This window comes from Haliotis asinina, chromosome 7, assembly GCF_037392515.1.
Source record: "Haliotis asinina isolate JCU_RB_2024 chromosome 7, JCU_Hal_asi_v2, whole genome shotgun sequence".
NCBI lineage: Eukaryota > Metazoa > Mollusca > Gastropoda > Lepetellida > Haliotidae > Haliotis > Haliotis asinina.
The window spans coordinates 41,171,865-41,243,953 of NC_090286.1; the positions used below are offsets into that span (position 1 = coordinate 41,171,865).

General features: G+C 40.0%; 4 protein-coding genes across 4 annotated transcripts; 1 reads left to right on the forward strand and 3 right to left on the reverse strand.

The window, feature by feature from the left end:
• Window positions 1-4,366: 4,366 nt before the first annotated feature.
• On the reverse strand, window positions 4,367-14,795 carry LOC137291642 (glyoxalase domain-containing protein 5-like). Its single transcript, XM_067823053.1, has 4 exons — window positions 13,252-14,795; window positions 6,848-6,994; window positions 6,463-6,615; window positions 4,367-5,830 (listed from the first exon to the last, which is right to left on the reverse strand). Exons 1-4 carry the CDS (start codon window positions 13,294-13,296, stop codon window positions 5,696-5,698), a joined length of 480 nt encoding a protein of 159 aa, XP_067679154.1. The 5' UTR covers window positions 13,297-14,795; the 3' UTR covers window positions 4,367-5,695.
• Window positions 14,796-16,603: 1,808 nt separating this feature from the next.
• LOC137291644 (elongin-C) lies at window positions 16,604-25,993 on the forward strand. The gene is made up of 4 exons (XM_067823055.1): window positions 16,604-16,743; window positions 19,682-19,898; window positions 22,606-22,654; window positions 24,848-25,993. Exons 2-4 carry the CDS (start codon window positions 19,730-19,732, stop codon window positions 24,987-24,989), a joined length of 360 nt encoding a protein of 119 aa, XP_067679156.1. The 5' UTR covers window positions 16,604-16,743; window positions 19,682-19,729; the 3' UTR covers window positions 24,990-25,993.
• LOC137291643 (ethylmalonyl-CoA decarboxylase-like) lies at window positions 25,729-33,841 on the reverse strand. Its single transcript, XM_067823054.1, has 4 exons — window positions 33,698-33,841; window positions 30,976-31,047; window positions 30,417-30,587; window positions 25,729-27,402 (listed from the first exon to the last, which is right to left on the reverse strand). Exons 2-4 carry the CDS (start codon window positions 31,013-31,015, stop codon window positions 26,723-26,725), a joined length of 891 nt encoding a protein of 296 aa, XP_067679155.1. The 5' UTR covers window positions 31,016-31,047; window positions 33,698-33,841; the 3' UTR covers window positions 25,729-26,722.
• Window positions 33,842-34,328: 487 nt separating this feature from the next.
• On the reverse strand, window positions 34,329-36,825 carry LOC137291998 (uncharacterized). Its single transcript, XM_067823552.1, has 5 exons — window positions 36,820-36,825; window positions 36,595-36,679; window positions 35,705-35,860; window positions 35,489-35,585; window positions 34,329-34,908 (listed from the first exon to the last, which is right to left on the reverse strand). The coding sequence occupies exons 1-5, from the start codon at window positions 36,823-36,825 to the stop codon at window positions 34,329-34,331; spliced, it is 924 nt and encodes a 307-aa protein (XP_067679653.1).
• Between the last annotated feature and the right edge of the window lie 35,264 nt (window positions 36,826-72,089).

The following is a 72,089-nucleotide window of genomic DNA, read 5'->3' on the forward strand; positions in this document are numbered from 1 at the left end:
TTACTATGAGAATCATAGTCTTGGTATCGGTATCACAGTCTTGATTCGGGTATCAGAGTTTTACTATGAGTATCGTAGTCTTGATATCGGTATCAAAGTCTTGATTCGGGTATCAGAGTTTTACTATGGGTATCGTAGTCTTGATATCGGTATCAAAGTTTTGATTCGGGTATCAGAGTTTTACTATGAGTATCATAGTGTTGATATCGGTATGACAGTCTTGGTTCGGGTATCAGAGTTGTACTATGGGTTTCATAGTGTTGGTATCGGTATGACAGTCTTGATTCGGGTATCACAGTTGTACTATGGGTATCATAGTGTTGATTCGCGTATCGGAGTTGTATTATGGGTACCATAGTCTTGATTGGGGTATCGGAGTTTTACTATGAGAATCATAGTCTTGATATCGGTATCACAGTCTTGATTCGGGTATCAGAGTTTTACTATGAGTATCATAGTCTTGATATCGGTATCAAAGTCTTGATTCGGGTATCAGAGTTGTACTATGAGAATCATAGTCTTGATATCGGTATCACAGTCTTGATTCGGGTATCAGAGTTTTACTATGAGTATCGTAGTCTTGATATCGGTATCAAAGTCTTGATTCGGGTATCAGAGTTTTACTATGAGAATCATTGTCTTGATATCGGTATCACAGTCTTGATTCGGGTATCAGAGTTTTACTATGAGTATCGTAGTCTTGATATCGGTATCAAAGTCTTGATTCGGGTATCAGAGTTTTACTATGGGTATCGTAGTCTTGATATCGGTATCAAAGTCTTGATTCGGGTATCAGAGTTTTACTATGAGAATCATAGTCTTGATATCGGTATCACAGTCTTGATTCGGGTATCAGAATTTTACTATGAGAATCATAGTCTTGGTATCGGTATCACAGTCTTGATTCGGGTATCAGAGTTTTACTATGAGTATCGTAGTCTTGATATCGGTATCAAAGTCTTGATTCGGGTATCAGAGTTTTACTATGAGAATCATAGTCTTGATATCGGTATCACAGTCTTGATTCGGGTATCAGAATTTTACTATGAGTATCATAGTCTTGATATCGGTATCAAAGTCTTGATTCGGGTATCAGAGTTTTACTATGGGTATCGTAGTCTTGATATCGGTATCAAAGTTTTGATTCGGGTATCAGAGTTTTACTATGAGTATCATAGTCTTGATATCGGTATGACAGTCTTGGTTCGGGTATCAGAGTTGTACTATGGGTTTCATAGTGTTGGTATCGGTATGACAGTCTTGATTCGGGTATCACAGTTGTACTATGGGTATCATAGTGTTGATTCGCGTATCGGAGTTGTATTATGGGTACCATAGTCTTGATTGGGGTATCGGAGTTGTACTATGAGTATCATAGTCTTGATTCGGGTATCAGGCTTGTACTATGAGTATCATAGTGTTGATATCGGTATCACAGTCTTGATTCGGGTATTAGAGTTGTACTATCGGTATCATAGTGTTGATATCGGTATGACAGTCTTGATTCAGGCATCACAGTTGCACTATGGGTATCATAGTGTTGATTCGCGTATCGGAGTAGTACTATGGGTACCATAGTCTTGATTGGGGTATCGGAGTTGTACTATGGGTACTATAGTCTTGATTCGCGTATCGGAGTTGTACTATAGGTATCATAGTCTTGATTGGGGTATCGGAGTTGTACAATGGGTATCATAGTCTTGATATCGGCATCATAGTCTTGATTTGGGTATCACAGTTGCACTGTGGGTATGATAGTGTTGATGTCGGTATCACAGTCTTGATATCGGTATCGTAGTTGTGATAAGGGTATCATAGTTGTGATATGGGTATCGTAGTTGTGATGTGTATATCACAGTCTTGATTCGGGTAGAGTCGAACCCCGTTTACTGGGACCCCGCATATCCGGAAACCCCGCCTTCCGGACTATTTTCACGTGAAACGAAACTTACGTACAGTAATTGTAATTCCCATAAAATTCCATGAAAAATGGTCCTGTTGTCAGGACGAGAAGATCTGTGCACACTCTTTATCAGAGTTGAGATGTAGGTATCAAAGTCGTGACATGGGTATAGTATGCCGAACGAACCCCCCAAAAAGAAATAGAGTGACAAAAAAGATAGAGTGAAAAGAAAAATAGAAGGACAAACAGATAGGGTGTCAAAACGACTGAGTGATAAGCGGATGTTGGTTTGGCCGCGTTCAGGTGTTATTACCTGGACGAAGTCTCGCCAGTCTCGCCATGTGTTGTGTGTTATGACGTCAAGTAGTGAGTGAGATTGAGGTGCTGTGAACCAACGTTGTGGTCGGAGCATGTCACGTAAACTACACCATCCTTTGTGTGCATGTCTTTTTAATTCTGTGCTTATTGCATACTTCCCTTTCTGTATATCACTTTCACAGCAAATTTATGGCGATACTTGGTGGGTGGGTGGTTGAGTAAGTGAGTGAGTGAGTGAGTGAGTGAGCGAGTTGGGTTTAACGACGTTTTGAACAGTATTAAATTTATCAGGTTGTGAAAACAGTACCCCAAACTCTGTAATACCAATAGTTTAGAGCAATTTGTTTACGTTGTGATGATGCATCTGTTTTAACATATGGACCGTACATGTGGACAGACGAAGCAAGACAACTTACGGCATGTCAATCCATTCAGTAAACAATGTATCGTCACGCAAAGAAGCAATATACTCAAATTGTTGTACAAGGCTGTGTGATGGGGTCTATATTATACGAAAACCCAATGATGAGGATGAGATAAGTCAAAATACTAATCGTATCTGAAACTGTTATCGGACGTTGTCCTAGCACATGAATGTTCAGGAAACGTTTGCTGGAAAGGCGTCTAGCTGTGATGGGGCGTGAAATCGAAAGTGTATTCGATATTTCATATCGTATATAATTATGAAATGGCGTTTGCTTCTTGCACTTGTAAAAGTAATTCCGTAATCATCAATTCACATTCATTATATAAGGTGGCGGTGAGTAGCCAAGTGGATACATCGTAGGCCCGTCACACCGGAGGCCTGGGTTCGATTCCCCACATGGGCGCAATGTGTTTAGTCCATTTGTGGCGTCTCCGTTCTCACTCACATAATAACCTGGCCCCGACAATCGAGACTGTAAGGGCATTCAATATTTCGATCAGGAATGAATGGGTGAGTAGGATTTTACGCCGTTTTTAGATGAACTAAAAACAAATATCACGCCAGAAATGGGCTATGCACATTATACTCGTGCGGGTTTCGAACCTGATCACAAATAAATGATCATATACATGTAGTCCCTATTTTATTGTACTAAAAACCTCGAATCTGAAATTAAATGTCATTTCACAGTTCTGTGGGGTTGGTTGGGGCACTATTGCCACTTCATTACAGTGACTGGTCGACATTAATGCCTTAACCTGACCAGGCATAAGGCTGTTGTAATTACTACTACCTCCCTGATTACAGGCTCTAGTGACAACCCATGCTGCTGCGGTCGGAGAGATATTCATGAATATTTAACCACACCGAGTATTCACAAGCTTTTAAAAAAATAAGATATTTTCTATTGCGTGCTCTCTTGATCGAGAAGAACAGCTTTTCTCAACTACCATAGGCCTCGTCAACTCTAAATCTGGACACATAGTCATAATGAACAGACCTACCCTGCCTTTAGAGGTTATTAAGGATTCATGCCGCTTTCAGCAATCATCCAATCACGGTTGGGGTTCTGTACTCTCGTTGGGTCTCGAACCCGGGTCTTCGGCGTGAAGAGCAAACGCTTTAACCAGTTGACTAAGCCCACCTTCAATTTAACTCATATGTAGATCAAGGAGGAGGGGTTTCAGTCGAATATGTCCATGTGGGCACCGCAGGATAATGTACTCCTCCGGGTCAGAATAGACTCCCGGTATCCATCACTTGTCGTAAAACCTGGTTACCGTAGATAGGGCGTTTACAATGGTAACCTGGCTGATTGCGTGATATCGTGTCACGATGGTAGGTTGTTCTTGTCGTCAGTCACTGGTTTACGGCACACTCTATCAACGGTAGAGCATATAATGCGGTACAAGGTGCTCGGTTCGGTCTGTTTCGATTCGGTATATGAGATATGATCATAATGCAGAAAATTTACAACATGAATCAAACCTTAAATTGTTGAATAATATGGAAAACATAACCGGTATACCGTTTCACCCTTAACAGGTGGAATGTATAGAATGATGGACTCATACTAGTCATAGACAAACAAAATGACACGTAGGGTCATTTCAGTATCCGCTGCTCATCCCATGATCTCTTTCTTGAAACTGGCCGAGATACAATTACTAAACTATGTAACTTAGAACTGATTGAGGAAGAATACCACTTTTCACTTATTTGTCCATCATATTTATCGCTTTAAGAAAATTATATCCCAGCATATTGTCATAATTCTCCAAACACCACAAATGTTTCACTAATGTTAACAAACCCAAATATAAAAATACGTAATGATTTATCAATGTTTATATATTGTGCCTTTTCCTGCAGGAATAATTGGATAAATGAGAAACACGTTACATAACTACACAGGGTAGGATTTAATTTAAGTATGTATATGTTCCATGAAGTTTTATATTGTATTAATAGTGGACTGTACTATAGGCAAGCGGCCTTGGAAGTACTGAAATAAAGAAATATGATTCTTATAATAGGCCTACCTAGTTCATCCTTAAGGATGTTTCTCAGACTGAAAAAAGAGGAGTCCAAAAATCACTTTTGAAATGGAGATACTTTTATTCTCTTTGTGTACTCTCCTCTCTCCAGAAATGGTATCTACATCCACCAGAGAGTCTTTAAGTTGGCCCCTTGGTACCTGGTTGAATGTACGTTAAACCTCTGCATACATGGTATAAACAATGAAAACCGACAAGCGTACACAATGACAAACACAGTATTGATAAACAATATCCTACCAATCAAAAGCTTTGCGTAGACAGTGCAAATGCTACCGTTATAAGGCAAGAGGTAGCGCAGTCAGTAGCGCGTTAAGATGAAATCATTTAAGTGCAAACTGTGAAACTTGGCAGCGTGATAGCATCCCAAAGTAAGGAGTGGATTGGTGCAGGCTAAAGAATAGACTCTTCCATGCATCTCACTTCACAACCATGACACAGAAACTAAGTTTTCTTTACAGTGTTAACTAACAAGTTCTCCCGACGTGCCTGTACAACGACATACTGCCATTCCACACAAGGACTAAAGGTAAATATGTACCTTCTATGTTAAATTGTTGCATATCATATATCGATGCTTACACTTAACACAACAGTATACTAATAATATAGACGTTTCAGTGAAGTCAATACATATCAACTGTATACTGTTAGCATTGACCATGCTCTAAATGGCCGCTTTGGGATTTGACTAATAACACTAAATGCAAGAAAACATTTAAATAATTACATTCAGAGATAACAATTCTTTTGTGATGTTGAAAAACATATACCTACGCAGTCATTTTGCTAAGAACACGTTCACAGTCAAATTACAAACATTGGTACTCATTTAAAACACATAACAAATGAAGATTTGTTTCATTCAATACTTCATATTTCTTTGGTTCTGTGCGATTAAAATCCATCAGAAAGGCACTTTGTATATATAGCTGAAGCACATCACCGTGGTAACAGCACTAACAGCATCACATGTTATTGACACCTGCTCTATGACTTGATGTTGTCGGGATAGTTGGACACCTCGATCAGGTTGTCATCCGGGTCTCGGAAGTAGACAGATGTGATTGGTCCAATAGCGCCAGTCCTCTCTACCGGCCCTTCCATGATAGTGACGTTGCAGTTCTAAAATGCAAGTGACTGGGTGAGGTGCCATGTAAGATTGCTAATAGCATCTTCTTGTGAAATCAGTGGGACAAAAGCCACGGTCTGGACTTGGGAAACCAATGATCCTATTCGGACGGCTTGGGGCATTAGAAGCCAAGGGAAGCAACTTTAAACAGACACCTGAAGCACTAAATCTTGAAACGTTAAATGCCTAATATACCAAAGATTGAAGTTCGCAGTGTCTTGGAATGATTCCTATTCGAAGTCAAGTGGAAATTCTAGCACTGAGGTCTTAATACTTAAAATCATCACTCTGGCTTCATGTACATCAGTAGTATAAACATGTATATATTGTTTTAGCTAACTTTTAGTTAGCATCCACCTGACGAAGGAGCAAGGAATAGCCCAGAAACGTTGTGTAAACAATAAAGAAGAAGTTGACAGCCATAACATTTTGTCGCATGTTAGAATACCGACTTCTAAATGCCTCTCAAGAACCTCCTTTCATCTACATGTAGTGGTTTATTGTCATAACCAGTGTCCAAGTCCTTCCGAATACTGTTTTAATGTCATAATCGTTGGAAAACAATTTTGCGCACTGTTGTATTGTCATGGTCGATGACTGGGGTGTATGAAAGCTGATACAGTACCTTCAGATGCTCCATGACCTGGTTCAGCTTGGTGTTGGTGATGAAACAAACATCAGCCGATCCCGGAGTCGGGGAGCTGGCCTTAGGCTCAAACTCCTTACCACGCTCGTGGAGATTTATCTTGGAAAGACCGAAATTGAGCGCTTTGCGACCCTGAAACAAAACAAGCATTTATCTAACAGTATAATTTCCATTATAGATCTTACGTGTACTTATTCCGGCATTCTGTTTTCACGTTTAGCCTTAAGTTATGTTCTTTGATCTAAGAGAAAAACACAATTATCTTGATAAGTACGTTCAATCTTAAACACTATCCAACAAATGATTCAACCTTAAATGCGTTAATACCACAGGACACATGTTGTCCAATGTATGGTGTTCTTACTTTGAATGTAGCTACTTCCATGCCTAGTACACGAGTGTAGAAGTCCACGGACTTGTTAATGTCAGCGACGGTGATGACGAAGTGGTCAAGACGTTCAATCTTGAAACCGCTGACTGACCGTCGGCCAAATGTCGCAACTGACCCATCCTGCAAGATTAACGTATTGGCTAGTTATACGTCCTGATCAAAACTTTGCAGTGTCTGCCTATGTATTCGTCGAATACGCATAAGGGAGGGGCGAATAGGGCTGAAAGGTGGGTCAGAGGGAATCCGTTTTCCATGAAGCGGTGAGGTAGCCTGGTGTAGGCGGTTGCTCGTCATGCCGAAGACAACTGGCAATTATGAAGCACAGTGCGTCACAACGAATTTAGGTAAGATACGTGCAGTGCCAGACGGTTACTTTCACATAGCATGCGTTCATTGGTAGTATTACAGATTACAATTAACAATAGAAAACAACCACAAAAATCAACAACCCGAAATAATGTTTCCTGGGTATTTCACAATGTTTTGACCTCCAACAGTTTGATAGACCTGAACGGACTACACATACCTGAACGTTTGCTGTCATCATAACGCCTAGATCTTTGTACTTCCACCTGCACTATTCACTTCCACCCGGGCGACTTCGAGCGACCTGACCTAGATCAAATCGGTATTTTGATTCGTTCTACAGTACCGGGCAGAAACAGGCTATCCCTGAATACTGACTGTTTGGTCATGAGTTACGTGTCCAGGTGGAGAGGTCACAGGTCACACTACACAGTTCTAGTCGCAACTTTCGAACGTAATGAAAATATCGACAATATCAACCATAACTAAAATTACATGAAATTACATCCAAATATGTATGCACAATGGCATCCAGTTGCTGCACTATGATTTGTACACGAATTGCGGTTGTAAAGCTGATGGCACGGTCGTGAACATTTTACGGTAATATTAACGCAAACGGTAGACCACATTACGCCATGTGATCCAACTTTGTTATGGTAAGGGTTTTGATTACTAGTATATTGACGGTTCATTCTCATTATGTCGCTACGTTTTCAAGTTTAGTCTTCAGGGTCATAATAGGAAAGGAAACTTTCCTTTGCATGGTACTGTAATGGCACATCGGAAGTCTAAAGTGTGCAAAAAGCTTTATCTCCTTCTCTCGTTGTTTGTCTTCAAACAGAGATGGCTTTGAAAGAGAATTTGAACAGGATGAAAAACGAAATTTCTGATGGGGACTGAAACGTATGCAGGTAACCTACTAGAGCAATGCACCTGGTATTAAAGCTCTGTAAACACAAACACAACGTCAGGCAAAGTCTCGATGCTTTTGTCCAGGACCCGACTAAACTCAAGAAGCTGCGTGAAAATCCCAACATTTATTGATTACCAAAACTTGTCGAAAATGAAGAGACATTCTCCGGGCATGTAGGGTTTTACTGACGTGGGGACAGACACGCGGTGGTTGGAACGCTAACAAACAAATAAACAAACAAAGGGCATCAAGGTATATATTGTCAGTGACAGGGTCTTTGCCGGATCTAAAGCCATTTTCAGTGACAGTGTGATACTAGATAAAAGGAAAGTATAAAAAGGATTGCCTGCGTACTGTTACCTAATATAAGATAGGTAAGATTTTAATTAAGTGTCACGTGATATACATAATCTAAAAATATCAAACAGAAGAAATATTTCAAAAGAATATCAACCGGCCATATGGCCTCTGAGACACTACCACGCACAATGTGTATCACAGATAAAAAACAAAAAGATCGGTAAAACATATGTATGCCTCACTGAAGTACTGTTATTATTTATGCGGGATTAAGTATGACCCTGCCCGCATCCCCATAGGCTATGGGTTACTTATAACGGTTTGCTGACACTGCTACTGTGTCGTGCCCTCGTCTCCATAGTGGTCAGAGATGCCCAGTGGGCACTGTTTACCGCCACGCCTAAGTGGCGATAACGGAAATGGACAAAGGCCAAAGTACTCATGTCACAGGTGTGTATCACTAATGCGAGCCCAGCATGGCTGCTGAAGGTAGAAATATGAAGTCAAAACCAATCCATACCATAAGTGTGTCTAATAAGAATATATGTGAGTAAATGGGTATTATTTTACGCCGCATTTAGCAATATTTCAGCAATATGTTGGCGGGGGTCACCAGATAAATTATGGTTTCACACCAAGTTATGCCTACGTGGGGAATCAAACCCGGGTCTTCAGTGTGACGAGCGAACACTTTAATCATCAGACAAACCCACACAAATATATCTGAAGCTAAAACATAGAAACAGCATTTATTATGAGTACGAATAACGTATCCTTCTATGACCTATTTCGAATTACACGAACAACTAATATGCAGTCTGAGTAAACTTAGTCTCAGAACTATTCGTCACATTCCACAACTGAGTCTTAACAAAATGGAGTGTGACGAAAAGTAATGAGACTACGTTTACTTAGACTGAACAAATATACAGGCTACACGTGAAAGTAACGATTGAGACATCGGCTTGTTTAACTGCAGTGCAGTAAATAACTACCATATTCAACGCAAGGTGCAGTGATACATGTAAAATAGTGTCGGGGACAAACGGAAGACTACCTTGATTAAAACATGCAAAGGCACGATCACAACCCCGATGCTGTCCATCTGATCCACTTCGTCTTGTAGTATATACCAATCGCAATAAATCAGATCACACCAAAGCACCAGATATGTTTTATTACAAGAATCGTTGACAGGTATCAGTCCCCACAGTAATAGTCAGGGTGAAATATGTGTCAATAAATATTGGTTGCTTTATCGTAGCCTCGTGGTTAAAGCGTTTGGACTCCACGCCGATGGACCAGGTTCGATTCCCCATATAGATACAATGTGTGAAGCCCATTTCGGGTGTCCCCCGCAGTGATATTGTTGGGAAAAGAGCGGGGTAAAACACGACTTATTCCTTATTTTAAAATACGATACTGATGGCCAAAATGGATGAAGCGTCGTAAAATCAAATATTGTTTCAGGTTGTTGACCTTGCATATTTCATTATTTGTGCAACAAAAGTGAACTAAATCACGTTCTGTTTACATACTCTCAGTCATATGTATTCTTGGTCAGACACTATTGGCCGATGTTATGAAAATTCACTTCACAAAGTAACTTGAACTCCTCATTTGAACATTGTGCGGATTTGCGTCCCTTAGGAAAAAAACGCCTCACCGCGGCTCAAATTTTCGAAGCTCTCTTAGAGCTAATTTAAGATAGTCAAAATGCCATACACTGACATTGACATTAACACTGGTCTCTAAAAAAGCCAAATAGAAACCATGTTTGTTTGTTTGGGCTTTTTGTTTTTTTGTGGTTTTTTTTTTTTGTTTGTTTCGAAAAAAGAATCGTTGGCAATAGTTCTTACTAGGGACGTAAATGCGTCAGAAGTAATGAGATAGAAGAGAGTCATCATTACTTATGACAGAATAAGAAAACATTATACATTCGCCGAATAACAGGGAAGCCTTACCTTTTCGTGCACACTTATTACAACGAAAAGGTCTTATCACACGGCCCTTGACACATACTTTCCTGGAAAGTCAAATGGACTCGATGGAAATCGAAACTAGAATCCAACAACTAAAACTAAAACTAGAGTACTTCCTTCTTTTGAAGCAAATGTATAATTCATGTCATATTTGTCCGTTCGTTATTACATTTCTGGAGGTAATGTTAGTCACCTCACATATTTATATATACTGGACAAAAAGAGTTGGGGATATATGTAAATTTAGAAAACTTGTGATATATTTAAGATATCAATCATAAAAAATACCAAAATTCGTCACTTACTTTGTAGAGTATATGTTTACATCCTGAATTGCGTGACATTTGTTAGGTTTACTACAATAATGAGATAGATTCTAGGAGCGGGTTTATCACGAGAGGAACGGGGTTTGACCTAGTTTAGGAAGAAATAGGTCGCCGTGCCACCGTTGAAAAGCATTGTTTATCAAATCCAGTTGGCAGTGGTGTTAACCGCATCGTAATAAGAAATTCAGAATAACATTAAAAATTCAAATGAATTAAAACCAGACTTTGCTGATTAAACATGTTGAGAGACTGCTGATCGTATTCTTTTTAAATTTGACAAAGATTTGGTCAAAGTGTCGATGATTCTCTTCAAAGTTTTCTTGTCATAACAGGGTCCATGCATTATGAGTGACTGGGTTTGGTATTTAAGATATGTCACGGCGTTTACGTGGAGGAAAGACCAATGTGATGCTGGTTTAAGACATATGCCTAGTTGGGGAAATCCAGGAACACTAATGGGTGTTGTAAAATCTTGAAATATAATGCGGCCGAACCTGGGATTTGGACCAACGATCGGTCGTTCCTGGAGCGGCAAAAACGAAAACAAAACAAAACAAAACCCCAACGAACTCCAGCTTACACTTGTTTATTGCTAAAAAGGTTATCTTAATATTAAGCTTTGCAACCTTTCGGGCTAACACGATAAACTGACTTGCTACGCGCCTGAAAAGTAAATGTAAGTGACTTTAAGAGTTTCTATGTCAGAACAGTCGTCTACAGATTGGTCGACGTTACTTATTCTGAGACCGCAGTATCTATTGAGCATTTTGAATCTAAATCGTTTGCGCTGTCAATTCTGGAGAGACATCAGAGTCTACCACAGTAGTAGATGGTAGTAGATATACACAGTCTACTACACTCTGTCTAGTAGTAGATATACAGAGTTTTCTGTTTAGATAAGTAACCACACATATGTTGTGAAATGAAATTTGAACTATTAGCGATTTGATGTTGATTTTTAGGGATGTGAAATCCTGGAAATGTGGCCTAGCTGACATGAAAACAGGTCAAGGCAACATGTGACAGGTGCATGGCAAACCATGTCACGTCCCAATGTTTGAATAGTTGAAGGTGTCCGCTCTGTCACACCGCCGGCTTTAACGCCGCAGTAGAGTTGCGCTTACTATTTTACGTATTCAGTATAGCACCAAGTCCATTCGGTCGCCGACTGCATGTGTATACTACCAGAGATACAGGTATTTTCTGGCCCCGCATACATCAAACATACGATGAAATCCAAATGACAGCGATTCAAGTCAGCATTTCCAGTCCTCGGTTGAATTTAATGGTCTAGCAAGTACCTGTTATTGATCCGCTGATTTGTGGTTTTAAAGGTATCTATATGCCCCCAATGTCGGCGTGTTCATTACAGTTAACATATAAATACATCAATTGCTGAGATTAAATGGTCACCCTATTTGGTTTCTTAGACCATGGACAATTTAGAATTAACAGAATAACATGAGATCTCACGTAAACATGCAACCCAAGTATAACCTGTCTTTTTTTTATACATCCACATACGGTGGTCCAGATACTCTACATTACATATGTATATTGTTGTAATTAAAAACGACGATGAAAAGATAGTTTGACCATTTAAACAATAAATCACAATATTCATACTGTACGCAAAAAATAGCTAAAGTTTTAATGCAGGAAGCCGGGATGTGGAATGTCAAGGTTTATTATTACCGCTTTTAATTACGCTAAACTGCAAAAGCGCACAAGTCATGTATGTAAACCTTGATCAACCCGTACACATCATATGCGGTCATAGTGTGCTTGCATTCTCTTCCAACAGAGGTTACTCCTGTCATATCTTCCCACGTAGGAAGATATGACAGGAGTAAAATCTGTGGGAAGAGAATGGGTGTGCTTGATGTGTACAGACAACTGGTGACGATATGTTGTAAAATCATTTGGGCGAGTAAATATTCACCATCTAATAATCCTTTGTCTGAACTGTTCAGGTAAATTAGCTGTAAATAAATAAACAAGATCTAAATAAGAAACCGGAGACAAAACACCGGCATACAGACAATGAAGAAACACAAAATATGGTCATTCGATCGTTAGTAGTAGACTGCATGATAGGGATACAATCACAGGAACGCGATATCGCACTGTAGGTCAAACATGGACCATAGATGCACATGCACGTCATATATATTAACAGAGTAATAACTAATATATATGACGTGCGTGTAGATCTATGGTCTATGTTTAACTTCCAGTGCGATATCGTGTTCCTGTGGATACAATGAGCAGAAATATATTTTCATGCACAAAAGAGGGCGTTTAACCTTTTCTAAGTCAAACGCCCAACTTCAAAGATATGTCCACCTTTATCGACGCATAAAACGCCATACCCAGTAGTACATCGACATACGTCACACAGCATTCAACGCGTAACCCGGAAGTGTTAGCGCGTATAGTCTACAGATGAGATTCGCTCTGATTTACTACCATACAAAGCAAATGTGATAGTGGACCCATCGTTGGTGTATTTATACATCAGAAGCCTACTAAAATGCACCGATTTACCTGTAACAGTTTCCTAAACTGCTGGCCGACTAGTCTCTGCCACATGGTTTGGGAGGATCGAGATGCCTGTTTGCCGACTGGGGAACTCACGCTGTCGCTGTTAGCTCCCTATCAATGGCGCAGTGTGAGCTCGGCGGTGGAATTCCTTGTTCTATATTTAGAACGAGTGCCAGCCAAGGGGAACCCCCTTCTGAGCAGAACTGATCGCATGAGGACTTACTTTGACTGCATTAGACTGAAAAAAAAATTTAATTGATCACGAGAACACAAAATTCCGTTTTTTGTCTCCTTTATCAACATTACCATTAATATGTAAGTGTTGTGTGTATTCAAAGTATTATTAACTAAATCGTTGATACTGATATTCTGACACACCTGCGCATACATGCAAGCGCAGTTTCAATTCAGTTTCGATGCACTTGCTGACAATACAACGCTCAACGCTACGCTACGTGCAGAGGAAGACATCTACACGTTTCTCAGCTGACCTGAACGCGTATATTAACTCACTGACCCACAGGGGTCAATACACCCATTCAGTGTGTATACCTTTACGTATATAAACTCAACAATGTCGATATGCTTGTTATTGAGCTGGAGGTCATACACAGTGTACTGATATAGACCCAGTTTATATTCTTCCCAGTAATAGTTAACTCTACCAACGTAGAGCGGGCACAGACACGTATGTGACTGTGTCTGTATAAGCACTGTGTTTACCTTTCTCCGCTATCTATACTACTCAAAACAGGCTAAGAACGTGGTTCTTACATTACAGCAGGATACATTGCCAGGGAGGAAAAAAGGTATATTTCACATTTAAAGCGCCATCGCAGTCATCTCAGTTTTTGTTATGTACAGAAGTGTTGTCGAGTGTTTACATAAAAAAAACAGAAACAAATAGATAAATTATTTTATTTCTATTTTACGAAAACAGGTTCTAAACATACTCTTATTCCGACGTTCAAGACATCGAACAATTGTATGCTAAACTGTATTTGTTAATAGCTGTGTTTATTTTTGGTTGGTTGGTTATTAGCTGGTTGACATACAAAATACTCAAACGTATATGAGTTGTTTTTCTCTCAAAAAATTGAATTGTAGTAAATACTTATGTTACAAAAGTGGTCAGTAATAGGCGTAAACTGACATAATTATACACTGAAACATTCGCTAATTCAAAGACGCTGTTGAAATTACGTCGAACACATCCTCCGTGTGTGAAATAGGGCTGTACGGTAGCCCAGCTGGTATAGGGGCCGCTCGTTACGCCGAAAACCCGGGTTTGATTCCCCACATGGTTTCATTATGTGAAGCCCATGCATTTCTGGAGTCACCCGCCATGATAATGCTGGAATATTGCTAAAAGAGAGGTAAAACAACAACAACTCACTTACTCACTCTGTTAAAATAAACATTGTCGGTTACGGCTGTATTCAGAGAAACCCACATACGTACAGTTTGTGGAGACCCAGCCCTACATTTTGGTGATGTAACAAAATATATATAACACGCTGTCTGCAGATACATCCATATAGTGCCGCCTGCAACACAGAAAGTAACGAAATTTCACGTTATTGACTTCAGGGTGATATACATATCGGTATTATTTAACCGGTACTCTCCACATACTGCTGGGTGGGTCAACAGCGTGAAGTCTGAAATGATATACAGTCGAGCCCCGTTTATCCGGATGTTTGGTTTCACTCGAAAATCGCACGGATAGCGACACGTCCGGTTAACTGGATCAAACAAGCAAACATTTGTACTACAAATGTGTTTAGTTGTTCATCATATGGTGTTCGTAAGGTTTAGGGCTCGAATTTGAGATTACGTTATCACAGACCTCACGCAAACGTTATCACAGACCTCACGCAAACAACAAGACAAAAAGCAACTACATCAAACGCAACAAAATAAGTTAAAGATCAAACAAGAACACCCACAATTGGAAGGATATGTGTTGCCATAACAACGAACAATGTCCATAGTCCAACTAAACGAATCAGATGTTTTTTACTTGTTTTGTTAAAGAAAAGCTGCGTCACTTCTTTCTAATTAACCATTAGGTAGATTACCATGCATGCAATTGAGTGTATGGAGTTTAATTATTGTCTCAATCGTGGGAGTTATTGTCTCAATTGTAATAGCTGAGTGCGTTATATAATTATACGTGACAATTTTTTTGTATTAGTATACATAACTGACTTTATACCTCTGAAATAACGTTGCTGTAGACATAATTATATTCCATTGTCGTGCACACGACTCAGAACGAGATTCTGCAAACTACAATACAATACAAGTACAATACACGACCATTAAGGAGATAATTACGTGTAGGGGCGATAGTTATACAGCCGTAACAAAACACTGAGTGCACAGCGCCAGGACTTTGGAAATTTCTGAAAAAACTAGTGATGCGTAACGATGCGTGAACTGCTGCACTGACTACAATCATCAACATATTCATATTGTCTCTATATCTTATATCTTTTAACAGTAGTTTATCTTGCTTTTTATATGTTCAGTACGGTACGTTTTTTACTATAGTAAAACATATTGCAATATTTATAGGCTTCCTTGTAGTACCATTAATACAGATTTGCACAGACAACATCACACCGTCATGCAAGATATAATGAGATGATTCCCTTGTATCCAGTTCGCCCTGCGTTTGTTTAATGAATGAATGAATGAATGAATGAATGAATGAATGAATGAATGAATATTTGATTTTGTCAAATGTTTGATTTCACGCTGGCCTGAACAGTGTGGTCAGATTTTAGTTCAGCCATGGCTATCCTTCACACAACACTTTCAAGAGTGTGTCACACATGTCACAGCTTGTATGTTTTGACCATGGTAACGGGATTTGTTAACCTATGTAATACAGTAGGGCTTTGTTGGTTAATTTTGGAGATTGCGTAACGTACTTTATTTGGAAAACAAGATCTATAAATGAAAAATATTATTAATATTAATTTGTATTCAAGTAAAATACCTTTGCCTTGTTGCTGTCTTCGTTATGATCTATATTGCCTGAAATAAAAAACGTTAATTTAAGTATGTATTGTATTTTCGAGGGTCAGCATAAAACTATGCGAGTTGTAGACTTCTTACATAACAGGAACATGCATGATCAGTAATTTTTGCCCAAGTTTGAACTGAGCTATTTGTGTTATTGTTCAAAACATTTAACTCTGTTGCATTGTGTATAATGAAAAGCTGGAACATGTGGAATTTAAGTTATAAATTGTTTTTATTTTTAATATGAAATCTCATTTGAATCCAATGACTTCACAAAATCCAGTTTCTATGAAAACAATCCTCGCCTATTCGCGCGCCTATCGAAAACGGATGTGACGTAGTGACCCGTTGGTCATGTGATCTACATCCGGGTCACTTGTTGGTAAGGACAGTCGAGTTGTGAATACTTGTTTTGCTTTGTCAATATCAGGGGTTAACCCTGAGACTTTTACCTTTATTTCGGTGAGTATGAATTATGAGCTTTCATGAAGAATAATACGCTGAAGTGACTACTTTAGAAACAATATACAACCATTTGTTCTGTTCGATTAGTCACCAGGTCTTGGCAAATTGCGTGTAATTTTGAACAAGGAAACGTGTTTTCAGCCATTTTTATGACGAAAATAGGTGACCGCTTCGAATTTAAAACAATGCTTTTGCCGTAATTGAGGCGTTCAAAAGTAGCGTGAGATCATGTGTCGTTAGTTATTTTACATTTCCGTTTGGATTCGATCATTTGAAAAGCTTGTTTTCATGTATGGTGGCATGTTTACGAAACCGTACAGTCGATCGAATCCAGACCAACCCACGCGTGTTAAGGCAGTTTTATTTAGTAGTAGATCTACAGTCAACGAATCGCGATTGACTCCCATGGTTAGTACATAAACATACCAGTGACGATCATGGAATTGGTATTCCAATTGGTACAATTGTGCAAATCTGGAATTTCAACTGCTTGAAAGACCTTATAATTCATTGAGAGATACGTGAAGCAAATCTTCCACGTTGGTCCAGCGTTTTATCAACATTGTCATGTGTTGCACAATCCACCCCACCACCCCTTTCACTCTCCACATTTTTCAAGGAATCCATTTTTCAAGGAATCCATTTTGGAAGACCAAGCGTCTGTCACTATGACTATGAACAACTGATGAAGGCTTACACAAGTCATCTGCTATTATTCAGAGGTTCCTCAGCACATTGGAATTTTATCTATGCCAGATTGACTTCAGTGACTTGCAGACATATTCTTCTGTTCATCATTGAAGGGAGTGAGCCATGCTATGTTGAAATATAAATATACCGTTCATTACACAGTAATATCTCAACAAACAAGACATCAATTAAAGTTGTCTTTTACCCATTCTCTCATTTGGGGTCTGCCATTGGTATGGTAATTTTATTACTAATCTTGTCTAATCATAAAATGAAAAATGATTTCCTCCCAACCCCCACCCCCAGCGAACAGATATAATCTATTGTTAACATGACAGGTTTTCCACACAAACTAAGATGACAAATGACACCTATAGTGCATCATATTGTTTTGGGTGAAAAAGTGATAGTATTCCTTATCATTGGGCGAGTAGGGTAGCCTTGTGGCTTCTTGTGTATGTACTGAATATAAGAATCAAGAATTTCAGTGGTAACCCTGTTTTCATGCATCAGAAATCCTATAACTGTAATGAGTGCCTCAAAAATAATACTAAATACTAAATTCATATTATTGATACTGGTACTTATTCTATTGATAAACAAAACAAAATGGCAGACACTGTTTCAGACACTTTTTTCTCCAGTTCAAAAGGTAACGGCAAAGTCTTCTTTTAGGAACATTTTCAATTGATATCCAATATATCAGTGGCTCTCCTCTATTCCCTGAATGCATCTACGGCTCAGTCCGATAAATTTATTACCTCCCGTGGCTGGCTTTTTATTCAAACAGGTGTCTACGCTGGGAAGTTGTGCAAAAAATCATAACTCTCTTTTGCTTTTTAAATTATCTAGCGTATTAAACTTGGCAATACAAACCACGGGGAGGTTCTCTGAAAGAGATAGAGGGAGTTCTAGCATGTGTTTTTTTAAAGTTTTGGACCTGTCAATTCGTATGTATCATTTTCCGACCCATGAAGGTCTGGGGTAGAATAGCATTCAGCTACCCATGCTTGCCATAAACAGCGATTCTGCTAGTCATAAGAGGCGACTAACGGGGTCGGGTGGTCAGGTTTGCTGACTTGGTTGACACATCATCAATTCCCAGTTGCACAGATCGATGCTTATGCTGATCACTGGATTGTCTGGTCCTGACCCGATTATTTACAGAACGCTGCCATGCAGATGGAATATTGTTGAGTGCAGCAAAACCAAACTCACTCACTCACTGTATCATTTTCCCCAGATCGTAATGCAAACGTTTGCGACGGCGATCTCTATGTTTGTGACACTGACAAACTCGGTTGTAATGGCAGTTTTGCTGATTGGCTACTGTGAGAATGCGGAGCCAGCAAAGGGAGGGAATAAAATCATTGGTCATGACAGTGACCAGTGCCATTGTTTCAAAGCAATTAAACAATAACTTCATTGCCTCAAAATATTTGTTGTGCTGTCACAGTATATTGCATATTGCAGTATGTTGACACAACACAATGCTAAAATTTTGGTAATACCGAACCTCAAGTGGTAACACCAACAACCAGCCTTATCCCCTCAAGAATAAGTTGACAAATTTCTGATAAGGGTCAAATGTGTACATGGAGATTGAGACTAATAGTATTGAAATACAACAAAAGTGGTGGCATTGATGTGTAGCAAGAAATTATAATGTCAGTATTTATTATCTTGACATTTCTAGTTTTTCTAGTTCAGTATTTGCCCTAATGCAGAAAACCTGCATATTTGATGCTCAAATTACGTCAAATACACAGTGAATTTAGAAGCTTGCATCATCTTTGACACACTGATCATGGACCTTAGGTTTGGATAATCTAAGTTTGTAATTTGCTCTTGTTTAGAACTAGTAAGTTTAAACTACTCACTGCTGATAAAATACCTGACCTGTCTTACCTTGGTTTACATCATTAATAAACAATCACAGTGTAATGAAAGTTGCAAACTGAAGTTGACCCCCTGAAAAAGCCCATGACTCCATCTCACGACACCAAGGAGTCATCATGACTCCTAAATTTTCATGCCTGGGGCAAACATTGCTAATTTGGAGAGTGATTTTGTGTTTTGGTTAATCCTTTTTAATAACTATTCATGCAGCGGTGATTGTGATCCAGCCCTGCTCTTGTCATGAATGACAATCTCAGTGGATGTGGAAGTATGTCATGATGGTCACAACTATATATTTGTTTCAGCAGTATGTCTGGATCATTTGTTTTCATGCTATCTGTTTCAGGATTCTGTAGGTGGGCGGCGTTGTCCCCTCCCCCAGTAGCTGACAGCCATGTCTGACACAAAGGAAGACAAGGGGGATGATGAGAAAGTGTATGGGGGATGCGAGGGGCCCGATGCCATGTATGTCAAGTTAATCTCATCGGACGGACACGAATTCATTGTCAAGCGAGACCACGCCCTCACATCCGGAACGATCAAGGCTATGTTAAGTGGACCTGGTAGGTTAAACAGGGTATCATTTTTAAGCATGGTTTGAGTGTCTTCACTTGCTTATGGAAATGATTTCCTTAACATACTACCCATCCAAAGTTTAGACTCACTTAAAGCACTCACTGTATATATATGGTTACATCAGAGATGAATTTCTCCACTAACTTTGAGGGGCCAACTGCAAAGCATGTGCTGATGAATTTCACAAGGATCATTGGTCAAATTGCTGAAAAGCAAGAGCAAATATGTTCCCGCATGTAAACAGCTGCATTTTGGTGTAAATATTTGTTGAGAATTTGCCAATTTTCACTGGGTGTCTTAATTCATTGAACTCACGACAATCATCTTTTCTATGTTAAGAATTTGTTTTATAATACGTCAGTTCACATGTAAACAGTACCTTGTAAGAAACTGGAATATTTTGCAAAATCTAGTTTAGACCAGCTGACTGAAGTAAGTGGCTATTCTAGCGACTCTTAAATTTTGATGGGTTATATATCAGTTTAGAAGAATTAGTAATTGTAAATATGTTGAAACATGTCAACTATGAGTTTTGAAACCCCAAACATTGTAAAAATAAATGCCTCAGGTATTTAAATGTTGACAATATATAGGGTGTAATGTGAACATCAATGTTTGATGCTCAAGTGTTTAGCTTTAGGGGCTTATTGTGTTAAATTTTATTAAAACATCTTTTACACAGATGCAAAGTCTCTTCAGTGCTTGTTTCTTATCGAGCCATTGATGGTAATATTTCACATTAATTTCGTAGGTTTACTTAAGATGGGAAAGAAACCTCAATCGAACATCTCACCAGGTGAACTACACAGTCAGTAGGAGGATCTCTCACACTTGGTACATCTGAGTGTAGCACTGTAATTTCTGATTTCTTTGTCTCAAAAACATATCAAACATAAAGTTGTAGAAGTACAGTAACATCACTATATTGTTGTGGACATATCACACATCGTGTTCTGCCGTAGTCTTGCTGGGATAATGCCAAATAAATCTCTGCTCTTTCACAGTAATCCTGATTGTCATTGAGTGATGTTTCAAAGTAACATGACATTGGGTCCTGTAAGTTTCATACGTTTGTCTGACCCACTGAAAATTCACAGGACCCATAGAATAAAAATTAAACACACATTTCAGATTACACATTTCTTTTAATTGGCATTGAAATTAGTAACAAACATGGAATTTATAAACAGTGATCAAGTGTGACGTCTCACATGTAACAACTTTAGTCAAGGTCATTCTGTAATAGACAGTCAGACACTGGGCAGGTGGGTTGTTGACTTCCATTGGACTGCTGGCGAATCTTCCACATTTTCCCGAGAGTTAGATGCTATTTGCGAACACTTCATTCACAGATCCTGTAACTTTTTTTAGTGCCATGGTATCTAAACCTAAACAGAATAGCAGTGAAGGAATATTTTGGTTCTCTGTAGATTTTCATTAGTACAAGAATAGTCAAATAGTTTTAGAAAGCGAACCGCTGATTTGTTGAAGAGCTTCATCTTAGATGAGTATAATTAGGCAGGAGAGTTCACTCATGTTTTGCCAACGCAACGCTACAGATAAGGACCATATCTGCAGTTGTATGGATATAAGATATGCTTGATATTGTATGAAATGCTTTGGAAAACATAGCAGATATGCCACACAGCAATTGTGTACAATCTTACAATCATCTACAGACATAGTTATCCAGAAGATATCTATCTGATTTCAAGCAGTGTCCCATTTAGAATTTATGTGATAGCGACACATTGGGGTTTCCCATGTCATGTTTTGGGAATCCGAGTGAAACCGCATGTCTTAACAAATCATCTTTGGTAAATTTTGATTGGTAACTATGCATACATGCATTTAAACATGGCAGCACAGAAACAAATTACAAGTTTCTTTCTGAAATGAAACTCTGCCTCGACAGCATGTAAATGATCAAGTAATCAAATTGCTGTGTGCATTATGAAGGAACTGCTTACTAGTATCACTTGTTCGTCTTGGCATAGTCATACTCCATTAAAGTCCATTCAGTACTCTAAACGTACCTATAAGCTTTTCCAGCACTCCTGTATTTAATAAATACAGAGTATGTACTCCTGGTGTTGAATAATTAGTATCTTCAGATCTTCATGTAATATGGATAGAGGTATCATCATCTTCTCAAATCGGAACTTGTCAGGGCTTGTGAGGTGGACAAATGGTTTTCCCAGCCACATGGGAAGATGTTCTATTGCATTGCTATATGAATGCTATACTCAGGGTATATAAGGCTGTTTATGGAGCACTTAGCTTTATACTATAGTCCCAGATGTTATTTCAGAGCTTCATTTAGATAGATCATGTCCACGATGTTACCTCATCTGTAGACTCTTAATCTGTGGACTAAGTCATTTATATTTAGTGTCTATGGCTTAGAAGTTTGGAAACATAAGAGGGTAAGAGGGTAGAGCATGATCTCATGAGGAACTGGTAGTTTCTCTTTATCTAGCCAAAACGACCAGCTGACAATCTGGATAGTACCAAAGATGTCAGTGTCATTGTGTCAAGTTAGTTCTCACCTCAAATGTTTGATAGACCACACATATGAGTGAAGACTGTGTTTATATTTGTCTTGTGTCTCTTTTATTAAAACCACTTTCTGTGAAATTTTAGGTCATGTTTAATATGTCCATATCACTCTATATTGATTTCATTTTATTTCAGGTCAGTTTTCAGAAAATGAGACGAATGAGATTAATTTTAGAGAAATACCGTAAGTATTGACTTTTGTAATGTATGTGTGTATGTTAGTGGTTGTAGCATCACAAAATGGTCATGATAAATATGAATGACTGAGATTACAAGTGAAGAAAACTGTATGTCACCTCTTTGCATTAATCACAGAAGGTCAATTACATTTCAAAATATGTCCCATTGACACAATAATTCATTTGGAATGATCTGTGTTATCCTTTTGTAGGTTGGAGGATTTGAAATCACATGCAAAGGCATTGGGATGTGATAGTTTTATGGGTGAAATTTTTATTCAGTGTGAACTGTTATGAGACGTCTGTAAACGTTGGCATTGTGATGACAGGCATTAAGATAAGAATACACTCATGCATAACAGTCTTAGAAATGATTGATCTGACGAGACACTTTCAGACAATTTTACATTTGCTAAGCCTATGTCTTATCCCACTTGCACAAATCTTTGGATAACTGTGAATGGGTTTGGATTAAGGTAGCAATCATTAATTTGACTTTTGTCCACAGTTATCTAGAAATACTTAAACTTTGGTGTGCATATGGACAGAGGAACTGGTGACAAAATACTACATGTACTTTTCTCTGTTGTATGTTACACGGTTTTAAGAAGGTTCAAGTTATTTGGATGAAGCAGTGACTAGTCATACCCTGTATTTAGGAATTATCTTACATGTTATATTTGGGATTACACTTTCTCAGCTAGGTACAGATTCTTGTACTTCTTTGGGTCAAGTCCCAACCCTAACAGTGAGGGCGAAGTACATTATTGTCAGCACACAAAATCTGTGACCTAACCCACACAGTTATTGTGGCTTCCACAGATGTTGAAGTCTTGCAACTGGTAGTCTTGATGACATACTTTGTGTGCCCCACTGACAAGTGCAGATTGACTCCCATGACTGTAAGCTAGAAACACACATTGCCATTGAGGAAGTGTCATATGCATATTTTGTTTATAAACTTTCTCAGTAAAGTAGATATTCTTGCAGATTTGGGTTCAGTCCTGTGTTTGGAATTTGTTGAATCTCACAACTGATGATTTCTTCATTACCAATGGCCAGTCATTGAAAAATGTTAGGCATCATTTTTCAGATTTCCCTGTCCATGTTGTTTTTTGTAGATATGAATAAACATGATGCAACTTGATACTTTAAAGTGATGACCAATATATCATGAACAAACACTTCCTGAAGTCTTCAAGAAATATTCAGTCATGAGGTAGTGAAGTGAGTTTTCCAAGAATTCAACAAGTTTTCAGGCCCTGACGATTTTGAAAATTATGATCCATCGGTCACTGCGACCAATCTTGATTATTTCAGTTAATCAGAATACCACTAGTTGAGTCCCATCCAGGATTCAAATACACACTCCCATACCTAATAGCTGGATGGTAGTATAAGTACTAAAATCTGCTCTTTACTGAGAATGTGTGATCCCCTTATCAGATATTTCATCTGACCAATTTCTAAATTGCAATGTGCATTAAAGAAAAGAATTACCCTGGATATACATACTGAAATAAGAATAAACACATCCTCAGATTTGGCTATGAGTTTACTGACATAATCAGGACAGAAATTAAATCAAGCTATATTTGTAGAATGAGGAATTGTCTTGATTGAATTAGTCCCTATTGGCATTATCATTGACACATAATCTGTGGTTGGTACTCAGTGTCGAGGTGTTGAGAATCATAGTTGTGGAAAATGAAATGGCAGTGTTTGAAACTAAAACAGGTGGTTTTTTTGGTTTTGTTTTTTGTGAAACTGACCCCATCTTGCTTGCAGATCATCTTGTGTAGCTGATTCATGGACTAAAATGATCCTAACACCTGTAAATCTTGACAGTAGCTAAAACAAAATTTTAGCCCAAGATTCTTAGCCCTGTAGGATTTACAGTAAATTGCATCCAAGATTGTTCTGTGCTAGCAGCTCTTATTTTAAGAGGCTCTTTCAAAATATTTTGCCACTGACATGATCAAAAGATTTCAGTTCCAGTATTACAGGTATTACGTTATTACTGTCAATACCTAATGGTTAATGTGGTAGTCCATAGAAACATGTCATCGCTCCTTTTGGAATTACATTTTGGATTCGTAGATAGAAGTTACTTGAAACCACACTAGTCAGAGCCTAGTTGCTGTCGGTGAATTCAGGTTACAGATGAGATATTTATTGATTTGTTAATTTACTTTCAGGTCACATGTCCTACAGAAAGTGTGTATGTACTTCACCTACAAAGTCCGGTACACCAACAGCTCGACAGAGATCCCAGAGTTTCCCATTGCACCGGAAATAGCACTTGAGCTACTCATGGCTGCCAATTTCCTCGACTGTTGAACTTTTGTTTTCCATAGAAATTTGCCAATTTTTTTTTTTCAATAATCATTACATATTAATTATTATTCTCATTGTGCTAGAGGAAACTATTTGGTGTTTAACTGGAAAGTGTTTTAGTTTTTCATACGTGTATCTTGGCTTTCAACTGCTCCCAGTTCGAGCGTTATGCAAAGTGCTTTGCCTCCTCAGAGAAGGCAAGCAGTGGGGCATTTTTGCTATGAAGATGGATTATATATATTGATAATATTAATATTGAACGTTTCCCAATGCATGGAGAGGAAGAGAAGAGGAAAGGCTTTTTTCGGGGAAGCTGATTGTGTGAAAGATGCGAAAGTGAAGCGGTGGTAATTACACTCCTAGCCGGATATTTGCACAAGTACCTCACAGAAACCTTTCAAATTGCAAGTAATAACATGCTTTGATGGCACCTTGAATAACGTAATCCCTGTTACATACTGTACCATCTAGGATATATCATAGTCCCTCGATTACATGTATAGCCAATCCTGCATATGGAGAACACTTGTTTTTAAAAAATGTGTATTTTTGTTCTGCTTTAACATCCCCCAGGGTATGTCAGAGCACACACTGCGGAAGGGAAATAGGTTTTATACATAAAGACACCTTTGTGGCGCTCTGTCAATGTGAAGTAATCCAGCGTTATCAGTAGAGTATGAACCTTAAAGCATGAACTTTGCTTGTTGTACCTGGAAAAAATATTTTTTGTTTTAGTCGTTCCTTGCGACACTACCTAGCACAGATTCTACTACCATGCTTGATCTATAGGTCACTTATGGGTATGAGACAATGACTTGTTTTTGTACATTTATTCTATTGAAGTTTTGTTATTTGATCCAAATTGACCCCAAGATCAGTATCAGAGTCTCTTTGAGAATCCATATTTGGTCTAAAGGGCATTCATTATCCCAGCTCTTCAACTAATGTTGGTACATTTACAAACTATAGAGTGTCTTAATAAATATGTCCTGACAGTGTTGTCGTAACATATGGATCTTTTTTGTTTATCGGACATCCAAACCAAGTTTGGCAGTGCCTTCGGTTATTGGTGGCTACAGAGGCTAAAATGGTGCCTTGGTTGTTGCACTTCACAGGTCATGACTTCAAATCCATGATCCGTCGGAAGTATTATCACCTTACCCATCCTTGTGGGTTTTGTGAAAGTGGCAAATGTACATCACTTCTTTGTTACCTTCTACAATAAAATTATGGGCATGATATGAATAGAATACTTAGAGGTTGTAACTCAGGTCAGGACTCCAAGCACACACATCTGTTACATTAATCTAGTCCAAAATATTCCAGCTATTAACACCTGTAAATATCACAAGGAATACAAAGCAATTAAGTGGCCTTCTAGATGAATTAGAACTGAATACCTATTCTGAACAAGGGCACAGCATCACTGACGTAGATCAATCACTCAGCTGGGATTTGTCCCATGCCCATAGAACATTGTTTTAACTATTCCCTGAGCCATCAGGTTTTCCTAGTCTTTTATCTTTCCTCAACATTGAATCTGGAAACAACAAACACTGAAAAAATGCATGAAAATATATTTAATATTTTCCAACCACAGTATTCTTTCAGACACCAAAAACATTCCTGAAAATGCTCTACTAATCACACCCAATTTTACGTCACATTTTCCCTTCACACCATTTCATTTTTTTCAATCTATTCTCTATGACACCCAACACATTCTTTATAATGTCCTAATCATGTTTAACATTTTTGTTCAAAGCAGCAAGGTGAGAGGGTCCTGCCCATGTAGTCCGGAATATGTTCCTCTCAATCTGTAAAGCTTCACTAACATTATTGTCACTTGTAGCAGTAACAACACATTTCATTGCTCTAACAACGCTCCTATCAGCACTGCAGTACTGGCTAGCTATCCAACCCTTCACATAGGTCAGTTCCGCCTCCACATCTTGTAACACATGGTCCACAAGCCCCATCTCTTTAGCTGTCCTTGAATCCAGTATTCGACCACTACAGAGTAAATTCAGAGACTTTGTTCTGCCAAGCAGCTTCACAAGCGTAGTACCCCCTCCCCATCCAGTGGTCACTCCCATTTTGGTTTGGACAAAGCCCAGTTTGGCTGAGGATGCCATCAGTCTAAAGTCACATGCTGTGGTCAATTCTGCACCACCACCTAGTGCTCTCCCTTGAATAAGGGCAAAGGTCAACAGGGGCAAGTTCCAGAAACGGGTCATTGTGTTCTGCATGAAACGGGACATTTCATAACCATTTTCAGGACGAAGAATCCCTCTGACTGTGCCAAGGTCGCCCCCAGAACAGAATGTGTTGCCAGCTCCTTTGAAGATAACAGCTTTACCCTCCGTCCATGATTCAAGTTCAGTAACTCTGTCCGCCAGTTCTACCATCATCTGGCCTATAATTAAAGGTTCCATAATCAAACATATACAGTTACATCAAGAATCTTTTGAAGCTCACATGGATTCTCCTGGATAAAACCTATTGTGTATACAATGTTTCAAAAGTACGTCAGATCGTATAACAAGAAGACATGGTCATCAATATCCACTGCCCCATGCTTCCAGTTTTTCAATCCAGACATTCAACTCCTGAAAAGCCATACCACATTTGGTTTCCCTTCTATAATGGTGAAAATCTGTTCCCACTGGGGATAACATGTGCTAAGTCAAACTCCATCAAGGCATTTGTGTCCTGAAAATACATATCAAATTCCCAATGTATAGTATTTACTGAGAAAATGTGTCCCTCCCCCCATCCCTGGTTTCTGGTACTGAATTCGCATACCAAATGATTTCCCTATCTATAAGGGTTTCTGAGAAAATCTGTCCCATCATCAAACCTATATCTTAATAGAACTTATTCCCACAAACAGAGATTTGACAGTAAGATATAACATGAATCAAGAAAGACTTGGGGAATTGGACCATGACATTCTGGCACACCTAAGGGACCAGCTCTGCTCCCTGAATATCGTTGGCTTGAAAGAGTCCCATGTTTCAAGAAAATAATCATTCACAGTTCATTATTCTTGCTGAACATTTTTAACAAGATAATATAAAAAATACATGTAGGTTACAAGAAGAAAACAAGCAGGAATTTGCAAAAAACATGAGCAGTAAGTCTGTTATGATACACTTCCATATTCGATAAATGGAACCGTAGCCCTTCATAAATACAATTTGTTATTCATAGTCACCAGAACCAAACATGAATGAACATTTTCTTATTCCTTGTCTGAGCGTGTTTCACTTGAACTCTTATTAAAGTGAGATCTGCAAGAATGGAATATGTTACTAGCCTCTCAGCAGTGCAAGTCATGTTAGTTTGCAATGGGTGCACATGTACTGTGGACTACACCTATTAATGTACTACCAAATTTGAGTGTCACGTCAGATCACTAGTTATTACTACGACAAACTAACCGTCAGCATGGGGGGATCCATATTGTACATCAATCAGTTAACTACAATATTATATTCATGGATAACTATTCATATTCATTCATTATTCGTGATACATATATTTGCCACATAGTGTATTCGTTGAAGCCCTAGTGAGCACTTCATTAATACCCCAGGTGTGACTCAAAAGTTTAGCTGAGCATCAAAACCAAACATATTAAAGTTTTCAGTATTTGTGAATTTTGGTGTGGCTTTTGCAAGAATTCCAACATTACTGAGAGAGATTTAACCCTTAACCTGTTGGTCTCGGGAAGTTTGGGCTTGCTAAATAATATATAGACAATATGGATAGTCAGCAGGGAACCACAATAGCATGAGATGAACGAGCGGGTTAAAGGTTAAATGCAGGGAAGTGGAGCTGAGTTACTGACTTATCGACTTTCCCATGGGCTAAAATAAGACATTCGGAACAAACCCATGTACTGTACCTCTCCTCAGACAAAGAAACTGTTAAGATATTTTTGAAGTTATTGGTTGAACAACCTTTTTTCCATCAAAATTTGTAAATCATTGTAATTTTTTATAAATAATAAAATCTCAAAATCACAGTTTAAACTAGGTGGCCCCACGAATCTGAAAACAATGCAACCAACAGATTTCATATTAGTTGAACCACACTGTCTTGGATGTAAGTATGGACATCATTCCACTACACGACTAGATGCTCCTGACCTAATATATATTGTAAAGGAAGCACCTGTATCTGTTAAATGATTTATTTTGAGTTATTGTTTCATTCAGTTCGATTTGATTGTGACCTTCCAAATGAAAGCATCAGCAGATTACATGTACTCTTAATTTGCTGTGCTAATGACAGAGAAAGAGGAATAGATTTTAGAGAAATCTACCTAGATAGATGTTACTTTGGACTCAAAGCCAAATAGGAGCCAATGAATATTCACTGAAACGTGATAGCAAGGGGTATTCACTAGAAAAATATCAAGTGTGTTAGCTTGTCAGCATCCTCAATATCTACAGGGCACACATTCAGATGAATTTCCACTACACCCTGGATGGACCTACGGCTAAAATAAATTTGTTACCTCCCTTGGCTGGCTTTTCATCAAATCAAGTGTGTATGATGGGAAGTTGAACAAACCAATCACAACTCACTTTCGCTTTTCAAATATATAACCGATAAAAGCTGGCAACACAAATCATGCATATGTTCTCTGAAAGAGGCAGGAGTTCTTGCATGTATTTTTAAAATTTTAGGGCCTATCAATGTGTCTGCATGATTTCTTCCAAGTCTGAGTCACACTGTGAAGAAACCTTCGCAGCTGTGACCACTATCTTTGTTAACACTGGCAAGCTCAGTTGTAACAGTGGCTTAGCTGATTGGCGATTTTGTCAGAATGCGGAGCCAGCAAAGGGAGGTAATAAAAGTTTCAGGCCGAGTTGTAGATGCTTCCAAGGTATAATGGAGACTTATCAGAATGTGTACCCTGGAGATATCGATGATGGCTTTTCAGGTGAGATCCATGTAATTTCACATGGAACACAACAGGCAGATAACTTGTGTCCAATAAGATCAATTCACATATCACATCCATGTGTCTTCACATCACATAGGTCACACCTATCTGTGTTCACCAGCAATACATCACATCCATGTGTGTCCACCAGCAACATGTCACACCCATGTGTGTTCACTAGCAAAACATCACACAGGTCACACCCATTTGTGTTCACCAGCAACACACCTGCCACGTCACATCCATGTGTGTTCACCAGTAACACATCACACAGGTCACACCTATCTGTGTTCACAACAACTCACACTGGTCACACCCATTTGTGTCCACAACACATCACACATGTCACACTCATGCGTGTTCACCAGCAACACATCAGTCAACCTTGACTATGCTGGTCTTTTTCATGATGCATTTTAGAATTTTCAGAAAGGAAGTGTGTGGAATAAGGGGACTTCAATGAGGGAACATACCTGACATGGCATTCATCTTGTTCACATTACTGAGAGTGAGCACTGCTATGCCTGACCCAGAGTCAAGGTCAAGGTCAACACTGCCTCCAGAGAACTTCATCAGCTGATCCCTGATGTCAGCCAGGTTTGGGGCATTGACAGTAGTGGACATTTGGACACACCTGGACACTCCTAAATTTAGAATCATGTCAAATGAAAGTCATATACATCTTTAAAATTACAAAATAAAGTCCATAAATGCCATATGTTTTATCATCCCAATTTAAACAGTGGTTACTCCTTGATCAGTTGTTAAGACTGTAGTATATAATTTGTCAAGATCCTATACCTATAACAACCAAAGAGAATTAGTAACAGTACTTTATATCATTACTCTCAGTTTAAAAGTGCCTAAATCTGCATCTCAAACTTTTAAATGTTACTCAAAGGAGATACATCAATAAGCATCGCCAACATGACATTTTCAAATTATGAAGTGATTTTTTCATAAAGTTACCATGCCCTTTCTCAACTTCCGACACAGGTTTCAGTGTTTTGAATTTAATCAAGTGAAATCTACCATATCTAGCTGTTGAAAGTCCTATGATCCTGGCCAGCATCGCTGTTGGTGATCCCTCTCTCTCAGCTCTTCCTGTAACACACAAAGTTAGTTGTGTTAGATTTCCACAGTTTGTGTGTTGCTTATGACACATTCAGTTTGTGTGTTGTTTATAACACACTTGGCAATATTCCACTGTTGTATGAGGCTGGTCTCCAAAAAATCATGTTTCTGTTAGATATGCGATCATTGACCTACAAAATCGGAGTATAATGGCATGCATGATTTTGTTAGTCAAATCTAAGGAAAGGCAGGTCTTTGTGTTTGGATGTGTTTGCAGATTTGTAGTATGTGCAAAGTTATACTTTCAATAAGGTGATTTGGTGACAATGGTACAAGAATTTGCATTGAAATAAAGGAAGATGGTATCCATAATGTTTGACAATACTGAGGCTTGGAGTACTTCCCTACTTCCGAAATGCCACTCAAAGAACACTGAGAGATATATACTCTCCAAAAAAAGAAACTTGCCATGCTCTTTTGGAGTCAACTTACTGAGTGTGTATAACTTTTTCAAACCTAGCTCAATTACAGTAAAACCACCGTTCTACAAATTTCCAAAACATGATTATTGAGAAAGTATTCGATAAAACCACAGAGGGCTACTAAAGCCTTTTGGTCAGTAAAATGTCAGTATTTGGTGTGACCACCACAAGCATTGATAACAACTTGGTAGCGGTGACCCACAGAAAATAAAAAGTGCTGAATGCTGTCTTGATGAATGTTTTGATACTTTTTCTGTGCACATTTCTTGTAGTGTCTGAGGTGGTCGATCATGCTGTAGATCAAGAGCATCCTATGATGTTTAATGGGAGACAAATTGTGTGATTGTGAAGGCCAAGGTTACAGTGAGTGAGTGAGTGAGTTTAGTATTACACCGCACTCAGCAATATTCCAGTTATATGGCGGCAGTCTGTAAATAATTGAGTCTGGACCAGACCAGTGATCAACAACATGAGCATCGATTTGTGCGATTGGGAACCGATGACATGTGTTAACCAAGTCAGCGAGCCTGATCACCCAATCCCATTAGTCGGCTCTTATGACAAGCATAGTCGCCTTTTATGGCAAGCAGTTGCTGAAGGCCTGTTCTACCCTGGTACCTTCACGGGTGGCCAAGGTAATGGCTGAACATCGCTTTGCTAGAGAATGTCCTGTCAAACTTGTGAGGTCTAGCACTGTCAAGCTACGGAGATCAACCACTGATGTTGACAATGTGAACGATGTGACATTGAGCTGGCCTTCTGGCAAAAAAGGTCTGACTTCCCATAGCCAATTGTCTGGTTGGAGATTTGGCGCAGTCTAGGGATTTGGATTGTTGTGGATGATGTGTCCGTGGTGTTTGAATGAAGACGTCTCAACTGGATGTGGTGATCCTTCGCGGTGGTGTTAAAGCCAAGCTGACCAAGGTGGTGTTCTAGCCAAGGGTCTATAATTTACACACTCCCTGCAATGTTGTATTGGGTCCATAGGTTTGAGATGGTCTGTGTGGACACACTGAAGTGCATTGCCATTTCATGCTGTGATGCACATTCTGATAAACAGACAATGATGTGGAGTTGTTGAGCGTCTATCAGTCTTTGTATTCTTTTGTTGTCTATATAGTAGGTTAAGCAATGCATGTGGAGTACCAGTGATGTCTGGCTTTTTAAAGCCTAATGTCATAGACTTCAGCTCAAGTTGAAACACAATGATTTGATGTGTGTGAAGTGTAATATGTGATTTAGGAGATAAACATCATGTGTTGGCCAATTTCCGGGTGTTATTGAGTATTTGAAGCACGGGAATGCATTTGGAACCGACAGCGTCAGCCGGAGGTTTCAAATGAAATATTCCCGTGCTTCAAATACTCAATAACACCCGGAAATTGGCCAACACATGATGTTTATCGACATTGTAAACACAAAAGTAAACCAAAGGGGTTTTAGTGTCTGCACTCGTTTACATCGAATATGGACACAGCAGTGAAGTGTCATCAGCTGGCCGTTTCAGCTGGTTCTCATGGTAGCATCTGGAGTTGCTCATTTGTGACGTCATTCTAACTTTACGTCACAATATGATTTGAATGACGTCACCACTGTTGATGACACAACAAAACAATTGTTTATGTGTCAATACACGGTGAATAGTCTTTCAGTTTCCGGGAATCTAATACCATTTAATCATGTTTTTCAACCAATCAGATTACAGAACACTCTGACTTTTGGTTTGCAATTGGCGACTAACACTGCAAATTTGAATGTAACGTTACGTTTTTGTTCAACATTTTTTTCCAGTCTTTTTGTTATCGGCAACCATTCCCCCATCTTGGGATTCAAATATTTTCTTAAAATTCAAATTTGCCCTAAGTCAACTTTCTTTCTTATGAAGAGTATATAGATCTATATCTGTCTGATGATCGTTCATACATGAGCCTGAGGCTGAAGTAAAAACTGAGAAAGAAGTGGGCCACTGAAAAAAAGTGAGTAAATAACGACTGATAAATGAATGGACATTGGACACTGAAGTGGGCCTCCAACTGCAGACGGTATTTTCAGATGGAGAGTGTATGTATCCTGTGATCACACAAATCTGATCCTTGACACTGACAGAACAGATTACCGGCTGATTGCTGATAACACGGCCCCACAAACAGTTAGGCTCGTGAAAGAAATTATAACCTCTTCTATTCATCGTTACTTACCAATCACGTGTCTCAGACCAACGACTGTCTGTACGACAAATGTTACAATGTAGTCTCAAAGTAAAAATACCCATGCAAATTTAAATTGTTCACGACGTCTTCTTGTTTGATGTTACGGCTACCAGTGCAAGGGAAGTAACTCTCGTTTATTATTCCGTATTTTGAAGGACGGCATTCTTCCCTTGAGATATTTCATGGCATGTTCGAATCTCATGCTATTTAAATGTTTCTTTTAGTAAACTACAGTGATATGATAACTTGATAAGATCCATGCGTAATTATAAATCGATTCCAATTTATTATTTACGCTTAAGGTAATGGCTTTATATAGCCCGTTTTCTTCACACTTAAGTTCGTCGGCTTTTGACGAGATTGGGGGCTGAGGTTGGGTGTGTGTCGAAACGCCCAACCACCCCGCCACCCCATTGAAAGTTCCTGGATCCACTAATGAGGACATGCACAAATACCCGCTCGCACATGCGACTTACGTGTATTGTTTAAGTGCAATTTTCTTCATAAACGCGATGTTAACACTTATTTTCCTTATTTCTTCTCGTAGTTTTGATTAGCCAAGATGTATCAAAATGCTTGAACAAAAATATAATACTAAATAATATACAAATATATGAATTTAATTTCCATCCCTCAATACACTTCTCTCAAGTTTAATCTGAGCCCGTAGTCTTCCGAAAGCTCCACTTAGCCGTCCGAGCAGTGATCTGGGTGTCAGTGACTTCTTTGTCTTCCGGTTAGACGAAACAACAGCAGGGGTATCCTCGGCAATGAGCCTGACTTCACTCCCCACACTGTTGCTAGTCGGAGAATGGAACCGCTCAGAGACATCTTCATTGGCCGACTCACTTACATCCACGACACTATCGCAAGGAGACAGGTCTGTCCAACTGTCCAGCTGGTCAAACCTCTCGTCCTGTAGGATCTCCACGCTCTCAACAAGACCACCGAGTTTAACACCTTCCCCTTCTCCTCTCTGAAGACGTAGTTCCTCGACTGCCAACACCTCCAGGTAATTCACTAAGCGGTTCACCTGGTTGCTGAGGGACTTGTTCTCCTCTGTGACTTGTCTGAAGCTTGTCTTCAGGTCACTGTTCATCTGTTCCAAACTCTCAGCATACTCTGTCAAGTCTCGGAGTTTATTAGCGAGAACCACCCTGTCCCGACTGAGCTCATGCTCTCGTTCATACATCTGAGCCCTGTAACAAACAGCACACTCCTGCAGGGACGAGGTGATTCGCCACAAAAGGATGGAAAAAAGAGTTAAGCTAAATCTGTAGAACCTATGATATGATCATTAGGAGTTCCTCAACAATATCCAGTCTGAAATCCAAGTCAGATGGGTCGACGTAGTTCTCACATGTTATGACATGCGTCAAATGCTGTTCAAACCACGTTTATCCAACAAACTCACTTATGGCGATACACAAATCAAAACTGTGTCATCTTAGTGTGTAGAGGTAATTTATCAAACAGCTAGAAGTAATAAACCGTAGCTCTTAAAAATATAAAATCATAATGTTATGGCTTTATGAGTTTATGTAACAGTACAAAATTTTGATAATCTTGCAATAAATGTATGTCTACTGAAAATATGTCTGAAAATGACCTCAGTGCCCTGACTGCGGGTCGACATGTGCCCTGACTGCAGGTCGACATGCACCAATCTTAGTCTTTTTGTAAGTGCTAATGAGAATAGATCACTATCACCTTCCACTCGGGATCAGGTATGTTTTCAGAGTCTTACGTCTAAATGGGAAGGAAAGGTTCCAATCTGACCTTTGAAGCAGCTGAAAATTCAGTCGTCTCTCTGTGATGTTCATGGATCTGATCAGCTTCTCAACATCCGGGCCAGCAGACTGCAGTTCACTGGCATCTGATAAATGTAACAACTAAATGTGAGAACGACGTTTCGGATTCCAGATGTGGAACCACTAACTATAAAATACTTTTACACCAATCAGTTGTCTTGGTGCTATTGTGAAATATACTGACCATGCCCGCTATGTCCAGTAATGGGACGGAAGGCCGGGGCAAGGTTCGATGTCGCTACAACTGGCCTGTAAGATCCCCCATAGTTCCATGGAATCCGAGGCGCTACACGGACAGGGGTTGGTTTCAGCGAACCTGTCGGAGGAGTACTGTGGAACTCTGAAATGTGGATTAAGTACATATACCTGCTACTTTTACAGTTTCAAAATCCCGTAATAAATGTTTCACCCGTCAATGCAAGTGACTTCATTAACCTAAAATAAAACGAAATAAGAGTACATTTTACAGTGTGATCCTAGACATAAGCTCACACTCGTTCCTTGATCCATACTTCTGACGAAAACACGTCCAGGATTTTCTAACAGTTAAACGTGTGTAATGTCCATATGTGGGAAAGGTCTGTGACTCTCAAGCCCATTAGAAACCTTAATTCAAGATATTTTTTAAAGGGGGCTCATTTTATGTGCTTTCCCACAGCTATCAAAGGGGATAGAGACTTTGGGTTGCAGCTATAAAAAGTACTGGGCCTAAATTTTTCAAACCCTCTTAGCGCTAAGATAGACGTAAGTTAATACTAATGTATGGTACTTACGACTACTTTAGCGCTAGGAGGTCATTCACAACAACATTCACAACGTTTATGATAAAAACACTGAGAGCAAGTTTAGATGTGTTTGGCGAGAACATACCAAGACTATACTCTTTCTAACGCATACATATTTTTATGGAAGGTTGTCATGTTCATTCATGTGGACCGATAAATGAAAAGGAAAAATCCATGTTTAATTACTTGCCAATCGAAATACCTATGTAAATCTATATAATGTTCATCTACAACCGACTTGATACGGTTGATAAAAATAACATTCATGGAAGGAACAATGCGCTGTTACCTTTCGGTTCGCCTTGGGCTAAAATACACCACACTTCATCGTCTAATTCATCAACTTTCGATGCGTCCCGCGTTCCCAAGTTTAACTGGAATAAAAACAGCAACTTGAGTTATCAAGTGTTTAACATCACTGGCTTTAACTCTGTAACTGTCATCTACTAGAAACATATTCCTTATGACGAAAACAGACATTACACTTACACTCATAGTTTGTATAATTACCTACCTCCATATGAAAGGAAGGCTGTATGTTATGTTTGACGTGCCATTCTTGAGGAACGGGAGTTGAATCGTGTTGCTGCCACAGTAGCGATTGACAGTGACGAACAATAGCATGACGTCACAAAACAAATACGTCATCGTAACTGCATTTTCCATGTGGTTTAACTCGAAATTAAACGGAAATTGCCGAATGAACCCGAGTGCATGCCAACGAGTATTTATGCAGCCAAGTTACTTGAGGTCAATTATCTGTGTTAAATAGTCTTTTGATATTTCTGCCAAAGCCATGTTAACAAGAATATACCGAAAACCGAGAAAAACGAGTGGAATTCTTCAAGTGCATTGTGAATGAGAATGAATTTACACAAAGTAGCATTAAATGAACTTCTCGTGCACTCTGCTGGCTGAACATTATTTCAAGCGAATCCCAATGAGTTTTTTAACTAATATCCTCGACTAGGAGTGTGACTGGAACCACTTCGGCAAACATCGACAACACCGCGTGCGACAGTTTTCGATGTACGGAGCAATTGCTTGCATTCCATAAATGACAAGTGTTATCTGTTTGGAAGCTGCTCACCTCGAAGTTTCAATTATCGATTTAAGGCAGGTCGTAAGGGATAATAAGTCTTTTAATGCGTCAACAGGAAACTATAGTGAGTGTACATACCCCCAATGTATGAAATGTAGGTAAAACTGTTGTCGAAACTTTGTGACATTATGCCTTTAACATAGACGTACGACCATCGGATTTGCTGTTACCACTCACTGAGAGTACATTTTGCTCTTCACTCTGTTGGCCATTGGTTTCTTGGACCAGGCTTTAATACACGTCTATTCTAGAAGTTGGAGACTTAAAATGAAACATACAACCTCATGGATGACAACTTCTTATTTATTGCATAAAGCGACGTTCCGATGTAGGTTCTTACATCGTTTTCAAGCTAAGAGTGAATACAACCGCATGATGATAGGTTTATACATAGTATGTTTTGACGAAAGGCAGATTAACATTAACAGCAACATATGATTCAGTAACAACTGGTACACAATTGGGAGGACAACAAATGAGACTGGTGATGAAGCCAGTCCACAAGGGGATTAAACGTCGCTTCTAAGAAGTTGTCATCCATAAAGTTGTATGTTTCATTTTTGTGAACTGGAACATTGGGATAGTCTTGTAGTCATGCCTTTGGCTTGTCATTCCATTATCGGCCACCCCTTTCAAGATATTGCTAAAATGGTTTACAGCATATATAGCCACGCACTGTGGATTCGCCATTCCAACTGTTTTATTTGGGAAGATGTGGTTTGTTTGTTGGTTGTTGTTGTTGTTTTTTTAAATTCTGGTGAGCAATGACAACCTTGTGTACCCAAAACTTTCATACGTTCTGGCTTTGATTTGAAAACCAGTTATGTGGTGCAAGTTGTGTGACATAAACATGAACAGGACAAATGAATTCCACATAAAAGGTTTATCAGTTCGATATTATAATTATTGAATTTTGCTAATTTAGGAACAATTTCATAATTCGCCTAAACACAGGTGGAGATTTGAGTGTTTGGTGTTTGTCGATAACTAGTTCTATGGGGTCATTTCTAGTTGAGGTAAAGAAATTCTACAGACATCACTTTGGACGAAGTCAGATTCCTGACAAAATGTCCTCTTCTGGAAACCTGAATTTGTTTCCCATCTCCCTTTTGACTACGTTGTACCTTCAAAATGTCCACCCGTCCGCCAAGAGATTCAGCTGTTCATTGAAGGAGACCTTCTGGTCTGAAAGTTGTCGGACTTGTATTTGAAGATACAGGCTCTTCAGCTCTAGAACCTCAGGAGAACGGACCCCATCCTCTTAGAGGTCAAGAGTGAGACAGTCCATCTGGAACAGGACAGCCACCATCTGCACGGAGCTTGTGCTCCTTAGAATGTTGTTTGGGCCAATGGCTAAGAGCAGATGGGAGTTTGGGGACCGGATCATGGTATTCTGAAAAACGAACAAAACAGAAGGTGTCATTGGCATCTGAAAAGGGTCAATACATTTATCATTCTTTGATATCACTCTGTTTTACACGTGTTTTTTTAATGTAACAATTAACTAATAAGTCATGGAGGTGTTTACCGTTAATGATGTGCTTGCAGGAGTATTGTTTTGGTAAACACTGAAGGGATGTCACGAAAGGGAAACTGAATTGTCAGTTATGTTTGAAAACTGTTGATTGTACAATCGGCTGTGCTGGTGCCAGTCACTTCGGAATCGAACCCTTCTCACCCCGAGTAAGACAGATGTCAGACAAGCATCTTGAACTCAGACTAATGCTGAAAAAATAATCGTAAGTTTCTAATTGTCCTAATTTTTTTACTTACATGGTTATTTCTTTACAACCCATTGTTCTGGATCCCAAACAAATAGATTCTAGCAGCACGGCTGTACTCTGAGAGGCGCAGAGCAACGATCGCGTTGAGAAACAGGACACAGCGTACAATATAGCTAAGGAACCCATAGCTTCGAGACTGAAGTTCATAACATTATTTAAAACATGAAAAATAGTGTAGCATCTAAATAGCATCAATTACTTTTGACTGAATGACAGATGAATCTTTTCGAAACAGAATACATTTCGAGAGAAGTCATCCACGATCAGACACTGGCGTGACGTCATAATACACCCTATACTGACGTCACTGCCACTGAAACATCAGGCGCTTTACCTCGGAAATCTGAACTCACGCGTTTGTCGCGTCGATAACAATACCTAATTACATATTTGATGAAACAACGTCCTTCTTCCATATCAAGTGACACATATGCGTGTTAACGCGTAATATGGCTTTCAATAAACCGACCAGTGTCACTTGGTATATAAGAAACAGCATATTCACAAACAGATAAAATAATTTTCAATTTAGAATTTCTAAAGCGCCCATAAAATGTCACGTATAACTCGCCTACGACTGGTTCCTTTTGCATAAGGATTAAATAATAAGGCTCATTTCTCATATTTCGGATGAAATAACAACACAGATTGTCATGTTGGTTTTGAACCTTGTTATCCGTGTTACATAGTTAAACAAAGAAGGACATTAATGGCACGACGCTTAAAGCGGAGGATGAAAACCAGAATAACATGCTCCCTCGCCACTCCATTTATTAAGAAAAGATTGTGACATGGTTAACTTAAACCGTTGACCTTACGGCTATTGTGCTACGTGCATATAGAATAGTCTTGTAGTCCGGTTCCATGGCCACGCCCCTGCATGTGCACCCTACCCCATCTCCCAATCTCCTAGGACCAGCCAATGCTTGTCATCGAGCCCTCGTCAAATATTATCATTCATCAAAACGGAAATGGGTTTAAGACATGCAGCATGTGAATATTGACACGCGGCATAACAATAATATTTTCATGACATCTTGGCAGAACTTGTTACTTTTCCGAGTTCAAATAACATCTGTGCATAATTAAAGTGACTGTAAATTTAATAAAAACCATTTCGCGTGAGTTTACTTTCCGAGAAAACACAGAAAGGTGTTAAGGCTTTGTTGGCTCGTGTGAAGAAGCTGTGCCCAAACATCGCGTCCCGTCTCCGTACACACGGCGAGGAGGAACAACGCCATACTGTCACAGAGGTTAACGCTATTAACACAAGATGTCCTCACATCAAAGTTGACCCCGTCTTTCTGATACTTCTCTCGGTTATGAAAAAATAGTTCCATAACACTGACTTCACTACGCTGTCATGCACTGTATACTTTCGCTACAAAAAGTAGGACATGCTCCTTAGCGGTCACTCAGTGCCATTTTCCTATCGTAAACAGACCATTAACCACTTTGAACGTACTGCATATATATGACGTTTCGAGGGGTATAACGGATTTTAGCATGAGGAGAATTTTGGAATAGTGAGGGGTATATTTTGATACTCCAGTTTGTGAGTTGGGTTTGCAAACCGTGTTGTAAACTATACATTGGTTCCACGAGACCTTGATGTCGTACTGCACCTAAAGCGATGGACGTCGTAGACATTTACAACTTTGCTATCATGCTTTGGGGTTTAAACCTGTAATAGGGTTCGGTCACGACTAAGGGGAGCAACTCTGCACAGCGAGCTGTAGCAGTTTAGCTTTGGCACTTAAGTTTGTATGTTACATTAGTCTGAGATGCGCGTTCACTTCGTTGAACCTACATCTGAACGAAGTTTTCAAGTCCCACTTTCACAAAGCGATTGTAGAGTTACGATGATCGTAGGCCTCAAAATCTAACTGTAAACGCCTGTAAACCTGGGCCTCCGTACAGGGATCTCAATGTCGACATAACGTGACACACAGCCACGATCTGAAAGCTACATGTTCTCTTTCCCGCAAAGCGTAACCGTTTGGAAATAGATAGACAGATATTATCTCGTCTCCGTGGATAGTCGGTCATTGTGACCACATAATCCCCTTGTCGGTCGCCTTATATGACCATCAGAACTTCAGCTTTGTGTGTTTGTGTAATGGAAGAAAACGATGAGTAATGTTCAAAGCACCGCGCAGTACTTTACAGTTAGACGTCTACTAAGCTATGTATTTGGCCACACGTACGTTCTGCAGTGTGACATTGCCAAGAATTCTGCGACCAAGCATTTTCAGCGGTGCACTCCTAAACAAACTCCGCTGCTTCCTTTGTATTTAGTTTTTTAGCTGTCGTCATGTTTTTGGTACAGTGATATGTGCTTCAAGACATGATGGACCGAGTCGACACGGAGTCGCAATTGTGATTTAAAACGACGAAGTGACTTCAGTGCTAATTTCTTGCATCTGTGATGTATTCATAAACATAAACAGATGAGGTGATTTGTCGGTTAGATAAAAAGGAAAAAGGAAAAAAGCTTCTCCTTGTTTTCAGAAAGCAAGCTCATGTAAGTCAACACAAGGTTTAGGAGTTTCAGCTGTAATGTTCTTCAGTGGATAGGTATAAGCGCCAGGATACCCAAGCCTTAAAGCCTTAAGAAAATCCTATAAAACGTTGGTCTTTTCATGTTTATTTCAGATCTTTGTAAACTTAAGTAGATAAATTACTCGTCGTTGGCTGTGACCATCACATATCTACTTTAAATTCAGGACGCTAAGCAGTAACGCCACGTCTATAACAAGCTTACTGTAAATTTGGAAACTGAAGAGTAGAGCTGCATCTATCGTAAGTGTACGTTAAGTTTGGTAACCTAAACAGTAACGCCACATCTATCTCAAGTCTGCGTTTTACGTGTCCTGAATACAGAAATGATGTCTCTATACATGATTTCATGCACAACTACAATATACTGCATTATGAGAATTGCTGATATCGTATCGTTACCGTAAAACGTCAAATAGTTAACGGCAATGTCTGACAAAAATCTATCTTGGTAGCATTACACTTCTGTTTGGTAAGCCGCGGTGCCTTTGTTCTCGTCTCGAACCATCTGAGAATGCAGTTTTTATGTTATTGACAGTATGGATAGATTAGTGACCTGTAAATGATAAATAATTCGCGATCTTCAGATTTTCAACAACTCTGAAAAACCCAAGCGGAAAATGTTCACAGCACGTTCAAGACGAATAGTGTACATAGATACATCGCCATCTTTATATAGATTTCAAACGCCGACGAAACATGATCACTTATCAGTGAGAATCTTAAATCATATTCAAATTATACCCAGAAATATACACCCTCTACCTATCACTAGAAGCGGATACCCGTGAATATCTGGGTCAGAATTGATCTTCAACAATCCCTGCTTGTGGTAAGAGGCGAATAACGGCATCGGGTGATCAGGCTCGCTGACATTGTTGGCATATGTCATCGTATCTCATTTGCGTACATCGTTCCTCATGCTATTGATCACTGCACTGTCTAGTCCTAGATTATCTACAGACCGCCGTATAGATAGAATTGTGCGAAGTGCGGCGTAAAACTAAACTTGCTCACTCATCAGTGGCGGCTCATGGGATCAGGCTAGGTGTATTGGTTGGTCGTGATATCCCAGACAGGTAGATCGATAGTCATGATGTCTGCCACTGATCAAGACTCGAATATTTACAGACCACCGTCATACAACGGCCATGTTGCGTTAACTACAATTTAGCCAAAGGCAACAAACCATCACCTAGTATAAAGCACGAACACACGTCTTGGGGTACAAGTACATATGTGTTTGATGTTTACCGGTGTATTGTTTGTTTGCATCTTTGTTTTTTAAAACCGCACTCAGCAATATTTCAACTTAACTATTATAGCAGTGGTCTGTGAACAATTGAGTATGGACCAGACAATCCAGTGATCAAAATAATGATCATCGCTTTGCGCGATTGGGATGCGATGTCGTGTGTCAAGGCAGTCAATAAGCCTGACCACCCGATTCCGGTAGTCGAATCGAAAAGTATTGAGACTAAGTTTACTTTGACTGCTTTTACCACAAACATGTTGCTGAAGACAAATTCTAGCCCTCCTTCAGCCAGAAGAGTCCAGGTTACCAATAATCGAGTCTGGACCAAACGATTCAGTGGCAGATATCATGAACATGTTACACTGACAGGTATAAACCACGCCCTCGCGGCCGACCGTGTAAAAATATGTATACTTGGTAAATATCGGTATTTGTAATAGTTTTGCACTCCAAGACTCGCATGACTCTTTCTGTCCACACAAACCATGGTGTAGAGTTCCACACTTAGGCAGCATGTTATGTATTGCTGGTACACACCCAGCTTAAACAGGGCAAATGTTGATTTAATGTTAGAGTAATGGCTACAGTAATTGTTTGCAATGCCAACTCCTGGTTACTATTAAGAATTAACCTCTATGGGGTATAAACTGCCTCAGGCTAAAATATAAAGCAAGTTTGAATATGTAAATGGGTTTTTGACACAGAGTAATACATATGTTCGCTTCTGTATTAATTCACAGTGAATGAGATAGCATCATGGAGCCCTGAGACTTTCTTCTTGAAGCTAAGGAAATCTAGACTTGCCACATTTTCTAGACTTGGATATATATACTTCAGGGTCTGTGCGACAGACTACATTTTCCCGTCAGAACTAAATTCACAAATTCAAATTAAACACATGTGCTATGCGATGAGCAACACTAAAGCTACATGGCACCGTATTGTTCATGGACAGTCTTGGCGCATAGATATGACCGGCCGATTTTCCTTTCCATTCTCTTCCTACGGCAACTTCACCTGAATTACCACATCTACCTCTACCTTCACACGTGATCTGCAAATACTACAACGCAAACCTGACTCGTGATCTGCAAATACTACAAAGCAAACCTGACTCGTGATCTGCAAATACTACAACGCAAACCTGACTCGTGATCTGCAAATACTACAACGCAAACCTCTACTATTTTTACTTTTGATTCGACCAGTAATATTAGCGATGTTCCTATTCAAGTATTAGTACAGTTTTAACTTTTACTTTCATTACTTCTACTCCATGTCTACTACTATTACAACTAAGTGGAAGAGTGTTACAACCATAAGGTACTACTCCCTCTACAACACGACTACTGCTACTGCTACTGCTACTGCTACTGCTACTGCTACTGCTACATAACAATGAATTATCAAGACCAGTCTGAATAGTATGGTGACACACGGTACGGTGCGGTAGGGTAGGGAAGGGTAGGGTACGGTATGGTTTGGTGCGATACCCTTTTCAGAGTGGAGTGGTGTGGAGTGGAGTGGAGTGAAGTGGAGTGGAGTGGAGTGGAGTGGAGTAGAGTAGAGTAGAGAAGAGTAGAATAGACTCGAGTAGAGTAGACTCGAGTGGAGTAAAGCAGAATAAACAGACAACCAGCTACCACACCGCCTCCGAGAAGGCCTCCATTCACCCAACAGCTGAGGTGCAATTTGAAGGCATCGTCAACACCCTGGAATGTTTTATTTCCACGAACTATGTGTTTACCATGTGGATTTCATATAGTAACACATGGCCACAGAAAATTTAGGACATTTCCAAAGCACCGCAAGAATGATTCAATAAATATGTAAACTTGTGGTTGACCCCTGCTGTGTAACGGACACAAAGGGCATGCCTCGCTAGGCTAGGACGACATGTTTTGGACGCTATAGTCTCATATCCAGAGGTTCGAATCCTGACGCTAAGCTGCCACTGGAGACTCCAGGGAAAAAAACACCGGCTGGTATGTTTTGCGCGTAATCTGGGTAACATTCCTTCTGAATCCGGAAATGTAGTTTTTTGTTTTCCTTTTGTCCCGTGCATGTTATTTTTCAGAAGTCTTGGTGGAACATTCCGTGTGAGATATTCCCATGGCACCGGTAGACGCCTAGGTTTGTTTGTTCTTTCTAGAAAGACGATTTCGAAAAGAAAACTTGATAAAGAACACCACCTTGTCATTCACAATGGATTCGCTGTACGGGTGTGTCTTTCTGACCTGAATGCGTGATATCGGACAAGAATATTTTTTGACTAGGACGGCATGTTTTTGTAATCCGTTTTGTGTTTGAACTCTGTATATCATACATGATCGGTTTTTGTTATAACGTTTTCTTGTGATTTGGTATTCAACTCTTCACATTCAGACGGGATATGTTCATTGACGAATTCGTGTAGGAATGTGTGTATGTGCGTTCGCGTGTATGAGTGCGCACGTGTGCCCGTAAACATATTTGAGATGCTTTAGGGAAGGGAGTTCTAATCGATGAAAGGATGGAATAATTTCTATACATTTTTATGTGGCAACATTACATGTACAAAAATAATGACAAACAGGACGTGAACGTAAAACAAACAGATCCCCATTCTTATCGTCCGAACATCTCAGCTCGCGGGTTACAAAGTACATTCTCCACATGCGCACTGCAAGAGCTGAAATGTACACGCACGACCAAAGTAGGGCCAATTACCCTCTTCTTATTGTATCAAGAACAACCATATAACCCATATGTGACACGTCTTGTCAGGTTTCTATGCATTCACCCTGTCACACTCACTGTCATTTACCATCACACTATGTGCCGACACTTTGCATCTTGACGTATAGCTGAAACCACGTGACAGTGTAAATACCCGGATGATGAGCCTGCATGTCAGACCGACGCATGAGAGTATCTCGTGCATGCATCAGAATGTGCACATGCGCAACATACAGCAGTGATCAGAAGCGCCGTGATATATACGTGCACTAAACAAATGGGTGCCATGCATTGTCATGCGTTGCCATGCATACCGATACCCAATGATGACCTAGGATGGATGCAATAGACAGCATACATGATGATATGGCATCCTTCTACCAGGAACTGGTATTTTCTTGGGAGTAGGGGAAAGGCTATATAACGTTTGTAGTCATCTGATGATAACCTGGGCACGTTATACTTACTCTTACAGCTCGACTGTCTCAATGGAACTGAGTGCATGTTTCTATTATCGAGGTGTTGACGTCGGCGCTGTGAATGATATAACATTGGTTCTTGGTTCCACAGAGGACCCGTGAAGGTCCCGGGGTAGAATAGGCCTTCAGCAACCCATGCTTGCCATAAAAGGCGACTCAGCTTGTCGTAAGAGGCGACTAACGGGATCGGGTGGTCAGGCTCGCTGTCTTGGTTGACGCATGTCATCGGTTCCCAATTGCGCAGATCGATACTCATGTTGTTGATCACCGGATTGTCTGGTCCAGACCGCTGCCATATAGCTATAATATTGCTGAGTGCGGCGTAAAACTAAACTCACTCACTCACTCACTGGTTCCACAGAGATCATAGGTAGTTTCAGAAATTTTCAGAAAAATGGGGGGAATTTTCAAAAGATGAGGAGGGTGTAAGTGTGTTTACGCACCCTGTAACTTCCCTAGTCTCCCCCAATGCAAAAACGTACCTTCAACGTGGTGTTTAATCATTCCCGATCCTATGGGCGGGTGCATACAATGTAATAATTATAAACGATATTAATAATAATGATAATAATGGACTTATATCCACGCACTTGCGCATGATCAAAGTCATTATTTACCCGCTTAACCCAGCTGTCTGTAAGGCGTTAGAAGGCTAACAGTCATGACATCCCACCGGGTACCCATTCAGTGCTAAGTGAACAGGGGCATGTTGGAACAAAATGACTTTCTAAAAATGAGAATACGTGTGTCACGCATAGCTCTCAGGGATTTGTTTTTGGTACGCCCTCACGCTTCTTACAATGGAAAATCCAATCTGAGTCAAACGTAGCGTGAATGGTGACAATGTATTAGTTCCATAGTACACCTTCCTCCTCTAGCTCCAGCATCAATGCACGCACTGCTGCTACCATTTTTCTACCTCTAAATAATCTTTTATCTTTGGAAGCTTGACAATATATTTGCACGTGTTTTTGCGATGCATTTCGAATGACTGCACGGCAAAGTATAACTTGCAAAGGTTTCTTTCGTTATCCGTACCTGTATCGACTAATTGAGATATTGGTTTTGTCTGCCCTTGTTCGTCAAACTTGCTCTACCTTAGTAAACATCGTTTCTTGAACAGACACTTTTACAGATATAAATGTGCCTTCTAATCGTGGAAGCTGCAACGTTTGTGAAAAACACCCCGCAAGGTTACAATGTACTTGAAATGGTGAAATTCAACCAAGCAGGCACACATTATATAGCCTGCGACCTCGTTGTATCGCGGTACTTAGCATATCCGTAATCGTCAATAGAATTTGGAACTTATGTGGCCTTTTTCATCATGAAATCCGATTACCATGACATTTAATCAGCATATTTGTGTAGAAAATATTATTTTAACTTTGATAGTGTTTCAGCGAGAGCCATTAGTCGAACGAAGCCGGTTAAATTTACCAAAGGAGCTGACGCCATCGTATCGCGGTAAACACTAAAACTCGGATTGCAAAGTGAAATAGGGAAAGAAAATGAAATTTCTTTACTCACCTCAATGTGAAAAAGGTTGAGACATTTTTTAGCTATCCAAATTGAACAAAACTGTGTCCATAATGAAACATTATCGGGGGAAATCACCAGACTTCCAAAAATAGAATGCGCAAATGTTCAATCAAATAAGTTGCACAGTCATTTAGAGAATTTGTTCACAATGTGGACAGAGAAATTCACTGTGGCGCCTCACACAAGTGATGTCAGTGCAAAATGACAGATGGGTCCAGTGCTGACACTTGTCACACTGAGCCCACTTCACTATGACAAGATAGGGGTGGCAGCAAATGCTTGTTGCAAGCTAACAGGATCATACTGTCGTCTTGCCTTAGCAGAAAAATTGAGTTGTCTGTTAGCTTTGCGACAATCCTGAATAAATATGATTTTTTAAATTGAAATTATTATTTCAAAAATGATTTCTTTTTAAGAATATTTGAATAAAAAAGAGAAAAGAATATTTCAGAAAATGTAATGTCTTAAAATATTTCATTTTCATTGTACTGTTCTATATTATTTCATATATTGTTTGATTTTATACTTTAGGCATGATTTCAACCATATTTCAATGCAAAATATGATGTTAAATCATGAGAGAATATGAAAAATTAATTACGTGTACAGGAGTACAATAAAATTCTTTCTCAATTTCTATTTTGTTTGAGTGTACAAATTCGCTTTCATTGATCAGGGATCATATTCCATTTTCTTTCCTTATTTGTATTACAACTTTTGCCATCCACCGGTAGATTAATATAGCTCCTAACGTCACTTCCATTACCTTATATGGCATCAATAAGATGCAGGCGACCTAGTTCAGATCAAGTGGGAAGGGTCATAAACGACACGTAAATATTATTGCAAGTATTTCATGGATGGGGTTGAAACAGATTCCAAAAGATTCCAGAATGTAATGTTAACATTTCTCCTGGATAATACTTACGAAGATTTGATACATCGTGCTTGTTTTCCAAAATGTAAACAAGCGACTGACGTCTGACTGCCGATTTACATATGCAAATAACCGCTAGGAGGCGTGTCTCGAGCGGAAAACCGGAAATACCGTTTGCCGCGATACCATGAATGCCGCGATACAACGAGGTCCGAGTATACATTACATATTCTCATCTGTACTTAGGAATTGTACAGATGTAGGGTGTAGTTTGACCATGTGGTGCTTTTAGTAAATATATTACTACACATTTTAATATATTTGACTAGGTTGTTAGCTTGATTGACAGTATTCATTATCATAACCCAATGCTACAGTAATACATGGATATTAGTTGTCTGATCAATTGCTAATAAGCACATTCCAGTCTTTGGCCAATCCCATCACTAAACTAATCACCGTTGTGTTAAGTATTTTCTTCTGGTTATTCACATAAATCAAACGAAAAGCATTTTAAAACAGAAACTGATGTTTCCTTAATATATTTTACCTATTCATGTTATCACGGCCAACGACACAGAAAGTTTGTTGTCTTAATAAGCAGCTATATGTGGGCAATTTGTCATTAATCGTGTCTGGACCAGGCAATTCAGTGATCAACACAATGCAGTTGGGTTAGAATGACATATATCCACTGAGTCAGCAAGCCCGAGTACCCGATGCCGTAAGCTGCTTTTTACGACAGGCATGGGTTAATGAAGACCAGTTCTAACCCGGATCTTCATGGATTCTGTTAAAATGAACTATTAAGTAGAATAACCCATAACGCAACGAAAGCTTTGTGGATCATGGTCACCTTTCTAATGTCAATGTCATGAGTTAGCCAACATAAACGTCTGTGCAAAAGGTCCTCAACTGAATCTGAGTTGAGTTCTAACACGGATCTTCACGGGTTTGATACAACAAAGCAATCACAGAAACGTGGTTGTGTGTTGATTTGAGACGGAGTTACGTTCAAAACGCTCTTCTAGAAAAATAGAAAAACAAATATCATTTTTTTTATCATTTACAATGTTCTGACCATTTAAGTTGATACGGGCAAAGACAGCACGTTTTTACAGTAAATACACGCGCTGTGAATGTGGCTAATATCAAGACTGACGTTAACTACCGTGCCCGTCAAAGAAGATGCTGCCTGCACTCACGGCAGATGCAACACGATGTCAGGTCGACCCATGCACGAATACACCTTAATGCCACGGAGGAAGAGCATGGTCTTGATCATGTCTAACATGCCGAACTACATGTATTGAGATACAGGAAGTCGTGGCGGCTCAACAAAACTCTCCTTAAACGCTCTGTTGTCTGCAGATATGTTAAGTGATGGATGTTTGTGAGTAAACGGGTGAATGGTTAGTTTAGGAAGCAGTGTGCGGCGTAGACTGACACGTAGTTTCTGAAATAAAGTAACACAATATTACAAGAAAGCAGTTTAAAAATTATATAAGAAAATATAACAAAAACAGAGCAGGTAATCTAGACTTGCATCTGTATCAATAAAGACTCTTCCCTCACTCTGGATGAAGATGTAATATACAATCAGAATTGTATTCCGTCGGATACAGAATGACGGTCAAGGATTTTGCAGCGTTAAAGGGAACATTTGTCGAACTATCCCATTCGTTACACTAACTATCCATACCCAAGAATCTGAAAATATATAATTATATCATAAATGAAGAACTACGGTTCAGAACTTGAACTTGATGAAAATCTTGCCTTGCTTCATTTTGGGTTTTTGGGACCGACTCATGTGGTTATATATATTTGTACATAATTTTAGTTAGGAACATAATATGAAGTATCAACTTGGGTGGCATTGTTTCCACTTATCTACTTGCTCTGTTAAACACTAAGGACCCCTCAAAGAATCTTAGTCATGTTTTGTACTTTATTTTACAGTTACTCCATAGCTCTGCATAGTAAGGCTTGTAACAGTCTGTCTTTGCTCTCAGTCATTTCTTTTGTTTCGCTCATAGGCCACACTGACCACAACTTAACTACAATGTTCAGATTTTAAATTCAGATGCCGGCCTGTACTGTTCAAGACAAGGTATAACAAGGTACTATTCCCATAGTAATAGGAATTTTATGATGATTTAAGATCTGATATCATTCAAAAAGATATCCTGGGTATCAGGTTGGGTACGACCATCCTGGCTCGAAATACACAGAGTGGTGATAAACGCGTCAGCCTCACATCCCACAGTCGTTTGTATTCTTATAAGTCGGACGCAAACATTGCGCTGTTATATTTTATATCAGATGAGGAGGAAATTAGAATTGTTCAGGACTAGGTGGCAGAGTACTACATGTAAATACATCCAGGGTCACCTTGTCTTACTTCGAGTGTCACAGGTTTCTTACTGCACTCATTGTGTTATCTCACCATCCACCACTAGTCAATCTCCATCACGATCAGGAAGCTGTATGACTGGTTACTCACAACATTCTTCTTTTCCATTGTCCTTACAAAAAATAACCTACACGCTCATAGACATTTTAAAACCGCATGCACACAAGCGTAGACAAGCCCGTGTTCTGAACTGACATCTCGACTTTGCGAATATGATGACAGCTGTTGGTGCAGTGTGTGTTTAGCTTGAGGTATATGTGCCCGGATTTCCTGGTGAAAGTTAGACGGATTTTCTAACCGACCGTATAAACAAGCTGCACACTGGGCATGTGTATATTTACCCCTATTTCAAGTTGTTAGTTTATTCTAATAATTACAGATATTAATCAATTAATCAATCAAATGCACCACCCAGTGAGTCTGGCTCTGGGATGAATCCAGATGAGCCAAATCTTGATTGTCTCTCGCTGTACCAACCGAAGGTATCACAATGCTTTCCTTGCATACCCGCTCATGTATCATACGATACATCGTTTAGCTCAGTGCTACTGTAGTCAGTATAACGGCTGTATATCCTCCTGACATACAACGTCATATGAATGACATATGGCTTCTGTTGTTACTATACTCTTCGAAACTAAAAATACAGTTATACCAAATGTCAGAGAAAAGATAAGTGTTAACAACAAGCTCCAATGCAAGCGCAAAATTGTACACCAAAGCACATTCCAGGGAATGCACGTGCCTCATGTAATGGCACCACACACACGGGTTCTGTGGATACTGATATATTTTACTTGATTTCAACAACTATTTATACATGACCAAACTATTTGGCGTCCACATCGTACGGACTGTGGAGTGGGCGTTTGACTTAATGGTCCCCGTCATTCTGTTATATGATGGCGCATGTCCACCAAGTCAGCGAGCCCGATCACCAGATCCCGTTAGTCGCCTCGTACGACAAGCACACTTCCCGGTTTAGAGCCTTCAGTAGCCTTTTCATAGGTAACGGTTATCGACAAGTACAGGATCTGAAACCAGACGAAATGGAGCTCAAACTGAAAATCTAAGTGCTTCATTATTGTATCCGCCTACTGGAGAATGAGTAATGGTTGAGACGATTTCAACTCATCTGCATGCAGGTCATCTCCCTCCTTTGCGGCCATATTGTGCGCGTCATATCCGCTTCTCAAGTTATATTTGCACCTGTGTTGTCGGCTGGTGACAGACGTCTCAAATTGGCTGTAAGTCGTAATTTCAGTGTTTAAAAGCATCAGCCAAAAACTGGAGGGAAATACCACCACGAACATTTCTTTTATACATCTGTCACTAAAATATCGATAAATTATCGTAGCAGTGATGGCACGCTAATTACCCTTCATAATGTGCATGGCGCCACCACGCCTGGAGTCAAGTTCTTTCTGTGCTCATCACAAGCACACAGGCGTCAAATTCCTCCTATTATCAGCCCCAGATCCGAAACTGAAAACTGCTTTTTTCACGTCTCTCGCATATCAAAGTGATAGAAAAACAGGTGCGCATGTCCCTTATGTAACACAATTGTATTATCCTCGAGGCTGTCAATGACAAAAGGTCGACACGGTTATGGCCCTTTGCTGAGTAAACTTACTGCGCTCTGAACATGAGTACCATATTTTCTCCGGTACTAATGTTTTGCCAGTTGATGGCAGTTGTTCTTGATTTGCACCATAAAAATACAGTGCTAAGAAAGTTGTGAGTTTGTGTGTGGCAGTGTCAGTCTCACAGATGACGGGCGCATCGTTATATCTCCCGGCAACCTAGTTACCCTAGAAAAATACAATTTTCAGTCAAACGACTGTCGAGACGCATTGTCCGCACTATTTTCGCGATCTATTCATAAAGTTTAAAGCATATGAAGCTGATCTCGACGCTTGTGCTCTAAAACGTCTCTTACAAGATATCCGACTTTGAAAATCCGCAACGGGGATCATGTTGAATTCTATATGACCGTTTTTTACTGTTTTGTGATGAGTTATTGATACATAATTGATATGCAGAGGGTGTGTTGTAATCCACGGTAAGTACACCCCTTACTTAGGTTAACCTTAACTCCCATTCTTTAACACTGCACTAAGGTTACCTTAGTGACTTACGATCACCTTAGTGCTTTGTGAAAGGAGACAGTGGTCGTCAGTGTTCGATAGTGATGCATAAACTGATACGCGCGATGTAATTGGAATCGTTCAGTTGTCTTTTCTTTGGATAAAGAATTCTTATGATAAAGGGATTACTTTGGATGTTTTACCTGCTATTACATTTGGCTTTAATGTACGGCACATTGTGGCAAGAATGGTCAGCTATCAGATGTGGTTTTCACTAGAACGCCTGAGGAGGTCGAACATAAAACTTAAAAAGCAAGCTATTGGTTGCCTATCCTTCAAAGCTGATTTTCAAGAATACGGTTCTCATGAAAACCAAACATGTATGCTCTCCACTTTAGTGGTAAAAACATGTTTTTTTCATTAGGTTAGTACCAACATGGTTATCTCAAATTGTTATCTCACTATAAGACTGAAGCTGAAGATGCAGGTTATAACTTATCTTCAGTAACCCGTGCTTGTCGTATGAGGCGAGAAACCTCATAGTCCTTGTCAGACTTGCCGACTTGGTTGATTGACACATGTCATTCTGTCCAAGTTGCGTATATCGATGTTCATGCTGTTGATTACTGGATTGTCTGGGCCAGACTCGACTATTTACAAACCGCCGCCATATAGCTGGAATGTTAATGAGTGTGGCGTAAAACACAATTCGCTCACTCTCCCACTGAAACTGTATGTTCTAATGTTTCTAATGTAGGTGAGCTACAGAGAGCGTGGTTCTATTTAGCGGTAACTGGACAGAATGGAAACATATGTTTGAACTACTATTGTGAACGGCGAATGCTCAATAGATGGAATACTGTCAAATGTCAAATGGAATCCAATGCAGTTATAGAATTTTAACATCAACAATTACCATTAGTGCTGCAAATTCTTGGAATCTCCTCGCGACTATGAACGGGAAGTGATGATGGTGTGAAGTATGAATGATTATTGAATTATTTATTATGAATTCTCGAACGAACTTTGTGTTGCCTCTTCTGCGTGAGAACCATAAACATATGGAGACGGCTTGCGATGAAATAGGCATTTTACTTGGGGTGACAGTTCAAACAGCATGCTTGTTAGTTGTCATTTATTGGACGGAGGATATGAGTAGTACATGTACTCCCATGCCATGCGTCGATGCGCCCGTGCGTGTGTGCGTGCGCGGTTACCTTCTTCGTGTACATAATCGAGACAGTCCAGTGCCATGTCATGACACATATGCCAGAAAGTTCGTGACCAGCTACATGCGTTACAACTACCACGCCGTCAGGACATCATTCGCAATGTGAGTGAAATAGGCGGGATGACTTCATTTATTCTGGAATCGTGTTTATTGCAAATATGTTGATACAGATGGTCGCTGATACTGCCGAAATAAATATGTACGATCCTCCGTGGAAAAACAATACACGCTCATTTAAGTGCTTATGCATAGTTTTTCATACAAAATGGCATCTCTTTTGCAGTTAGTGGGGGCAATGTGCCTCGGCTGTGGGAAATATGACTGGCTCATATTACTTGGTTTGTTATTTGTCTAACAACAAAATTCCCAAATTAGAAAATAGAGTCAAGGCTAGCAAATTAGAAATCCAGTGATTGATATCACGGAAATGACCAAGGTCCTCTAGCACAGAACAGGAGGTGACCAGTAACATAACCAAAGTCCTCTTGTACAGAAAGAAGTGACCAGTATTATGACCAAGGTCTACTAATAACATGACCAACGTCCTCTAGCACAGAACAGGTGATTAATAACATGACCAAGACCCTCTTGAACAGAACAGGTGACCAGAAACATGGCCACGGTCCTCTAGAACAGAACAGGTGATTAATAACATGACCAAGACCCTCTAGCACAGAACAGGTGATTAATAACATGACCAAGACCCTCTTGAACAGAACAGGTGACCAGTAACATGGCCACGGTCCTCTAGTACAGAACAGGTGACCAATCAAGAACATGACCAAGGTTTTCTTGCACAAAGCAAGTGACCAATAACATAACCAGTGACCTCGAGTACATAACAGGTGACCAGTAACATGACCACAGTCCTCTAGTACAAAACATGACCAGTGACCAGAGCGTGACCAGTAACATGGCCTTGGTACAAAGGAAGAACCAGAAGGTAAGGATAGTTACAATGTCTGATTTACTCATTCAGTGCCATCATATCCAGGCTGGTTACATTCTTGCTCACCATATTCATGTCTCAGTATGTTCTCATAGAGTTACCGCTATTATACAATCTGTCATGAGTCGTGTGACAGCTGTAATATCGCCGCCGACTGCTATCATTCACTCACTCGACCGTCTTCATCACACATCACACATGTACAGTACCGTGCTAAAAGTTATAATCACCGTACAGTTAACTGTGCTAGTCTTAACTGGAATCAGGTGGCAAGGTTAGCTGATTTGGTTGTAACACGCCACCGTATCCTAATTTCGTAGATCGATGCTCATGATGACTGTCACTAGATTTACTGGTCCGACTCGATTATTACAGACCTCCATTATACAGTTGTAATATTTCTGAATGAAGTGTTAAACAATAAACAAGGGGGCTAGGATTGCTCTAAACATGGACTTAAGAGTCAAGAGTAGTAAGTATACTGATAGCAAAAGAAATGCTGCGCTGTTTTATGTCATTGTTTAAAATAGAAGACATAATAATGAAAGTTTTTTTGTATGAGATTTCATTTTTTTCGAACTTTTGCTTAATCAGAAACCGCTGTGATTAACCTACACCAGTTCCAACAAGACTCGTTACGTCCTATCAAATGAATCCTCCACTTCACCCTGAACCTGTCAACCGGAATAACCCGGGGAACAGGAATAGAACTCCACCTTTCCCTGGAGGAGACTGACATAGAGTTAGCGTCGTCCCACCTGTTGTTCCAGTCAAGACAAAGGTCGGCAACATGACCCACGGCACGTTCTGTATGGGTAGGGTCTGTGTGCTACAAACTTCTGGCATCGTCTACCACAGCATGAAATGTCAGCTTCGTGAAATGGGCCTGCCATTCAGATGCCTGGTACCGTTTTTAAATTTTCTCGGAGGAATGAGTAACCTGATGGAGGGACAGAAACTGTGGAATAAAGAGCAAATGGGCGCGGATTAATGATGTTAACAAGGAACTGTTTCCTCGTACAAGATGGAAGTTAGCACTTTTAGTGTTGTTTTTGCAAGGATTTGCCTTTGTCATTTATTACACCCCTGAGCCTCTATTTTTAGTGTGTTTACGGATTTATGTTGAATTCTATATGACCGTTTTTTACTGTTTTGTGATGAGTTATTGATACATAATTGATATGCAGAGGGTGTGTTGTAATCCACGGTAAGTACACCCCTTACTTAGGTTAACCTTAACTCCCATTCTTTAACACTGCACTAAGGTTACCTTAGTGACTTACGATCACCTTAGTGCTTTGTGAAAGGAGACAGTGGTCGTCAGTGTTCGATAGTGATGCATAAACTGATACGCGCGATGTAATTGGAATCGTTCAGTTGTCTTTTCTTTGGATAAAGAATTCTTATGATAAAGGGATTACTTTGGATGTTTTACCTGCTATTATATTTGGCTTTAATGTACGGCACATTGTGGCAAGAATGGTCAGCTATCAGATGTGGTTTTCACTAGAACGCCTGAGGAGGTCGAACATAAAACTTAAAAATCAAGCTATTGGTTGCCTATCCTTCAAAGCTGATTTTCAAGAATACGGTTCTCATGAAAACCAAACATGTATGCTCTCCACTTTAGTGGTAAAAACATGGGTTTTTTTCATTAGTTTAGTACCAACATGGTTATCTCAAATTGTTATCTCACTATAAGACTGAAGCTGAAGATGCAGGTTATAACTGATCTTCAGTAACCCGTGCTTGTCGTATGAGGCGAGAAACCTCATAGTCCTTGTCAGACTTGCTGACTTGGTTGATTGACACATGTCATTCTGTCCAAGTTGCGTATATCGATGTTCATGCTGTTGATTACTGGATTGTCTGGGCCAGACTCGACTATTTACAAACCGCCGCCATATAGCTGGAATGTTAATGAGTGTGGCGTTCTAATGTTCTAATGTTTCTAATGTAGGTGAGCTACAGAGAGCGTGGTTCTATTTAGCGGTAACTGGACAGAATGGAAACATATGTTTGAACTACTATTGTGAACGGCGAATGCTCAATAGATGGAATACTGTCAAATGTCAAATGGAATCCAATGCAGTTATAGAATTTTAACATCAACAATTACCATTAGTGCTGCAAATTCTTGGAATCTCCTCGCGACTATGAACGGGAAGTGATGATGGTGTGAAGTATGAATGATTATTGAATTATTTATTATGAATTCTCGAACGAACTTTGTGTTGCCTCTTCTGCGTGAGAACCATAAACATATGGAGACGGCTTGCGATGAAATAGGCATTTTACTTGGGGTGACAGTTCAAACAGCATGCTTGTTAGTTGTCATTTATTGGACGGAGGATATGAGTAGTACATGTACTCCCATGCCATGCGTCGATGCGCCCGTGCGTGTGTGCGTGCGCGGTTACCTTCTTCGTGTACATAATCGAGACAGTCCAGTGCCATGTCATGACACATATGCCAGAAAGTTCGTGACCAGCTACATGCGTTACAACTACCACGCCGTCAGGACATCATTCGCAATGTGAGTGAAATAGGCGGGATGACTTCATTTATTCTGGAATCGTGTTTATTGCAAATATGTTGATACAGATGGTCGCTGATACTGCCGAAATAATTATGTACGATCCTCCGTGGAAAAACAATACACGCTCATTTAAGTGCTTATGCATAGTTTTTCATACAAAATGGCATCTCTTTTGCAGTTAGTGGGGGCAATGTGCCTCGGCTGTGGGAAATATGACTGGCTCATATTACTTGGTTTGTTATTTGTCTAACAACAAAATTCCCAAATTAGAAAATAGAGTCAAGGCTAGCAAATTAGAAATCCAGTGATTGATATCACGGAAATGACAAGGTCCTGTAGCACAGAACAGGAGGTGACCAGTAACATAACCAAAGTCCTCTTGTACAGAAAGAAGTGACCAGTATTATGACCAAGGTCTACTAATAACATGACCAACGTCCTCTAGCACAGAACAGGTGATTAATAACATGACCAAGACCCTCTTGAACAGAACAGGTGACCAGAAACATGGCCACGGTCCTCTAGAACAGAACAGGTGATTAATAACATGACCAAGACCCTCTAGCACAGAACAGGTGATTAATAACATGACCAAGACCCTCTTGAACAGAACAGGTGACCAGAAACATGGCCACGGTCCTCTAGTACAGAACAGGTGACCAATCAAGAACATGACCAAGGTTTTCTTGCACAAAGCAAGTGACCAATAACATAACCAGTGACCTCGAGTACATAACAGGTGACCAGTAACATGACCACAGTCCTCTAGTACAAAACATGACCAGTGACCAGAGCGTGACCAGTAACATGGCCATGGTACAAAGGAAGAACTAGAAGGTAAGGATAGTTACAATGTCTGATTTACTCATTCAGTGCCATCATATCCAGGCTGGTTACATTCTTGCTCACCATATTCATGTCTCAGTATGTTCTCATAGAGTTACCGCTATTATACAATCTGTCATGAGTCGTGTGACAGCTGTAATATCGCCGCCGACTGCTATCATTCACTCACTCGACCGTCTTCATCACACATCACACATGTACAGTACCGTGCTAAAAGTTATAATCACCGTACAGTTAACTGTGCTAGTCTTAACTGGAATCAGGTGGCAAGGTTAGCTGATTTGGTTGTAACACGCCACCGTATCCTAATTTCGTAGATAGATGCTCATGATGACTATCACTAGATTTACTGGTCCGACTCGATTATTACAGACCTCCATTATACAGTTGTAATATTTCTGAATGAAGTGTTAAACAATAAACAAGGGGGCTAGGATTGCTCTAAACATGGACTTAAGAGTCAAGAGTAGTAAGTATACTGATAGCAAAAGAAATGCTGCGCTGTTTTATGTCATTGTTTAAAATAGAAGACATAATTGTCAAGATCACAGATGATTTCGTTTATATAATTAGTTTATGGTACTGTAAATAGATGTAGTATGGTATTGTTAGAGTGTGTTATATATTGTTGGGAGTTGTTGTTAGATTATGTTCGGTAATACTATGGGAACAGGGTTATGTTCAGGGAAGCGTGACCAGGTATGGCCAGAGAGCTGGGGTGTTAATTTGTAAACAATAGAGAGGTGTTGAGTAGCTTGGGTATGGGAGGTCAATATAAATAGTGAGGAAGGGTAGTAATCTGCACAGTCAGCCAGAATCACCACTGTGTTCACCTGTATGGGTTCAACTTTTGTATGGGATTGCATCTCACGCTGGCTGGCGTAAGTTTTTATTATCATTATTACTTTTGTATTTATTGATTGAGTAGATGTAGCAAGAAATTGTTTTACTGATGTAGTATTTCTAGATATATGTGCATATTGTAACACTATATAGCCACAAAGCCATTCAAAATTTGAATGTTATCGTTCCACAAAAACTGTTCCACTTTCAAATATGTAAATCGGAGTAAAGTACATGCATAAAGTATAAGACATTGACACATGTCTTACTGAGTAACTGTAGTTACTTATATTGTATTGTAGTGTCCCGGAACTGGCCGGTTATCCTTAAAGTAAGGAGAGGGGTATTATCTCCGCCTGTAAGGAGACAGACAAGAGTCTTCCCTGTTGTACAAGGAGCATGTATCTCCTAGTAATGTGAGATGTGGATGGCACAGCCATCAACCATTACACAGGCCCCTTAAACTCCGTGAGGGAAACCATCGCCTGGGTGTGAGGGATACCACACAAATACCATGACGTCACCAAGTGGAACCAAAGTGCACTGACATTCTGATTACATTGTAAAGAGAAAGTGTTCTCTCTGAGTGGCAAATTCCTTTATTGTTATTTAGTTCAATTGTTTAGTTTCTGATTGGGATTATATGTAATCATTATCTATATTAGTGAGGGTATTAGGATTTTAGTGTATTTAGTAGTAGTAGTAGTATTATTAGAACTTTAGCAATATAAGTGGTAGACAGAACTGTATATGTAGCTAGGTTAGGTAATTAGATTAGTTAGTTGTATTTGCACCTGTAGAATTAGTTTAGTATAGGTATTGGGGTTACTTATATCTTAAGGGGAGGAATAAAGTTTTGCAAAACAAACTATTCTTCTGTTGTGGTTACTTTGGTATGTGACATTTTGGTGGCAGCGGTGGGATAATTAGATTATTTGTCACTATCAAAGGGAACCCTAGTTGTGTTCTGTAGCGCATTTGATGTAGCGTTGTTGATTGTATATCGCTGCAGAATCTTTGTGTCCATAAAGAAGGGTTAGAACATACGGCACCACTTCTGCGTCCTTGAGTGTATGATTTGGAATTCAAGGGTGGAGGGTGTATTGTGGTTATTGGTCAGTTAAGGCCATTGGTTCGTCGTGAACATTTTGAACATTGGGATATATGGGAAATCACCTCCGGTTTTATTCTTGGTAGGATCCCTATTTATTCCAGACAGTTTGACTTTTTGTGTACCCTGCTTTGCCCTCATACAGACAATTATGGACATTGACAAACTTATCAAACTGGGTCAGAGTTTAGGGTATGAGAAAGATGATTTGAGAGTGTTTGTGAAAGAGCAAATGGAGTTGGAGAATGAGAAAGAAAAGGACAGGCTCGAACGGGAGGAAAGAGCTAGGGAGCGGGAGATTAAAAAGTTAGAACTGGAGGAAAGAAAGGAGAAAGAAAGGTTAGAATGGGAACGAGAGAGAGAACGATTAGAATTGGAGAAAGAAAAGTGTAAAATACAGTCAAATGAAAGAATAGAACTAGCCAAGTTAGAAAAGAGTGCGGCAGGAAACCAAGAAGGGCAGGTAGGAGAGAATAGATCGGCAGCCATTCCCAAGATGCCTAAAATGCCTCCATTTGACGACCACAATGACAATGTTTGAACGTGTAGCTACAGCGCAAGGCTGGGACCCGTCCCATTGGGCAGCTTACCTGTGTACTCTGCTGAAAGGTAAGGCTTTAGAAGTATACTCCCGGTTAAATGCCTTTGAGGCTGAAAATTACAATGCAGTTAAAACTGCATTACTTAAACGCTATGAAATGACTGAGGATGGATTCCATCAGAAATTTAGGACTGCTAAAACTGAAACAGGTGAGATTTTCACACAATTTGTAGTTAGAATTGAGAACTATTTCAACAGATGGATTGAACTAAGTGGTACACAAAAGACGTTCGAAGGTGTGAGAGATTTGCTGCTGCGTGAACAGATTTTGAATGTGACTGGAAGGGATCTGGGTATATTCTTGAGAGAGAGAAAGCCAAAAGACGCGATGGAAATGGCTAGACTAGCAGAGCAATTTATAGAAGCTAGAGGTACGAGTCATGGAAGATACAATAGACCAGTTATTCCAGGTCAAACTGACAAGCAGGTTTCCAAAGGGAAAATAGTCGAGGGTAGCGCATCAGGTAAACATGGTACTTGTTCCAAACAATTTGTTCCTATTAAGGAAAGGACATGTTACAACTGCAATCAAACTGGGCATTTGGCAGCACAGTGCAAGAAACCCAAGTTTAAAGTGGCAAGTATCCAGGTGAGTGAAGACAACACAAACATGTCTCTAATACATCCAGATAACACAAAAGTAGAGCCCTGCATACATGAAGTTCTAGATGGTGATGCAGCAACTTCAGAGGAGGTTACTAACGCAGATGTAGCCTCAGGGAGTGTGCTTACCAAAGATCACCGCATGCCATTTTATCAGGGAAAGGTAAACGACACTCCAGTAGATGTGCTTAGAGACACGGGATGTAACGGTGTAATAGTGAGGAGGTCAATGGTAAAAGATGCATGTTTGACTTCAGAAACACAATCTTGTAAATTAGCAGATAGCAGGATCTTGACACTTCCGGTAGCATGGATTACTGTAAATACGCCCTTTTACACGGGTATGGTGAGAGCAGCATGTATGGACACACCAATCTGTGACTTAATATTGGGCAATATTCCCGGAGTTAGAGAGCCAGGAGATCCAGACTTGATGTGGGATAAGCAGGACATTAAAACAGTAGGTGCTGTAGAGACAAGGAGCCAGAGAAGAGTACGCCAAGTAGGCATGGAACCCTTGAAGACATTGGAACCTGTTGGGTTGACACTGAGTCGAGGTGAGTTCGTATCCCTACAACATCAGGATTCAAGTCTGAACAAAATAAGAAAATTAGTGGAAGAAGGTAAGATTAGGGAGACCCGACATAGTACTTCCTCTTACTTTGTGGAGAATGATATGCTGTATAGGAAGCATACTTCCAATAAAATGGACAATGGTAAACAAGTTGTACAGGCAGTAGTACCGGTTGGATTGCGCACACAGGTAATGAAGGTATGTCATGAAGCACTGATGGGTGGACATCTTGGAATCAAGAAGACTCTAGATAGGGTAATCTCACAGTTTTATTGGCCAGGAGTAATTGGTGATGTCAGAAGACATGTTCAGTCTTGTGATATTTGTCAACGTACCATGCCGAAGGGAAAGGTAAGGAAAATACCACTGGGACAAATGCCATTAATTGAAGTGCCATTTGAGAGGGTAGCTGTTGATTTGATTGGTCCATTGTATCCTGTCACAGACAAGGGTAATAGGTATATACTGACGGTGGTTGATTATGCAACACGATACCCAGAAGCAGTAGCTTTACCCAGAGTAGAGACGGAATATGTTGCCGAAGCTCTGTTCGAGATATTCAGTAGGGTTGGTATCCCCAAGGAGATATTAACAGACATGGGAGCCCAGTTCACGTCAGGCGTGATGAAGGAGGTAAGTAGACTATTGTCCATACATCAGCTTACTACTTCCCCTTATCATCCAATGTGCAATGGCCTAGTGGAGAAGTTCAATGGAACCTTGAAGACGATGCTGAAACGGATGTGTGCAGAACGACCAAATGACTGGGACAGGTATGTACCTGCTTTGTTATTTGCTTACCGAGAGGTACCTCAAGAGAGTTTGGGTTTTGCCCCATTTGAACTCTTATATGGACGCACTGTGAGAGGACCAGTACAGATTCTGAGGGAAATCTGGACAAGAGATATACCAAATCCAGAGGTAAGAACCACATATGAGTATGTGCTAGATCTTCAAAACCGTCTTGAGGAGACTATTCACGTAGCACAGCAAGAACTTCAAAAGAAAGCATGTAAATACAAAAAGTTCTTTGATGTGAAGTCCAAGCCAAGAAAAATGAAGGTTGGTGATAAAGTATTAATTCTGTTGCCCACTGATTCAAACAAACTGTTGCTGCAGTGGAAAGGGCCATATGAAATACTGGATACCTTTGGCATTGGCAATTACAGAATACAGGTTGGTAACAAGATTAAAACCTATCATGCCAATCTACTGAAAAGGTACATTGAGAGAGAGGAGGTCAAGGACACAGCTGTATGTGACGTCAGCATAGCTCAACTTGTGCATGTCAGTGCTGGTCTGGTGGATGTCAAGGCTGAAGAGGTGAGTATGTTAGACATAGCTTCACCTTCTTTAGTTTCTAAGGAAACGTATCAGGATGTAGACATTTCTGAAGATTTGACAGAGGAGCAACAAAATGAGGTGAAAGAGCTCATAAGTGAATTCAAAGATGTACTGAGTGATTTACCAGGGAAGGTAGATTGTATGGAATATAAGATCAAGCTGACATGTAATGAGCCTATACGATCCAAGCCCTATCCACTTCCTCATCATATGAGAGATGTTGTAGCTAAGGAGATACAGCTAATGTTAGACATGGGGGTGATAGAACCTTCTCAGTCACCATATGCATCCCCCATTGTACTTGTGAAGAAGCCTGACTCGACTTACAGATTTTGTACCGATTTTCGCAAACTGAATCAGGTGACCGTATTTGATGCCGAACCAATTCCATTAGCTGATTCCATCTTTGCACGGTTACGGAACTGTAAATATCTTACCAAAATTGATGTAAGCAAAGCATATTGGCAGATTCCAATGGAAGAGAGTAGCAAAGAACTGACAGCATTTATAACTCCTGATGGATTATACCAATGGAAGGTGATGCCATTTGGAGTAGTTAATGCACCTGCAGTATTTTCCCGACTGATGAGACAAGTATTGCACAACATACCAAATACAGACAACTTCATAGACGACATCATAGAAGGAACTGAGAACTGGTCACACCACATGGTAAGTCTGAGAGCAATATTTACGAGGTTAAGACAATTCCATCTTACAGCTCGACCTTCAAAGGTAAAAGTGGGATATAAACATCTGGACTTTTTAGGGCACAAGGTGGGTAGTGGTCTAATTCGACCAGAAGGTAAGAATGTAGAAAAGATCCTAAATGTGGAGCGACCTCAAACCAAGAAACAAGTGAGAGCGTTGTTGGGACTGACCGGGTACTACTGGAAATTTATCCCAAACTATGCAGCCATAGCAGTTCCGCTAACTGATCTCACAAAGAAAGGAAAGCCAAACAAGGTAATATGGACAGAAAGCCAGGAATTAGCTTTCACTACGTTAAGAACCCATATGTCAAGTTTTCCTATCTTGAAACTACCCGACTTGAAGAAACCATTCTTGGTAAGAACAGACGCTTCTGACGTTGGAATCGGAGCTGTACTGCTACAAGAACAGGAAGGTGAGCGATTTCCAATATTGTTTGTGAGTCGGAAGTTAGTAGATCGTGAGAGAGCGTATTCTACAATAGAAAAAGAGTGTTTGGCTATTGTGTGGGCAATACAGAAGTTAGAAAGATATCTGTATGGGAGAGAATTTATTTTGGAGACTGACCATCAGCCCTTAATATGGATGACCAAGGCAAAAATGACCAATGGACGAGTGATGAGGTGGGCCCTGACTTTGCAACCCTACAGATTTCTAATTCGTGCAATCAAAGGAAGTGAGAATGTTGGGGCTGATCTCTTGAGCCGGTGTTCACCCTAGTCATACTATGTGTATGGCAGTGTGTAAATAATGTACTCTCTGCATATCCAGATTATTTGTCAGCAGTTATTTCTTATGTATTACTGTGCTATTGTACATTTAGACAATTGTGTTTTATGATATTTATGCATTAAAACAAACTTAAATGTGATCTTGAGTGTAATATATAATTGTACTTGTGTACAATTACTTGAAGTGGGGAGTGATGTCAAGATCACAGATGATTTCGTTTATATAATTAGTTTATGGTACTGTAAATAGATGTAGTATGGTATTGTTAGAGTGTGTTATATATTGTTGGGAGTTGTTGTTAGATTATGTTCGGTAATACTATGGGAACAGGGTTATGTTCAGGGAAGCGTGACCAGGTATGGCCAGAGAGCTGGGGTGTTAATTTGTAAACAATAGAGAGGTGTTGAGTAGCTTGGGTATGGGAGGTCAATATAAATAGTGAGGAAGGGTAGTAATCTGCACAGTCAGCCAGAATCACCACTGTGTTCACCTGTATGGGTTCAACTTTTGTATGGGATTGCATCTCACGCTGGCTGGCGTAAGTTTTTATTATCATTATTACTTTTGTATTTATTGATTGAGTAGATGTAGCAAGAAATTGTTTTACTGATGTAGTATTTCTAGATATATGTGCATATTGTAACACTATATAGCCACAAAGCCATTCAAAATTTGAATGTTATCGTTCCACAAAAACTGTTCCACTTTCAAATATGTAAATCGGAGTAAAGTACATGCATAAAGTATAAGACATTGACACATGTCTTACTGAGTAACTGTAGTTACTTATATTGTATTGTAGTGTCCCGGAACTGGCCGGTTATCCTTAAAGTAAGGAGAGGGGTATTATCTCCGCCTGTAAGGAGACAGACAAGAGTCTTCCCTGTTGTACAAGGAGCATGTATCTCCTAGTAATGTGAGATGTGGATGGCACAGCCATCAACCATTACACAGGCCCCTTAAACTCCGTGAGGGAAACCATCGCCTGGGTGTGAGGGATACCACACAAATACCATGACGTCACCAAGTGGAACCAAAGTGCACTGACATTCTGATTACATTGTAAAGAGAAAGTGTTCTCTCTGAGTGGCAAATTCCTTTATTGTTATTTAGTTCAATTGTTTAGTTTCTGATTGGGATTATATGTAATCATTATCTATATTAGTGAGGGTATTAGGATTTTAGTGTAGTTAGTAGTAGTAGTAGTATTATTAGAACTTTAGCAATATAAGTGGTAGACAGAACTGTATATGTAGCTAGGTTAGGTAATTAGATTAGTTAGTTGTATTTGCACCTGTAGAATTAGTTTAGTATAGGTATTGGGGTTACTTATATCTTAAGGGGAGGAATAAAGTTTTGCAAAACAAACTATTCTTCTGTTGTGGTTACTTTGGTATGTGACAATAATAATGAAAGTTTTTTTGTATGAGATTTCATTTTTTTCGAACTGGTGGTTCTTTTGCTTAATCAGAAACCGCTGTGATTAACCTACACCAGTTCCAACAAGACTCGTTACGTCCTATCAAATGAATCCTCCACTTCACCCTGAACCTGTCAACCGGAATAACCCGGGGAACAGGAATAGAACTCCACCTTTCCCTGGAGGAGACTGACATAGAGTTAGCGTCGTCCCACCTGTTGTTCCAGTCAAGACAAAGGTCGGCAACATGACCCACGGCACGTTCTGTATGGGTAGGGTCTGTGTGCTACAAACTTCTGGCATCGTCTTCCACAGCATGAAATGTCAGCTTCGTGAAATGGGCCTGCCATTCAGATGCCTGGTACCGTTTTTAAATTTTCTCGGAGGAATGAGTAACCTGATGGAGGGACAGAAACTGTGGAATAAAGAGCAAATGGGCGCGGATTAATGATGTTAACAAGGAACTGTTTCCTCGTACAAGATGGAGGTTAGCACTTTTAGTGTTGTTTTTGCAAGGATTTGCCTTTGTCATTTATTACACCCCTGAGCCTCTATTTTTAGTGTGTTTACGGATTTACGGCCCAAATTATCTGTTCTTGGGACGTTTCCAACAAAACAAAATCAGTTTGACACGATATAAACCTATACATGTCCATCACCCCAGTTGATTTCTACTAAATACCAAATATTAAATGACAATATTCGAGGTATGAACTACGTATCTTATACCAACAGTATAGGTCGAGAACAATGGGATTGCATACTTAGCCATATTTCCCATGCTCCATATAGGGCAGGGGTGATAGTGGTTAACGTTTTACTCCAAGACCCGGTTCGATTCCCTGAATGGATAAACTATATGAAGACGGTTTCTGTTGTTCGTGGTATTGCTGGAGTATTGTTAACACTTCGCAAAACCACACTCACTCATTCTTATCTAGGGGACCGAGTTACTATCAACTAAATCGGATGTATTTGCAGTGGGTGTAATCGGTAGGGATGAGGTGTAACAAGATAAACTCCCATTTATCACTGCATGGTATATCAACATCGCAGCGATGTAGACGATGTGCATTAGAACTGATAGGGATCTGGGCAACCCAGTGGCTTGTCACGACAGAGACATAGGAGCAGTCAAGTAGACGGGTTTGTTTCCCAACATGGTATGTGTCGTTCATCGTTTTGTAACAGAGTTACTGTTTAAATAGTGGTATGCCCAAATCGCCATTGCTCGCTAGTTCTCACCAGTACCACAGCGAATACTCAGCTAACCGGGACAATGTATACTCAACAGTAAAATTAATGTAACATCGAATGTTTTAGATGGTTTACTCCCACTGTGCCAATATTTTTGGAAAATGGCAGAGTTAAAACGATAGAGGGATTACAATGTCAAAAAACAGGGTGGTTAAGGTATAGTCTTATCAGGCAGTGGGCAGTGGTATATATTATCGTCTACTTAACTCTTAAGTCATGAACTACGTACTTAATTAATAAGCTACTATCTAAGTGGCATTAACTCAACAAGACATAAGTGTAATGAGTTTGAAATAATAATTCATAAACGGATGTACTGAAGGGCAATTTGAGCATTAGCCATGATGATGAATCTCTCTCTCTCTCTCTCTCTCTCGCTCTCTCTCTCTCTCACACACACACACACACACACACACACACACACACACACATACACTACCCCAAACAAAATATACCGAAAACACAAACAAAATCTGAAAAAAAACAAAAAAAACAATAACAACAGCAAAACCAACAAAAACAAAATATTCCTCATCTATATCCACGACACCTCACTTTGATTGTTCAGTATAGCTTACTGAGCATTTGTTACAATGCATTGTTTCAGTGGACCTCGTGTTGGCGTCATTGCAGGTGTATTTTCCTTGTTCACCTTAACAAAATGTCAAGATAACTTAGCTCTAGGATTACCACGAAGAGAACTGTGATGAATCTGAAGTTCGTGTATGATATTGGAAACATCCAGTTAAGGGGCACCTGTGTAAGCGTTCTCGCTGGTTTCAGCATGCGAGAAGACGCACGTAGGTAATATTTGACAGCATGATGTTTTGTGCACTGGTTCCACACGAGAGCGTTATTCAGACAATGAGGAGCTCGCTGTAAAACACAGCAGGTATGTCACTCTTTGTTTCCGTAAGACTCAAGATAGAACGAGTGTTACAACCGCTGTACAATTGAATGGTGCTTTTTGAAACTATGAGCCGGTGAGTTTGGTGGCACCATTAGATTAGATACGGTTCAAGCTATCAATCACCGGTTTGTTTAGCACAGATTTGATATTAGTCGAGATAGTTTAGTTGATATTGTTATATGCTGCGAAAACAAAGTTAACGCTCCACGTGGTCAGATAAGGGACCCTTCACAATTTATGGGTAGAGAGGTGATAATGATTTTTAAGGAGAAGTATGTACAGTGTTAATGAAACCACCTTCTGTCCCCGTCTCCTAAAATATATGTACGCACATTTAGTGACATACCTCCTTCTTTTCATGAACAAAATTATTGACGAGCGTAGTGCATGTGTACAAAACTGACGACCCCGCTCTCTCCCCAGTACAAATAGGATGGACACCCACCTCGCCCATCTACACATACCATCATCATCTCCTCTAGCCACAGGTTATGAACTTTCCCCTGTGCCACTGGTTTGTTGAGTTCAGGCTTCACGGGGAATTAGTTCGATTACCAACGTACATACATTACGTATGTCCACTGACTGCTACATTGAACTCGCTCACTCATATCGACCATTGGTCAAAAGGGTAAAGGCGTGTGTTAGTCTGGTGAATACCCGTGCGCGCACCAACTACCCATATCATTTGCTGGCAGGTCAATGCCGAATCCTCGAATAATAATGTTTGTGATTATACAAACACAATGCCCGTTTTCGTATTCCAGAGTGGCGGAGGTGTACCCTAGAGGTTACAGCGTTGGTTCGTAATGTCGAAGACCAAGGTACGATTCCCGATATGGGTACAGTATGTGAAGCCCAGTGCTGGTGTTCCCCGCCGTGATGTTGCTGGAATATTGCTAAAAACGATGACAAACAATACTCACTCGCTCACTCTATATATAGGCATTGTTAGTATGACTTACTTGCTCCACCAGCTGAGCTGACATTATCGACGTATGTTGATGTTTTTTGTTTTGAGATATAAAGATGAGAAAAAACATAGAATGTGATGAGGAGAGAATGGGGTTTCCTGCATGGTATTGGGTTTCACTGGGAGACAACTTTCATAACCAAGTACTTCTTACTCCATACAATACCATGCATTTACCTCAATTTAGTAATATTACAGTAATATCACCCAGACTCCGTGTCACTCCGTTTACAAGCAATGGGAATCAAACTGGCGTCGAACACTTTACCCACAAAGCTTGCCTGACCATTCGACAGTGGAGACGTTGCACAGAGTGTGTCCTGTTTTACATGGCATAATGTTTCGACTTAGCCATTGTTGTTATGAACGTCATTGTGTAATTATTAATCTATTGTATGAATCTAATGCTGCAATTGACAATTGTTTTTATGTAATTATGATTGTTTACATATCAATCACTTCTCTTCCATGTCGTTCAATAAATCGTTCTTTTTCGCTATGGGACAATAGTTTGAAACAAATTCGACATTTATGGCTAGGCGGTGTGATGATGATTTTAAGGGTTCGGGGAGTCACCCATTTTGTTCTGGGGAGGTAGGGGGTCGTCAATTTTGTACACATGTTCTGGGGGTGGGTCATTGATTTTGTACATGACAAGTAGAGGGAAGGTCACTTACTTTGTACACTAATTTTAGGGGGAGTCTTTCTCATTGTACTTGCAATTCCATAAAAATCATCAACCTCCTCCCACCTTCCTTAATGTCACAGCGGGGAACACCACAACTGGGCTTCATACCTTGTACATATGTGGAGAATCGAACCCGGGCATTAGGCGTGGCAAGCGAACGCTTTAAACGACTGCCTTACCGCTCCTCATCATGCTAAGACGTGAGGTGTGGTAAAATGAGAATACTTCACTCATTTGACGACGTGCTTGCGTGTGTGTGTGTGTGGCTGCTTGTACTAGCCCAGACTTCAGCTGGTTTTATAGTGTTGGCTAGCTCACTGGGATGCCATGCCACAGTTAAGCATGAAAACCCAAATCAGACACATTATACTGACTCCGAGCCGACCAGTCCTTGTTGTCCCCGTTAATGCCGAGCGTCAAGTAGGGACCAACAACTATCATATTCTAACATCTTTTGGTATGACGGGGCCGAGGATCAAACCCGCTCTCTGAGCGGAAGCTGTAACCACCGTATCATCATTACATAAATAACGGTGAAACATGTGTTGCACCCTCGATAACCGAGGCTAATATCCAGGCTGCAGTGGTCAGACCGCCCGTGCTGCGAACGTCTCAGCTCCCACCATATTGACTGTTCATGCTGAAGAAACGTTCGCCGCCTCTGGTTGATGCATTTTCACACGTACGTATTAGCTGACATGGAACAGCCCCGACACACATGTCATTGTCTTGGAGTGACAAGTTTATTGTTTCAACTGTATCCAACATTCGCCACGTGGACGGATCAGTCGGTGCGCCGGGCTGTCATTGTTACAAGGCTGGCTCGGGATGTCACAGTATGTGATTGGCAGGATGCGAAGACTTGGTGCGTCGGACTCCCCTTGTTTCACCATGGGGTAGGGGATGGGCACGTCAATTGGTGCCCCAGGTTAGCATTGTTACGCGATGTTAGTGGGGATGTCGTAACTTGTGATGGAGAGGAAGGATGGGGAAACGTCAGTCAGTGACACGGGCTAACGATATACTGATGGTAGGAGTGGGAGGGTCGGTCTGATGTCACCAACTGTGACAGGGAAGAAAGAGGGACGTTTTTCAGGAGTTTCGGATGGGTTTTGAGTTCGTTATTCAACGCCGCATTCTGCAGTATTCCAGCTGGGTCAACCAAGTTGCCGAGCCCGACAATCCCATCCCACCTCATACGAAAAGCATGGACTGCGGAAGATCAGTTCCAATCCAGATCTGACTGGATCTGAACTTGGGTCCGGTCGTTGAATAGCAACATAAATGTCATTTTACATATAAAGTATATTATAACTGACGATGCCAGTGATTGAATACGATAGGCAGACTATACTTAAGCTGTATTTGACTTTCGACGTCAAAACGTTACTACCGTGAACAGAGACGCTGAAAGACTTTACACTTGAGGCCCTAAACATTACGGGTGGTGAGGTGGTCTAGTAGTCAAAGCGTACGCTAGTCACGGCGAACACCCCACATGGGTACACTGTGTGAAGCCCATGTCTGGTGTTCTCCGCCGTGGCATTGCTGGAATAATGCTAAAAGGGGCGTAAAACTAAATTCACTCCTTAACACGAGTGTGATATCCGTATCATATACACCACCGAAAAAA

Coding starts and splice junctions, on each gene's coding strand:
- LOC137291998 (XM_067823552.1), bottom strand. Junction 35,586..35,704: donor TACTGGACATAGCGGGCATG/GTCAGTATATTT, acceptor TACATTTATCAG/ATGCCAGTGAACTGCAGTCT. Junction 34,909..35,488: donor AATTTTCAGCTGCTTCAAAG/GTCAGATTGGAA, acceptor TGTTTGTTACAG/GGCTCAGATGTATGAACGAG.
- LOC137291644 (XM_067823055.1), top strand. CDS start 19,730: ATGTCTGACACAAAGGAAGACAAGGGGGATGATGAGAAAGTGTATGGG. Junction 19,899..22,605: donor GGCTATGTTAAGTGGACCTG/GTAGGTTAAACA, acceptor ATTTTATTTCAG/GTCAGTTTTCAGAAAATGAG. Junction 22,655..24,847: donor ATTAATTTTAGAGAAATACC/GTAAGTATTGAC, acceptor ATTTACTTTCAG/GTCACATGTCCTACAGAAAG.
- LOC137291643 (XM_067823054.1), bottom strand. CDS start 31,015: ATGCTGGCCAGGATCATAGGACTTTCAACAGCTAGATATG. Junction 30,588..30,975: donor ACTTTCAACAGCTAGATATG/GTAGATTTCACT, acceptor TTCTAAATTTAG/GAGTGTCCAGGTGTGTCCAA. Junction 27,403..30,416: donor CAAGATGAATGCCATGTCAG/GTATGTTCCCTC, acceptor CTTTAATTATAG/GCCAGATGATGGTAGAACTG.
- LOC137291642 (XM_067823053.1), bottom strand. CDS start 13,296: ATGTGGCAGAGACTAGTCGGCCAGCAGTTTAGGAAACTGTTACAG. Junction 6,995..13,251: donor AGTTTAGGAAACTGTTACAG/GTAAATCGGTGC, acceptor TTAATCTTGCAG/GATGGGTCAGTTGCGACATT. Junction 5,831..6,462: donor AGGTCATGGAGCATCTGAAG/GTACTGTATCAG, acceptor CTTGCATTTTAG/AACTGCAACGTCACTATCAT.